This window comes from Fundulus heteroclitus, chromosome 24 (assembly GCF_011125445.2).
Source record: "Fundulus heteroclitus isolate FHET01 chromosome 24, MU-UCD_Fhet_4.1, whole genome shotgun sequence".
In the NCBI taxonomy this organism is placed as follows: domain Eukaryota; kingdom Metazoa; phylum Chordata; class Actinopteri; order Cyprinodontiformes; family Fundulidae; genus Fundulus; species Fundulus heteroclitus.
In genome coordinates, this window is record NC_046384.1 from 22,137,711 (window position 1) to 22,205,585 (window position 67,875).

The following is a 67,875-nucleotide window of genomic DNA, read 5'->3' on the forward strand; positions in this document are numbered from 1 at the left end:
ACGTCGTTTTCTGGACACCACCTAGACAACCAGCGGTTGAATGATGACATGCGGCTAAACATGTCATCACTGGTCAGATCAGGCAGGGGACCAGAGAAAATTACAGAGTCCGACATAGTTTTAGCAAACTCACAAACCGAAGCAACACCAACTTTGGTGACCTCTGATCGGCGTGACCGGGTGTCATTACCGCCAGCGTGAATAACAATTTTGCGGTATTTACGCTTATCCTTAGCCAGTAGTTTTAGGTAGGATTCTATGTCGCCTGTTCTGGCCCCTGGTAGGCATTTAACTATGGTCCCTGGTTTCTTTAGTGCCACATTTCTCATTATGGAGCTGCCAATAATTAAGGTCGGCTCCTCGGCGAGATTGTCGCTCAGAGGGGAAAATTTATTAGAAACGCAGATGGGTTGGTGGTGATCTGGGGTCTGTAATCTAGAGCTATGCTTCCTACGAACCGTCACCCAGCCAGCCTGGTTACCAGGCTGGCTGGGTGCTACTGCTTTAGGTTCGCTACGTGAAGTTACTCTATGCGGCTCCGCGCTAGCAAAAGAGCGGCTATCAGCTGGTTTTTCAACAGCACGGAGCCGGGTCTCCAATTCTGACACCCTCGCCTCCAAAGCTACAAAAACACTACATTTATTACATGTACCATCATCACTAAAGGAGGCAGAGGAATAACTGAACATCTGACACAGAGAGCAGCAGATAGGAGACTTAGTCAGAGCCGGAGAAGCCATTATGAGGCTAAGGCTTGGCTAGCGCTAGGCTAACGCTAGGCTAAAGCTAGGCTAACGCCCTATTACCACGCCAAAGAACAAACCGTGTGAAACACGAGGAGTTCCCAAACGTGATGAGCAGCCACAGACAATGTTTTAAAAGTGCTTATGTTTGGAAACAGATGTTACAGCAAAGAGGTTTAAAGATAAAAAGCGAGAGAGCCTGGAGCAAAGCTCCGTCGTTCACACAGCAACAACAGGAAGTGACGCAATACGCCTTACCGCAAACAGGAAGTCCGCTTCTTGGTAGAAAGAGGAAATTTTTACCACTTGTGTTTGAAATATTTAAGGCCATGAGGAATGGATCTCTTTTCATGGGCCCCCTGAATTCTTGTAAACAGAATACTCACCAAATACTGAGGTCCTGTGGCTTAGTTGGTCAAAGTGCCTGTCTACTAAACAGGAGATCCTGGGTTCAAAACCCAGCAGTGCCTCAGAAGGAGCCTACTTCTTCAATGTAGACAGTGAGCCATATTTCTTAGCAAAAGGGTTTGTGAGCTATATGGTGTTTTTAGCCTTAATGGAACTCCTGTGGTGGAGGAGTGGAAAATTGTGGCAGGCAAGAATCTCTTGTCAAAAATCCATTATCATGGTCGACTCAGACAAAACTCCAAACCAGGACTCCATCTGAATACCTCTATTGGCTAAGCACTCTTTAGCCAAAGTGGAATTGCGTCGATGGTCGCCATGATAGGTGCTGTCCAAATAATGCGGTCAGTAAGGTAGGAAAAAGGAGCCTGTAATCTTCCTCTCACAGCTAGTTTTGACTAGGAACCCCGCTACGTCAATTAACAGCGCCAAGCAGCCTTACAGTATTCCACAATCTTTGTGTGACATGACGTATTAGAACAGCCCCTTCACGGAAATTGGTGCTAATGTCCAGAGAGAAGATGTGGCGTACTTTGTAGTTCATTTTCACAAGAATGTTGTTCCAGATTTTACTGGCATCATACTGTACATGTGGGTTTCCGTCACGTAATGACGTCTGAGTTACAGGCTGTCCCGTATCGGCACAGCAGTCTGAAATTCCTTTCCTTTCCACGTTACACTGCTTACTGTTCACCTCGTGAAAGCTTACGGAACAGGAGCTAGGAGCAGGGGCAAGGCGCTATTATTAATTGTGTTTGGATGGACCCAAGGTTTCACCACATTTTCACCACAGAGAGACAGAAAATCCCATATCTGAGTTCCATGATGTTTATAAAGGATTTTCCACAGAGCTTTTATTCTCATTATTTGCAACTAAGATATGTGCAGTAGTACCTATGACTTGTGTTTCCATCTCAATGGGCAGTTTGGCTCAAATTACTACATGGAGGTCATTGAAATGTCTTTTAAGACTCTGGTACAAACTTTGTGCTTGCAACCCTTCACAAATTGGCACATGTTTGTCCAGAAACTTTGGTTTCCTTATCAAGGCTTATTTCATACCTTTAAGTTTCTTTGAAATTCATGACAAAGAACTTGGTATTAAAAAGGTCGCCATACAAGCTGCTTTATCTTAGTAAGTCAAAGAACCTGGCTCTTGAGGAGAAAACTAATTTGGGTTCAACAATCAGCTTGATTTCTTGGTAGAAAGAGGAAATTTTTACCACTTGTGTTTGAAATATTTAAGGCCATGAGGAATGGATCTCTTTTCATGGGTCCCCTGAATTCTTGGAAACAGAATACTCATAAAATACTGAGGCGCTGTGGCTTAGTTGGTCAAAGTGCCTGTCTAGTAAACAGGAGATCCTGGGTTCAAATCCCAGCAGTGCCTCAGAAGGAGCCTACTTCTTCAATGTAGACAGTGAGCCATATTTCTTAGCAAAAGGGTTTGTGAGCTATATGGTGTTTTTAGCCTTAATGGAACTCCTGTGGTGGAGGAGTGGAAAATTGTGGCAGGCAAGAATCTCTTGTCAAAAATCCATTATCATGGTCGACTCAGACAAAACTCCAAACCAGGACTCCATCTGAATACCTCTATTGGCTAAGCACTCTTTAGCCAAAGTGGAATTGCGTCGATGGTCGCCATGATAGGTGCTGTCCAAATAATGCGGTCAGTAAGGTAGGAAAAAGGAGCCTGTAATCTTCCTCTCACAGCTAGTTTTGACTAGGAACCCCGCTACGTCAATTAACAGCGCCAAGCAGCCTTACAGTATTCCACAATCTTTGTGTGACATGACGTATTAGAACAGCCCCTTCACGGAAATTGGTGCTAATGTCCAGAGAGAAGATGTGGCGTACTTTGTAGTTCATTTTCACAAGAATGTTGTTCCAGATTTTACTGGCATCATACTGTACATGTGGGTTTCCGTCACGTAATGACGTCTGAGTTACAGGCTGTCCCGTATCGGCACAGCAGTCTGAAATTCCTTTCCTTTCCACGTTACACTGCTTACTGTTCACCTCGTGAAAGCTTACGGAACAGGAGCTAGGAGCAGGGGCAAGGCGCTATTATTAATTGTGTTTGGATGGACCCAAGGTTTCACCACATTTTCACCACAGAGAGACAGAAAATCCCATATCTGAGTTCCATGATGTTTATAAAGGATTTTCCACAGAGCTTTTATTCTCATTATTTGCAACTAAGATATGTGCAGTAGTACCTATGACTTGTGTTTCCATCTCAATGGGCAGTTTGGCTCAAATTACTACATGGAGGTCATTGAAATGTCTTTTAAGACTCTGGTACAAACTTTGTGCTTGCAACCCTTCACAAATTGGCACATGTTTGTCCAGAAACTTTGGTTTCCTTTATCAAGGCTTATTTCATACCTTTAAGTTTCTTTGAAATTCATGACAAAGAACTTGGTATTAAAAAGGTCGCCCTACAAGCTGCTTTATCTTAGTAAGTCAAAGAACCTGGCTCTTGAGGAGAAAACTAATTTGGGTTCAACAATCAGCTTGATTTCTTGGTAGAAAGAGGAAATTTTTACCACTTGTGTTTGAAATATTTAAGGCCATGAGGAATGGATCTCTTTTCATGGGTCCCCTGAATTCTTGGAAACAGAATACTCACAAAACACTGAGGCGCTGTGGCTTAGTTGGTCAAAGTGCCTGTCTAGTAAACAGGAGATCCTGGGTTCAAATCCCAGCAGTGCCTCAGAAGGAGCCTACTTCTTCAATGTAGACAGTGAGCCATATTTCTTAGCAAAAGGGTTTGTGAGCTATATGGTGTTTTTAGCCTTAATGGAACTCCTGTGGTGGAGGAGTGGAAAATTGTGGCAGGCAAGAATCTCTTGTCAAAAATCCATTATCATGGTCGACTCAGACAAAACTCCAAACCAGGACTCCATCTGAATACCTCTATTGGCTAAGCACTCTTTAGCCAAAGTGGAATTGCGTCGATGGTCGCCATGATAGGTGCTGTCCAAATAATGCGGTCAGTAAGGTAGGAAAAAGGAGCCTGTAATCTTCCTCTCACAGCTAGTTTTGACTAGGAACCCCGCTACGTCAATTAACAGCGCCAAGCAGCCTTACAGTATTCCACAATCTTTGTGTGACATGACATATTAGAACAGCCCCTTCACGGAAATTGGTGCTAATGTCCAGAGAGAAGATGTGGCGTACTTTGTAGTTCATTTTCACAAGAATGTTGTTCCAGATTTTACTGGCATCATACTGTACATGTGGGTTTCCGTCACGTAATGACGTCTGAGTTACAGGCTGTCCCGTATCGGCACAGCAGTCTGAAATTCCTTTCCTTTCCACGTTACACTGCTTACTGTTCACCTCGTGAAAGCTTACGGAACAGGAGCTAGGAGCAGGGGCAAGGCGCTATTATTAATTGTGTTTGGATGGACCCAAGGTTTCACCACATTTTCACCACAGAGAGACAGAAAATCCCATATCTGAGTTCCATGATGTTTATAAAGGATTTTCCACAGAGCTTTTATTCTCATTATTTGCAACTAAGATATGTGCAGTAGTACCTATGACTTGTGTTTCCATCTCAATGGGCAGTTTGGCTCAAATTACTACATGGAGGTCATTGAAATGTCTTTTAAGACTCTGGTACAAACTTTGTGCTTGCAACCCTTCACAAATTGGCACATGTTTGTCCAGAAACTTTGGTTTCCTTTATCAAGGCTTATTTCATACCTTTAAGTTTCTTTGAAATTCATGACAAAGAACTTGGTATTAAAAAGGTCGCCCTACAAGCTGCTTTATCTTAGTAAGTCAAAGAACCTGGCTCTTGAGGAGAAAACTAATTTGGGTTCAACAATCAGCTTGATTTCTTGGTAGAAAGAGGAAATTTTTACCACTTGTGTTTGAAATATTTAAGGCCATGAGGAATGGATCTCTTTTCATGGGCCCCCTGAATTCTTGGAAACAGAATACTCACAAAATACTGAGGAGCTGTGGCTTAGTTGGTCAAAGTGCCTGTCTAGTAAACAGGAGATCCTGGGTTCAAATCCCAGCAGTGCCTCAGAAGGAGCCTACTTCTTCAATGTAGACAGTGAGCCATATTTCTTAGCAAAAGGGTTTGTGAGCTATATGGTGTTTTTAGCCTTAATGGAACTCCTGTGGTGGAGGAGTGGAAAATTGTGGCAGGCAAGAATCTCTTGTCAAAAATCCATTATCATGGTCGACTCAGACAAAACTCCAAACCAGGACTCCATCTGAATACCTCTATTGGCTAAGCACTCTTTAGCCAAAGTGGAATTGCGTCGATGGTCGCCATGATAGGTGCTGTCCAAATAATGCGGTCAGTAAGGTAGGAAAAAGGAGCCTGTAATCTTCCTCTCACAGCTAGTTTTGACTAGGAACCCCGCTACGTCAATTAACAGCGCCAAGCAGCCTTACAGTATTCCACAATCTTTGTGTGACATGACGTATTAGAACAGCCCCTTCACGGAAATTGGTGCTAATGTCCAGAGAGAAGATGTGGCGTACTTTGTAGTTCATTTTCACAAGAATGTTGTTCCAGATTTTACTGGCATCATACTGTACATGTGGGTTTCCGTCACGTAATGACGTCTGAGTTACAGGCTGTCCCGTATCGGCACAGCAGTCTGAAATTCCTTTCCTTTCCACGTTACACTGCTTACTGTTCACCTCGTGAAAGCTTACGGAACAGGAGCTAGGAGCAGGGGCAAGGCGCTATTATTAATTGTGTTTGGATGGACCCAAGGTTTCACCACATTTTCACCACAGAGAGACAGAAAATCCCATATCTGAGTTCCATGATGTTTATAAAGGATTTTCCACAGAGCTTTTATTCTCATTATTTGCAACTAAGATATGTGCAGTAGTACCTATGACTTGTGTTTCCATCTCAATGGGCAGTTTGGCTCAAATTACTACATGGAGGTCATTGAAATGTCTTTTAAGACTCTGGTACAAACTTTGTGCTTGCAACCCTTCACAAATTGGCACATGTTTGTCCAGAAACTTTGGTTTCCTTTATCAAGGCTTATTTCATACCTTTAAGTTTCTTTGAAATTCATGACAAAGAACTTGGTATTAAAAAGGTCGCCCTACAAGCTGCTTTATCTTAGTAAGTCAAAGAACCTGGCTCTTGAGGAGAAAACTAATTTGGGTTCAACAATCAGCTTGATTTCTTGGTAGAAAGAGGAAATTTTTACCACTTGTGTTTGAAATATTTAAGGCCATGAGGAATGGATCTCTTTTCATGGGCCCCCTGAATTCTTGGAAACAGAATACTCACAAAACACTGAGGCGCTGTGGCTTAGTTGGTCAAAGTGCCTGTCTAGTAAACAGGAGATCCTGGGTTCAAATCCCAGCAGTGCCTCAGACAGAGCCTACTTCTTCAATGTAGACAGTGAGCCATATTTCTTAGCAAAAGGGTTTGTGAGCTATATGGTGGTTTTAGCCTTAATGGAACTCCTGTGGTGGAGGAGTGGAAAATTGTGGCAGGCAAGAATCTCTTGTCAAAAATCCATTATCATGGTCGACTCAGACAAAACTCCAAACCAGGACTCCATCTGAATACCTCTATTGGCTAAGCACTCTTTAGCCAAAGGTGGAATTGCGTCGATGGTCGCCATGATAGGTGCTGTCCAAATAATGCGGTCAGTAAGGTAGGAAAAAGGAGCCTGTAATCTTCCTCTCACAGCTAGTTTTGACTAGGAACCCCGCTACGTCAATTAACAGCGCCAAGCAGCCTTACAGTATTCCACAATCTTTGTGTGACATGACGTATTAGAACAGCCCCTTCACGGAAATTGGTGCTAATGTCCAGAGAGAAGATGTGGCGTACTTTGTAGTTCATTTTCACAAGAATGTTGTTCCAGATTTTACTGGCATCATACTGTACATGTGGGTTTCCGTCACGTAATGACGTCTGAGTTACAGGCTGTCCCGTATCGGCACAGCAGTCTGAAATTCCTTTCCTTTCCACGTTACACTGCTTACTGTTCACCTCGTGAAAGCTTACGGAACAGGAGCTAGGAGCAGGGGCAAGGCGCTAATATTAATTGTGTTTGGTTGGACCCAAGGTTTCACCACATTTTCACCACAGAGAGACAGAAAATCCCATATCTGAGTTCCATGATGTTTATAAAGGATTTTCCACAGAGCTTTTATTCTCATTATTTGCAACTAAGATATGTGCAGTAGTACCTATGACTTGTGTTTCCATCTCAATGGGCAGTTTGGCTCAAATTACTACATGGAGGTCATTGAAATGTCTTTTAAGACTCTGGTACAAACTTTGTGCTTGCAACCCTTCACAAATTGGCACATGTTTGTCCAGAAACTTTGGTTTCCCTTATCAAGGCTTATTTCATACCTTTAAGTTTCTTTGAAATTCATGACAAAGAACTTGGTATTAAAAAGGTCGCCCTACAAGCTGCTTTATCTTAGTAAGTCAAAGAACCTGGCTCTTGAGGAGAAAACTAATTTGGGTTCAACAATCAGCTTGATTTCTTGGTAGAAAGAGGAAATTTTTACCACTTGTGTTTGAAATATTTAAGGCCATGAGGAATGGATCTCTTTTCATGGGCCCCCTGAATTCTTGGAAACAGAATACTCACCAAATACTGAGGTGCTGTGGCTTAGTTGGTCAAAGTGCCTGTCTAGTAAACAGGAGATCCTGGGTTCAAATCCCAGCAGTGCCTCAGAAGGAGCCTACTTCTTCAATGTAGACAGTGAGCCATATTTCTTAGCAAAAGGGTTTGTGAGCTATATGGTGTTTTTAGCCTTAATGGAACTCCTGTGGTGGATTAGTGGAAAATTGTGGCAGGCAAAACCAGCTGTGAGAGCAAGATTACAGGCCCATTGGGATAGTTTTGCAATTACACACTGTTTTAAAGTTATTTAATGTTCAATAAGTAACTCTCTGTCTCTTAGGCATTGTACGGTGAATATAAGCTCAAGAGCTGATATCAGGACTATTGTTAAAAGGAATGATTGGAGCACTGATGTTCTTTTAACAGCAAACTCTGCTCACATATAGAATAATCAGTGACAACTTCTCTTCCAGTTCAATAATGTATTAACAGAAATAAAATGAAGATACTATGGAATGCTTTTTATCTGAATTAACACTAAATTTCAATCAATAAATCCTCTCTACTAGGCAAGTGACCCTAAGTAAAACTATTAATCAAAATAAATATACAAAGAAGCTAAGGAACAATGTATACACAAAAGAAAAAAAGAAAAGAAAAGAAAATGGTTGATCACAATCATCAGAATGATGAATGCTGGTTCACTGGAGATCTAGGTCAAAGAACCAATGTTCTTCTCAAAGAATATGGAATGACATTAAATTAGCTTAGCTGATTTAGAACAACATTTGGTATGTGTTTCAACCGGTTCACAATGCCAATCCAGAGTTAAACAAAGCATTATTTGAGAAAATTACATTTTAAAGAATTGCTCTGTGAAATCAATTACCTTTAGGACACTGGTTTTATTAATCCGGTTATTTCTTTGGGAAGCAAGGGGTCGCTGTATCAATCAGTCGCTTGATGGGTTAATCCTAAAGTTATACAAAACACCAATACATCGACATTAATCTTCCCTATTAATGATGTAATAATGCTCATGGCACTATCGAACGATGGCGAAACGAAAACAAACCTTGTGTTTAAAACGAACAGTAGTACCATTGAGTGTGGGTTAGCACTAACGTTATCCAAGAAGCTAAAATCATTATGCTAGCGGACATTTGGTGCTAAATTTAAAAAAGACCTTCAACTCTATTTAGTCGTGATGAGTGGACCGGAAAACACAAAAACCATAATCCCATCAATGTATAAAACCCTTATAGAAATAAAGTTTGTTATTATGACTGTTAAAAACACACTAGAACCACATTAGCAACATTTGGTTTCAAAATGCTAACGGGGTCGATGCCATTTAGCTCCATGTGTTTTAAAAGCACCGTGAAAACACATTAAGCAAGCCATTCTAAACTTCCCTGTTTATTTCTCTGGTTGTGGCGACGGGTGTTACTCCAATATAAAGCTGGTTATCTCAGCAGCGACAGCCGTGTGGCTGTAAGGAGGCCACTCCGGGTCCTAGGCCGTAGGAAACTCTGCAGCATGTGGATCTTTGTGTAGCAGAGGTTCTTTTCAGTTCCAATGTTGGAAGAGGTATGTACTCAGCTTGGTTGACCCTCCCTGTTTGTAGGTCTATGAGCCCCATGCGGCCCGCACTGGTGACTGGTCTCCCCAGCCGAGAGTCCACTGGCAAAGAGGAAGATAAGTCTGGGGTAGCTTGGCTTCATAGGAACTGCACCCTGCTGAGGGGGGCAGTTCCTTGGTGCCTGTAAAAGTCTCAAATTTCTTTGCTTACAACTGGCCTGATTGCACAGCAGAGGACACTAGAACTAGGTTGAGACTGGGACACACAGGACATAACAATACACTTGTAAGTTATAGGGAGACATGCAACAGGGAACTGTGATTACCAGAGGCGATTCTGGAGTCTGTGGGGGCCCCAAGCAAAAAATCCTAGGGGGCCCTACCGACCAGTGTTCATCACCATTATGCTAGGCTATAAATAATCTGACACCAACGAAAAATGTATTAAATAAAACCTTTTTTTTATTCCAAATGTTCTAAACATGAACAACCTTGTTATTTTGGAAAATATAAAAGAATAAAAGTAAAGAATAAATTAATAAATTAAAATGAATGTATAATAAAATAAAAAAAAAAGTAATTCCTGTCCTGTTGGTGGTGGACGTTGTCGGAACTGATAACAAAAACAAAAACAGGGTATACTTTGTCATAAAGAATTTACAGGGCATGCTATATGTTATCAATTAAAGTAAAATGTATTGAATTATTAAACTCACAGTTATCAGTATCATAACATAGAATGGGTGCTCAATATGCCTCTGGTGTCTCTTCCTGCTCATCACGACAACCAACAGGTGAGTGGCCACTATCCCACTGCAGGTGGATGTTGCTGGAACTGATATGACAAAAAAACAACAGGGTATATTATCCTAAATAATCTTTTCAGAGCATGTCACATGTTATCGATTGAAGTAAAATATATTGAACTCACAGTCATCAGTATCATAACTTGGAATGGGTGCTCGATGTGCCTCTGGTGTCTCTTCCTGCTCTTCATGACAACCAACAGGTTGAGTGGCCACTATCCCACTGGATGTGGATGTTGCTGGAACTATAATATGACAAAAAAATTGTGCCATAAATAATCTTTACAATTAGCAATTAAACAGTTACAGTTAACAATTCAAGTGGAACACTGGACTTACGGTTTTCATCAGCATTTGGTAGGGGCACTTTATCCGTCTGTTTTGTTAGAAATTTAAGCAATGATCCTGAGGAGAGATATGAAAGATTTTGTTAAAAATGTTTAATTGTTCTCCTTGGGCATAGCTTTCATTATTCATTGCTATCATAGCATTCACTTAATGCTATAGCTGCTGTCTCACCGTTAGAAGACAAAGTAGCATCATTTCAATGACAGCAGTCATTTACTGTTAATGTTATGCTTAAATCATTATCTGCTCCACTTACCACTGTCTTTCTTTTTGCTTCTTCTTCTTTTTTCTTCTTCTTCTTCTCGCTACCAGATGGATAGCTCCTCTTCATTTTCCTTCAGCTTAGTTACTTAATTGCTTTCAAATTTACTGAACGATAGGCCTACAACGTCACCCATTCGCTAGGCTACGTTCATTTTCATTAAGGGAAGTTATCCACCTGGGCTGGGCTGGGCTGGGCTGGATTTTGACTGGGCAAAGCCAATGTCAATCAACATTCCATCCAATCGGAATTTTTATATGCAGTTGTGCATCTCCTCAGTCACTATAGCGTTGCCACTTCATGCTCGCCTACCGGGTGTACAGTAGCTGGCTCTCGGGGGCCCCCCAGCGGCTCGGGGCTCCAAGCAGTTGCTTGGTTTGCCTGTTGACAAGGTGCGCCTCTGGTGATTACTGTGGTTTGCCTGAAAATTTAGACCACATATTTATTCAATGCAAACAATACCAACAGTGTTACATACTTAGAGATAAATTTGATCAAGAGAAAGTTCAGTTTAAAGTTTTAAATTTACTTAGTTACTTTCTTTACTCAGTTAGATTCAGGGCATATTTTATTCAAGTATATTTTCTCTATTTTAAGGAAAGCAGGGTTATTTAATAGACTGTAGTGCAGGTAAGATTGAAATTATGACCCACACTCCCATTCAGAAGGTGGCGGCATTGCACACCTAAAAGTTGCTGAGCAGCAACCATCAAACTACTTGAAGAAGAAGAAGAAGAAGAAGCAGGAGGTGAACGAGAAGCACGAGCAGGAGGTCTCGCAGGGTCAAGTTCTGATTTCAATCTGAGAAGCTCAAGGTGACATTATCCGGTTTTATCGTTTTTATATAGTTCTATATTGCCAGAGAACGCCTAAAAGAATACATACGTTTTTAAAGCAGAAGTAAAATGACATTTTGTCCTATTTTGAACTTAGTTCGAAGTTGGCTAGATTTATGAAGGAATTACTATTTTAAAAGTGTCCCTTTATAATGTCACAACTTTAAACATTTTTCGGTTTACATTTCCGGATTCTTACCAAAAAGGCGTTTTATTGAAAATAGCAAGCCGGGACACTGCCCGCGTTTCTCCTGGTTGTGCCGCTAAAATATGCGCAAACGGAAGCGCCCTCCGTTTATATTGTGCAATTATATTTATATTAGTACTATATTAATATTAGTACATTCTTTATTCCAGTGTTTAAGGAAATTACTGTGGCAGTTTTTGTGTGTGCCGGTATCAAGGGTTTAGCATTAGCCTTGGCGAGTTTTTTTTTTTTTTTCTGTAGACCCACCATGTGGCGCCGGCGGAAGCCAACATGGCCGAGCTGCTCTGTAATGTGCGGAGCCAACATGGCGGACGTAGCGCTGTAATGTGCGGAGCCAACATGGCGGACGTAGCGCTGTAATGTGCGGAGCCAACATGGCGGACGTAGCGCTGTAATGTTTTTTTGTTTAACAAAAATTAGAAAGTTACAGTTAACGTTTGCATGAAGGGAAAACAAAAACGGTAAAATACATAAAAGAGACTTTTCAACATCAACAGTTAAAGTACATAGCCAGAGTAACAAAAAATAAATATCAGTTAAATTAATTATAAAGTTAAAGTAGATAAATGTTGTAAAAATTTTGATGCTGATTTAACCTTTAATCCAGAAATGCAGATTATATAATTTTTTAAGTCAACTTTAAAAACCTTAGCGCTGTAATGTGCGTAGCTATCATGGCGGACGTAGCGCTGTAATGTGTGGAGCCAACATGGCGGACGTAGCGCTGTAATGTGCGGAGCCAACATGGCGGACGTAGCGCTGTAATGTGTGGAGCCAACATGGCGGACGTAGCGCTGACGAGTCAGTGAAGATTCTCAGTCATCCAGACAACCAAACTAACGCTTTAAGCACACAGAGTCAAGAATAATAGTGTTTTAAAGGGCCACTTGCATCAATGGCAGTTTAAGACCTTTTGAAAGAGGTCCATTTCAATCAGTGGTTGGATGAAATTTGGATGATTTGTTTTTTAAAAATAAAATTTTCGTTTTTGTTTAAATTTTTTTAAAGATATCCATAAATATGGACGAATGGGAAGAAGAGGTAAGTCCATCCTTCCCCTAACTAAGCCTGCGCTTCCTGTCTGGCACCATGTGGTCTAATCCTTCCTGTTTCTCCAGGAAACTACTGCGACCTCTGCTACAGCGACCAGCTGCGCCTCCAGCGACGGTATGGTTTACACACATCCTCAGCTAGAGACTCACTTATACTGCTTCAGCTCGCATCATTTTTACTAGAGGGAAAAGGGACACTAATGGAGGCGTTTGTGTTGGATGTAAGGTGGAGGACGAGGCTCCTGGAAAGGTGATCGTGGGGACTTTGGAAGATGTAAGGAAGTGCTGGAAGTTGACTTTTTAACCTATCTGTTTGAAATCCCTGCAGAATTGAGTTTGTATTTCCTTCCAGATGGTGGCAGCAGAGGAAGAGGAGGATTTAGGAACTTCTCCAACACAGGTACCCATTCTCAGCATTTTAGTTGATAAACCCAGTCAGGTTATCCATCATCATTCAGTACCGGCAAAATCTACAGGAAATGGAGGGTGGGGCTGGACATGGGCCGAGATGACAACTAGGGCTGGGTGATAAATCCATTTCATTGAACAATTTCAATTAAAGATCAACAGTTTTGGAAAATCTGGATTTTATTTTTCCAATGAACTCATTGGGCTTCCATGAATAGAGCAGTATGTCATGCTGAATATATGTTTAGGAAAATAGATTATCAAGCTTTTTTTCCTTTCTTTAACCATGAGACTTTAATTTATTCCTTTACTTGTAGTTTTTTCTTAGTTTGAAGTTTCTCCAGTGAGGTGAAGCCTGTTCTCTCATCGTGTGAAACCACTAGCAGCAAACATTTAGTTATTTGTTAATTTTTACATGGCAGGGCTGCCATCTTGTCTCTCAGCTTGGATTTAGTTGCACTTTGAATTCATCCTCCCAGATGAAATGCTTGAAATAAATGCAAATTTTAGAATTTCTTTAATTTTGTGAAAACAAAATGATGGGTGAAAAAATTGGTTAATCAGATTTGGTAAAATAAAACCAGATAAAAACATTTTAGGCAGCCCTAATGACAACCACACGTCAGTTTCATTTCATATGTCTGCATTTAAAAAGATTATATAAAACATGGAACATAATATACATTGGAAACGGTAACTGAATTCTTTCTGAATAAAACAGTAAGTTGAGTCGTTAATGATTTGTCATTTAATTAGCGGTGGAAGCTGTCGTGCAGAAATGTCACTGGCCTTCAGTGTAAGCGTTCATACGGAGCGTTTGTGGCTCCTAACTCCATTAAGCTGCAGTAATGAAATAAGAAAAGCCAAGTCTAGAAATCTAAAACAATAACAAAGTTTTCATCGGACGGGCTCGCCCTGTGTTAATCACTGAGACCAATCAGGACGCGCTGCTCAGCGACCGCCGGCTCTTTAGTGATGTGATGAAGTTCTTGGTGTTTGAGATGCTGCAGTGTTTGCACCATCACCGAGCCGTCTGAGTAACACGGTTAGGGTAATCGTTCCACTAGTGGCAGACGCTAAAGGTAGCTCGATCATTTCAAGCCTAGCTTTACCTTGACTAGCAAATGGTGAAGGGTGGCGCTCAGAGAGAAGTGCTGTTGCCTCCTGGCTGCAAACGCTCTGCAGACACGCTCAGCATGTAGGACGTCTTCTGACAGCAGCCAGTGGGGAGGGAAGGTCTGAGACGCCTTCACCTCCAGAACATCAGCTGCTGGACCAAAGCAGGCGGGGGAGAGGACGCCATGCTATAACAGATAACCTGAGGCTGTGACCTGCACTTTCTCTGAAGGCATATTTAAAAACTAGAAAGCCTAAACTGCTGGAACCACGTGACATGTTAGTGATTTTGAAACCTGGATGGTGCGGTTGTTCCTAAACGTTGGTCTTCTTCATCAGATGGAGACGGCTGGAATGGAGACGCAGATAATAAAGGAGACGGTTTCAGTGGCAGAGGAGGCCGAGGTGAGACGATAGCTACGCTTTTATTCACCCACACAGGAAGGGTGGAGCTCTGCTGACAATCTGACCAGATAAGAAGGGGAATATTAGTTTATACACAACATAAGTTTATACAGGTTATACAGAATATTAGTTTATACACAACATTAGTTTATACAGGTTATACAGAATATTAGTTTATACAGAATATTAGTTTATACAGAATATTAGTTTATACAGAATATTAGTTTATACAGAATATTTATGCATAATAGTTTATACAGAACATTAGTTTATAAAGTTTATACAGAATATTAGTTAATACAGACTATTAGTTTATACATTTTATACAGACTATTAGTTGATGCAGCAGCAGTTCACCAGGAGCACCATGCAGCGGTTGCTTCACTGCTCTGCCTAGGAGCGGTCGTATCAGAGCGCTTCAGTTCCCCTTTAAAAGCCTTTAGATGGAAGTGACTTTAGAAAGTCTGAGTTTAGTAGCAAAAAGTGATTATCAGCCAGACTGTCCAGATTTCTATGAGTGAGGCGTCCCGCATGGAGCTGCTTCTAGGACCCTCTGACAGCTGCTGCTCTCTTAGGGCGTGGCCGAGGAGGATTCAGCTCATCCAACCAGGACCGCTTCTCTGGTAAGATTAGCAAACGCTTATTCTGGGTTTGACTGAGTTGATCTGGTCTAAAATGATTTTCTATCTGGATTTGCAGGAGAAGCTGATGGCGCTCATGAGAACGGTAGGAAGGTGTTGGTCAGACGCGCTGCTGTGGCTTCTTCTCTGCTGCTACAGACAGACGTGTGACTGCTTGTTTTCTTGCAATGGTTGCCAGGGTTTAGAGGGCGAGGAAGAGGAGGTCGGGGAGGAAGAGGAGGTTTCAGACAAGGTACCGCCAGATCCACTGCTTTATGCTAACAGATGATGATGTTTAGTTTGAAGTGAGATGCAAAGGTTGATCATGAACTGTTTTCAAGATGGCGACCAGGGAGGAAGAGGAGGCTTTGGTGGAGGTACGTGATGAAGGCTTCTGCTGCTGCTGCTAGCTGCTAGCTGATGTGTTAGCAGGAGCTCATGCTTGGTTGTCCATGCAGGCTACCGCGGGAAAGACGAAGAGTTCTTCAGTGCAGGTGAGAAGTGAGGATGATCCTGTGTGTGTGTGTGTGTGTGTGAGGCGCTGCATGAGTGACTGACCGTGTGTGTGTGTGTGTGTGTGTGTGTGTGTGTGTGTGTGTGTGTGTGAGGCGCTGCATGAGTGACTGACCGTGTGTGTGTGTGTGTGAAACAGGAGAAGACAAAGCATCGGACAGGAAGGACGAGGCTGACGGAGACAGTAAGTCAGAGTCCAGACAACATGTGACCCCCCCCCCTGTGTTCTCCACCAAAGCCCCGGTGTTGTCTCTGTTCCCCACAGAACCCAGAGTCACGTACGTTCCTCCCACGCTCCCCGACGACGAGGACTCCATCTTCTCCCACTACGAGAGCGGCATCAACTTTGACAAGTACGACGACATCCTGGTGGACGTCAGCGGCACCAACCCCACCAGCGCCATCATGGTGAGGAGTGGAGCACGCTGCGCTGTGTTGGAGCTGGAGCACATTAACACTGTGGTGACCCCCCCCCCCTACCCCCCCACAGACCTTTGAGGAGGCCGGCCTGTGTGAGTCCCTGAGGAACAACATCAGCAAGTCTGGCTACGTGAAGCCCACCCCTGTGCAGAAACACGGCATCCCCATCATCTTTGCTGGCAGAGACCTGATGGCCTGCGCCCAGACCGGCTCTGGCAAAACGGTGAGGGGGGGGGGCGGGGGTTCTGGCCTCTAGGGGAGGTAGAGCCAGGGTTCTCACCTTGAGCGTAACGCACCGTCACAATGACCAGCGCAGCGCTCCACACGCATGTTAAAGAGCTACATGGTGGATAAGGCTACAGAACATGATCAGAACTAGGGCTGAACAATTAATCGCATTTTCAATATAATCACGATTTTAAAAAAACGCAATTTCCAAATCGCAGAGTCAGCAATTTTTGGCTATGTAACAATTAGTGAATCAGACGCGTCCATTAGGTGTTGGTAAAATATTTAAAGTGGGTTTGCTCCACATGGAAGGGAAGACAGTTGCAGCAGTGAGATAATCTAATTTTATTGTTTTAGAGTTTATATAATGAATCCTTGTTGAATTTATGTTCAACAAGGATTGATGTCCAAATCAACTACAAGCTGTTCTCTTGAATAATATTCTAATTAATAGAAACATTAAAAGTTCTTGTTTAAAATAGTCCTTGTTTACAAACATCTTTTTTTAGAGAACATTTTTGTTGCTTGTGGTTAATGCAGAGAAAAGTCAAAATTGATATTTTGGTTGAAATATATTTTAGGCAGAACACAATCATTTCTCCTCTGAGTTTAGACGCTGCGGGTCTTTAGCAACTAATCTGCACAGCGAGGAAACAAAATGATTTGTTGTTTGTATACATTTAAAAAGACATGATAAATTAAACTGGAAAAAAAATCGCATTAAATCACAATATTAAGAAAAAAATCGCAATTAAGATTATTTTCCAAAATCGTTCAGCCCTAATCAGAACATGATTAGAACATGATGAGAGCTAGAGCTAGCTGCTATTAGCCTCCTGTGAGGAGCCTGAGACCTGCTGGAAGGTGTTCAGCTGGTCTCCATGGTGAAACCTGAAGCAGACCCAGTAGGCCCGTCTGAGGCCGGGCTCTGAGTCCAGCAGGTGGGCGGAGTCTCATGGCCTCCCTGCCTTCCAGGCGGCGTTCCTGCTGCCCATCCTGCAGCAGCTGATGGCAGACGGCGTGGCAGCCAGTCGCTTCAGTGAGAAGCAGGAACCTGAGGCCGTCATCGTGGCTCCCACCCGGGAGCTGATCTGCCAGATCTACCTGGAGGCCAGGAAGTTCTCTCACGGGTACGTCTGGCCGCCTGCAGCCGGCGCCCTGCAGCCAGCAGCAGAGACTGAGCTGTTGTTGCTGTTGCAGGACGTGTGTGCGTCCTGTGGTGGTCTACGGCGGTGTGAGCACAGGACACCAGATCAGGGAGATACTGAAAGGATGCAACGTGCTGTGTGGGACTCCTGGTCGCCTGCTGGACATGATCGGCAGAGGAAAGGTAAACTCACAGCAGCGTCTCTCTGCGGTTCATCTGTCAGAGTGGAAGTCAGTCAGTGTGTGTTTCAGGTGGGATTGAGTAAAGTGCGATACCTGGTGCTGGACGAGGCCGACCGCATGCTGGACATGGGCTTTGAGCCAGACATGCGGCGTCTGGTGGGCGCCTATGAAATGCCCTCCAAGGACAACCGGCAGACTCTGATGTTCAGCGCCACCTACCCTGAAGACATCCAGAGGTGAGCTGCTCAGCACACAGCCTCCGTCTGCAACCTTCAGGCTCTGACGCTCTGCTCTGACGCTCCGCTCTGACCCAGGATGGCCGCAGACTTCCTCAAGACGGACTACCTGTTCCTGGCCGTGGGGATTGTGGGCGGAGCCTGCAGCGACGTGGAGCAGACGTTCATTCAGGTCACCAAGTTCTCAAAGAGAGAGCAGCTTCTGGATCTGCTGAAAACCACAGGTATGGCTAGGCAGCCGCTGCCTGTAGTCCCTCAAGGTTAGATCAGAGTTTCTGCTGGTTTCCTGGTGACGACTCCAGGGAGAGGGGTTTGTAAAAAGCTCATCTGGCAACGCGCAGATACTCAGAACGTGTTCAGCAACCTTTATTAATGTTATAAGGGCCACAGGTGGGCGGTTTAGTTCTGATGAGCCGGTGCATGTCTGCTTGGCCCGCCTCCTTAATGCTAACATCTCTGCTGGTGGCTACCTGCATTGTGTTGCTTGTGAATGAAGTTGATGCTTGCTGTAAAGATGGCCGCCCGTCTCCAGTGGAGAGCGGAGCCCCACAGGTGAGCAGAGAATGTGTTGTGTGCAGGAAAGGAGCGCACCATGGTGTTTGTGGAGACCAAGAGGCAGGCGGACTTCATTGCTGCCTTCTTGTGCCAGGAGAAGGTCCCCACCACCAGCATCCACGGGTACGGTCCTGCTGCTGTTTCTGACTGACGTCACCACCACCTGCTGATGATGATGATGATGATGATGATGATCTGTGTGTGTCAGGGACCGGGAGCAGCGGGAGCGTGAGCTGGCTCTGGCAGACTTCCGCTCTGGCAAATGTCCCGTCCTGGTGGCCACATCTGTAGCCGCCCGCGGCCTGGATATTCCAGATGTGCAGCACGTGGTGAACTTTGATCTCCCTAAGGACATCGATGAATACGTCCACCGCATTGGCAGGACGGGCCGCTGCGGTAATCTGGGGAGGGCGGTGGCCTTCTTTGACCCGCAGGTGGACGGAGACCTGGCCCGCTCCCTGGTCACGGTTCTGTCCAAGGTGAGATGTCTGCAGTGAGCAGCTCTGCTGAGAGCAGCTCTGCTGAGAGCAGCTCTGTCTCTAACCGTCCTGTGTGACGTCTTCTACTCGGTGACAGGCGCAGCAGGAGGTGCCAGCCTGGTTAGAGGAATCAGCCTTCGGCACCCACGGGACCTCTGGCTTCAATCCCTCTAAGAAGACTTTTGGTGCCACAGACTCCAGAAAAGTAAGCGCCTGACTTCATCTTCACGTCTGAGTTATTTCTGCGTCTGGATTTATGCGTCTGACTGTCTGTCTGTCTTCCCAGATGACGTCCTTCCAAGACCAGGGTGGTGTGAGCCAGCCAGGCAGCCAGAGTGCTGCTGATGATGACTGGGAATGAGCCTCAGACCTGTTGATTTGTTTTGAGCTGTTCCGCTTGTTGTTTTCCTCTCTGTTCCTCTCATCCTGGGTCACCTGATGGACAGGTAGCAGTTGAATATAAAACCCAGCGCTTATATGCATGCATCTTTTTAGTTTTCTTTTCTTTTGTTGTGATTTTGCAGAGTTGTGATTTTAATTTCCTGAGTAAAACTCAGCTGCTTACCATTCTGTTTCCTTTCAAGTTCTTTTCCTGAGCCTTAATAAACCTGGGAAATGCTAAATAGACTTAATTTAAGCCTTTTTCTAGACCTAACTTCTGGAAGCTCTGTCCTCACATTCACACCTAGTCTGAAACCAGAGTTGGTGCCTTGCCCAGGGGCACGTTGGAACTGAAACCTCAGCGTTCTGGTTCTATGACTCCTTTCTCTGTTAAATCAGCCGTCGTTCATCCTTCAGTCATCTGCATGCTGTGGCCAGCAAAGCTGACCTAGAAAGAGCTGAACCCTGACTGAAATGGTTCAATTCCTGCTGATGTAGAGAGGCATATCTGGATAAAGGAACATAATAAAGGGTTAAACTGTCATGTCTGGGAAATAAAATGATTCATCCATGCATGTTTCACAGATCTCATGTATATGTGAGTCATTTAGGAAGACATCAAAGATGGGGGATGTTCTTTATGGATAAATGTAGCTAAACAACAGATTAGATGACTGAGTTATTTCTTTTGTTTAATATACCAAATGTTTTGGGAATACCACTTAGGTTGGTCCATTTTTCTAAATTATTCCAAACAATGTTTAAACACTTTCTGTATCAGTGTCACAAAACCAGCGTTTATCGGTAATATTGACTTCTTTGACAGGGTAGATTGCATTTAGTGATTTAAAGTGCGTTTAAATTTTTAAATTGATTTGTCAGATTTGTAGAGTACATATATTTTACTGATTCTCTCTGGGAAAAGGCTTTGATTTAGTTTCTGATCATGTTATTTAATTAGGTACCAGACAGTGAAATATGTCTGGATAATCTGGTATATTCAGGTTTAGGAGGTATTTCAGACTGAATTGTTCATAGTTTAGCATGTTACCATTCACCTCCATTAAGTGAACAATGGACCAAATGTTTTTGTTGACATTAATCTATTTATTGTTGCATATTATAATGCGTGTGCTGAGTAATTAGCTACATACAGTGATTTCCATTATAATACTTGTTTATAAGCAGTTTAACTGCTGCAGTCAGCTGGAACAACAGGTTTTACATCTCCTGTTTTGATATATTTTTAGGGACAGTACAATGTTAATAAATCAAGTTTTTGTTTCAGCAAATTAATCTGTAGGGTTCCATTAAGGCACTTGAAGTCAATTACTGTAAGACCTCCATCTTTTTCTTTTACTATGTGAACTATTTTTTTTTTTTTTTTTTTAAGTGTAGTTTGGTCTGTTCCTCCATATCAAGTTCATCTTTGTTTGATTAATAGGCTTAATTATTAAAAGGTCTCCTTGAAGCCTCGGATTAAGTTTAGATTTACAAGGTTTTTTTCAACGATTATGGTGGAGTGTTGTGTTTTTTTTTTTTTTTAATAGCCGTTCCTTAATATTTAATTGTAATACTGGCTGTTTCTTTTAGGGCTGTGTCGTGGATGGATAGAAGTTCACCTTTCTTTAAATTTACTGTTAGCCCTGAAGCCTCCGAGAAAAATCTCATTTTGTCAATTATTGCAATCTGTTAATCATTTTCCCAGAAAATGACGGTGTCATCTGCTAATTGCATAATAATCAGTTCCGTTCCAAAGACGCTAATTTTAGGATAGATTGCTAACATTTCTCTTACTAAAATAAAAAGATGGTGAAATTGGAATTCTAACATTAATACTAAACGCTGTGGTACCTTCAGGCAGTATGACACAACTACTGACATCCAGTACAAACCATTTGTCAAATTAATACATTTATAGATTTATTTCTAAAACCGAAAATAAAAATTGGTATTTCAGAGTCAAAAGGCTTTAAAGAAGTCTAAAAAGGATACAGCCCCATCAGTGATCAATTTCCTATTTAATTATGTCCTTTACTAAAGTATATTGTTGTGGACTGATCCTTTTAACAACCAAGATTGTGATTCTGCACCAATGTCTGATATTCCGGTTTAAAGACGCGTAGTAAATGTATAGGTCGGTAGTTTATAGTCTGAATTATCACATAAATATTGGAATTTAACTTCAATATTTATTTGCCTCCATTAAAATGTTTTGGGGGAAATGAGGTTGTGGTCAGTCAGAGGTTAATATCAGACTTCATGGGTCAGTAATTAGTTTGCTACAAGCCACTGATCAGTTCTGGGTTTGTTTGTTCTGGACCATGATGAGAACCAAATGCTTCTGGGTGTTGATGACGTCATGCACAGGTAGCTTTGATCATTATAAAGGTGAGTAGAGGTTGCCTTTGGGTGACGTGGATTATGTTTGGACGGCCACTTAAGATCACCTGTGGTCTTGCTGTTAGCTGAATAAATTAAACTCAGAAAAACAACAGCCGTCCATGCTGGAAGGCGGTGCGTTGGTGGGCGGGGTTATCTACAATGATGCGTTCACGGTATCCCAGGGAACGTCATAAGTACCAACCTTCATGGTTTAAAAACAGAGTTTCTGATTTGAAACGGAAGTTTCCAGTAGGACATGAACGCACCACGGTGTCATTGGTCCGCTCCAGGTCGCGCGTCCAGCGGAAGTGATTTATTTGAAAGGTGTTTTTGCTCTGGACGCGTCCGCCTGGAGGCTCGGCTGTCGGACTGGGCCTTCCAGGGGCTGAGCGGAGCTGCGGGGAACCATGAGTGGAACAGCCAGACACAAAGTAAGACTTCCGGGAGCAGAAGGGCTTTGATCGCTTTAGCGGCTGTTGGTCTGAAGCATGTGGTGCAGACTGGCTCCCTGCAGCTGATCTGCGTGTTTTCTCACCATAACCAACAGGTGGTGACATCAGGAAGGCTGACGGGGAAAGTTAAAGCGACCCGGTGAGTCTGATTCTCCTTAAAGGGATGTTGCTTTAGGAAGACTATTGCTTTAGGAAGACTGTTGCTTTAGGAAGACTATTGCTTTAGGAAGACTGTTGCTTTAGGAAGACTGTTGCTTTAGGAAGACTGTTGCTTTAGGAAGACTGTTGCTTTAGGAAGACTGTTGCTTTAGGAAGACCGTTGCTTTAGGAAGACTGTTGCTTTAGGAAGACTGTTGCTTTAGGAAGACTATTCCTTTAGGAAGACTGTTGCTTTAGGAAGACTATTCCTTTAGGAAGATTGTTGCTTTAGGAAGACTATTCCTTTAGGAAGATTGTTGCTTTAGGAAGACTGTTGCTTTAGGAAGACTGTTGCTTTAGGAAGACTGTTGCTTTAGGAAGACCGTTGCTTTAGGAAGACTGTTGCTTTAGGAAGACTATACCTTTAGGAAGACTGTTGCTTTAGGAAGACTGTTGCTTTAAGAAGTCTGTTCCCTTAGGAAGACCATTGCTTTAGGAAGACTGTTCCTTTAGGAAGACTATTCCTTTAGGAAGACTATTCCTTTAGGAAGATTGTTGCTTTAGGAAGACTGTTGCTTTAGGAAGACTGTTGCTTTAGGAAGAATTTTGCGTTAGGAAGACTGTTGCTTTAGGAAGAATTTTGCGTTAGGAAGACTGTTGCTTTAGGAAGAATTTTGCGTTAGGAAGACTGTTGCTTTAGGAAGACTGTTGCTTTAGGAAGACTGTTGCTTTAGGAAGACTGTTGCGTTAGGAAGACTGTTGCTTTAGGAAGACTATACATTTAGGAAGACTGTTGCTTTAGGAAGACTATTCCTTTAGGAAGACTATTCCTTTAGGAAGATTGTTGCTTTAGGAAGACTGTTGCTTTAGGAAGACTATTCCTTTAGGAAGACTATTCCTTTAGGAAGATTGTTCCTTTAGGAAGACTGTTGCTTTAGGAAGACTGTTGCTTTAAGAAGTCTGTTCCCTTAGGAAGACCGTTGCTTTTGGAAGACTATTCCTTTAGGAAGATTGTTGCTTTAGGAAGACTATTCCTTTAGGAAGACTATTCCTTTAGGAAGATTGTTGCTTTAGGAAGACTATTCCTTTAGGAAGACTGTTCCTTTAGGAAGATTGTTCCTTTAGGAAGACTGTTGCTTTAGGAAGACTGTTGCTTTAAGAAGTCTGTTCCCTTAGGAAGACCGTTGCTTTTGGAAGACCGTTGCTTTAGGAAGACTGTTGCTTTAGGAAGACCGTTGCTTTAGGAAGACTGTTGCTTTAGGAAGACCGTTGCTTTAGGAAGACCGTTGCTTTAGGAAGACCGTTGCTTTAGGAAGACTATACCTTTAGGAAGACTGTTGCTTTAGGAAGACTGTTGCTTTAAGAAGTCTGTTCCCTTAGGAAGACCATTGCTTTAGGAAGACCGTTGCTTTAGGAAGACTGCTTTAGGAAGACTATACCTTTAGGAAGACTGTTCCCTTAGGAAGACTGTTCCTTTAGGAAGACTGTTCCTTTGGGAAGACTGTTCCTTTGGGAAGACTGTTCCTTTGGGAAGACTGTTCCCTTAGGAAGACTGTTCCCTTAGGAAGACTGTTGCTTTAGGAAGACTGTTGCTTTAGGAAGACTGTTGCTTTAGGAAGATTGTTCCCTTAGGAAGACTGTTGCTTTGGGAAGACTGTTCCCTTAGGAAGACTGTTCCCTTAGGAAGACTGTTCCCTTAGGAAGACTGTTCCCTTAGGAAGACTGTTGCTTTAGGAAGACTGTTGCTTTAGGAAGAATTTTGCGTTAGGAAGACTGTTGCTTTAGGAAGAATTTTGCGTTAGGAAGACTGTTGCTTTAGGAAGACTGTTGCTTTAGGAAGACTGTTGCTTTAGGAAGATTGTTCCCTTAGGAAGACTGTTGCTTTGGGAAGACTGTTCCCTTAGGAAGACTGTTGCTTTAGGAAGACTGTTCCCTTAGGAAGACTGTTGCTTTAGGAAGACTATACCTTTAGGAAGACTGTTCCCTTAGGAAGACTGTTCCTTTAGGAAGACTGTTCCTTTGGGAAGACTGTTCCTTTGGGAAGACTGTTGCTTTAGGAAGACTGTTGCTTTAAGAAGTCTGTTCCCTTAGGAAGACCATTGCTTTAGGAAGACCGTTGCTTTAGGAAGACTGTTGCTTTAGGAAGACTATACCTTTAGGAAGACTGTTCCCTTAGGAAGACTGTTGCTTTGGGAAGACTGTTCCCTTAGGAAGACTGTTGCTTTAGGAAGACTGTTGCTTTAGGAAGACTGTTGCTTTAGGAAGATTGTTCCCTTAGGAAGACTGTTGCTTTAGGAAGAATTTTGCGTTAGGAAGACTGTTGCTTTAGGAAGAATTTTGCGTTGGGAAGACTGTTGCTTTAGGAAGACTGTTGCTTTAGGAAGACTGTTGCTTTAGGAAGACTGTTGCTTTAGGAAGACTGTTGCTTTAGGAAGACTATTCCTTTAGGAAGAATTTTGCGTTAGGAAGACTGTTGCTTTAGGAAGAATTTTGCGTTAGGAAGACTGTTGCTTTAGGAAGACTGTTGCTTTAGGAAGACTGTTGCTTTAGGAAGACTATTCCTTTAGGAAGAATTTTGCGTTAGGAAGACTGTTGCTTTAGGAAGAATTTTGCGTTAGGAAGACTGTTGCTTTAGGAAGACTGTTGCTTTAGGAAGACTGTTGCCTTAGGAAGACTATTCCTTTAGGAAGAATTTTGCGTTAGGAAGACTGTTGCTTTAGGAAGAATTTTGCGTTAGGAAGACTGTTGCTTTAGGAAGAATTTTGCGTTAGGAAGACTGTTGCTTTAGGAAGACTGTTGCTTTAGGAAGACTGTTGCTTTAGGAAGATTGTTCCCTTAGGAAGACTGTTGCTTTGGGAAGACTGTTCCCTTAGGAAGACTGTTGCTTTAGGAAGACTGTTCCCTTAGGAAGACTGTTGCTTTAGGAAGACTGTTCCCTTAGGAAGACTGTTGCTTTAGGAAGACTGTTGCTTTAGGAAGACTGTTGCTTTAGGAAGACTGTTGCTTTAGGAAGATTGTTCCCTTAGGAAGACTGTTGCTTTGGGAAGACTGTTCCCTTAGGAAGACTGTTGCTTTAGGACGACTGTTGCTTTAGGAAGACTGTTGCTTTAGGAAGACTGTTGCTTTAGGAAGAATTTTGCGTTAGGAAGACTGTTGCTTTAGGAAGAATTTTGCGTTAGGAAGACTGTTGCTTTAGGAAGAATTTTGCGTTGGGAAGACTGTTGCTTTAGGAAGACTGTTGCTTTAGGAAGACTGTTGCTTTAGGAAGACTGTTGCTTTAGGAAGACTGTTGCTTTAGGAAGACTATTCCTTTAGGAAGAATTTTGCGTTAGGAAGACTGTTGCTTTAGGAAGAATTTTGCGTTAGGAAGACTGTTGCTTTAGGAAGACTGTTGCTTTAGGAAGACTGTTGCCTTAGGAAGACTATTCCTTTAGGAAGAATTTTGCGTTAGGAAGACTGTTGCTTTAGGAAGAATTTTGCGTTAGGAAGACTGTTGCTTTAGGAAGACTGTTGCTTTAGGAAGACTGTTGCTTTAGGAAGACTATTCCTTTAGGAAGAATTTTGCGTTAGGAAGACTGTTGCTTTAGGAAGAATTTTGCGTTAGGAAGACTGTTGCTTTAGGAAGACTGTTGCTTTAGGAAGACTGTTGCTTTAGGAAGACTATTCCTTTAGGAAGAATTTTGCGTTAGGAAGACTGTTGCTTTAGGAAGACTGTTGCTTTAGGAAGAATTTTGCGTTAGGAAGACTGTTGCTTTAGGAAGACTGTTGCTTTAGGAAGACTGTTGCTTTAGGAAGACTGTTGCGTTAGGAAGACTGTTGCTTTAGGAAGACTATACATCTAGGAAGACTGTTGCGTTAGGAAGACTATACATTTAGGAAGACTGTTCCTTTAGCAAGACTGTTGCTTTAGCAAGACTGTTGCTTTAGGAAGACTGCTCCCTTAGGAAGACTGCTCCCTTAGGAAGACTGTTCCCTTAGGAAGACTGCTCCCTTAGGAAGACTGTTCCCTTAGGAAGACTGCTCCCTTAGGAAGACTGTTGCCTGGGTCTGCTGACTTTGGTTTGTGTCCTCAGAGCGGCCCCTGATCCAGGACCTCCACCCTGGCCTCAGCCTGACTACTCTCTGTACTCCACGGACTCTGAGGATCAGGTGATGATGGCAGCTCAGTCATTTAGAAGGAGAGCAGCATGATGTGGCTGTAATGCTCCTGCTGTCCTTCAGGAAGCGATCACATGGACCAGGCTTCCAGGATTTGGTGTCTGACTCCTCAGCACCCCCTAAACTGTGTTTAGAGTTGATGGCAGCAGGTCTGACCAGTGAATCCTCTGCATTGTCCAGATTTCAGCAGTCAGCTGAGAGCTTTTTTAGATTGCGAGGCCCGGACCAGGAGACGTGTCCTGCTGGTTGGTGATGTTGTCTTTTCTACCCTCAGGTCACCAGTATACACAAGGGTCTGGACCAGTGTGCTGCTTTGCTCAGTGGCATTCTTCAGGCCGACCATGCAGGTCAGACGAGTTCCCTTTAGTAATAAAGAAGGTTTTATCTTCTGTCTTTGTCTCTTTGAGCTGAAAAACAGTTTTACTCGCCATCTAAAGGCTTTTCTTGGCGTTAATAATTGATCCCAGTTTACTGGTCTCTGTTTCTCCACCTGAACAGACCACAGGTTCTCAGTGGGGTTCAGATCTGGCACCAAGATCCTAAAGTTCTGCTCTCTGAGAGCAGGGGCGAAACTCCCGTTTCATTTTTTATTTTTATTTATTTATTGCTAAAAAAGCTCTCTCCCTCACTCTTCTCTGCACCTTTGCAACTTTTCTTGTGGGGTTGAGCCCTTGCCATGTTAAATAATGATATTATAAGTAATAATAGCAATTATAGCATTAGTCTTTATTAGTCCATATGTTAGGTACCTGTTCAACCAGTAATGTCAGCAGTGGTATTAGGTGGAAGGTAACAATGGTCCACCTTTTATGATTATGTCTAACATTTATTTGCATGCAGCCGTAATCCAGTAAAATCAAACTACTTTTTAGAAATATATGTTCAGTTTAGCAGCAGTTGGCAGGAGGAAGTTGGCTCATCATTTTATAGCAAAAACACAACGCGTGGCGGGTTTAAGGATCCCTTTTGCATAACGATCTAAAAAGAATCTCAAATTTTAAGCATCAACAGGTCTTCAGAGAACCCCTAAGCGAGTGACGTCCTCCACCTTCCAAGGAAAGAAGACTTTAAAGAAACTACCGTCCAAAACAGGTATTTGGTGTGTTCTGACTCACATGTCTGAGTTAGACCTGGTTTAGGATGGCAAAGGTCAACTGGCGGCCCGTGGGCCACATCCGGCCCACCAGAGCTTTCCATCCGGCCCCCCGAATATTTCTGCATTCAGGAATAGCATAGTGAAGAGAAAAAAGTGTATGTACACTATGTTGCCAAAGGAATTTGCTCACTCATCCAAATAATGGAAATCAGGTCTTCCTATCACTTCATGGCCACAGCGGTGTAACCCTAAGCTCCTAGGCAGACAGACCTGTGGAACATGCCCTGCTGTGAAATTTCCTCTCCTAATATTCCACATTTAGCTGTCAGTGGTGTTATGACAAAGTGAAAATGATTGGGAACAACAGCAACTTGGCCCCAAGGCGGTAGGCCATGTAAGCCGATGGAGCAGGGGCAGCAGACGCTGACGCAATAAGTGCGCAGAAATCGACAACTTTCTGCAGTCAATCGCTACAGGTCTCCAAACCTCATGTGGCCTTGGGACTAGCTTAAAACAGTGCATGGAGGGCTTCATGGACTGGGTCTCCATGGCAGAGCAGCTGCAGCCCAGCCATACGGCACCGATGTAATGCAAAGGGTGGGCTGCAGCGGTGTGATGCACGCTGCCATTGGACTCTGGAGCAGCTGGGACATGTTCTCTGGAGGGATGAAGAGCATTTCTCACTCTGCTGACTTGGTGAAGGAGTCTGGACTTGACAGCTGCCAGAAGAGGGAAATTTGTCTAAAGTATAAAGTCTGGTGGGGGGGGGGGGGGGTTAGATTCTGATGTGTGGTTGTTGTAAGCGTTATTTGTTTCATTGTAATGCCTCAATGTTTGAGAGCGACATTAAAGTTGCCTCCTGGCAGAAAACCTCCCAGTGTAAATCAGCTACCGCGCTAGCTGTTATTAGCTCGGCGTAAAACGCGTTCTCTCCCCCCCCCTGCATGCATGACGCAACGCTTCCTGCACTTCCACATTCTGGACCTCAGACAAATGTAGTGGATTAGCCCCGCTGTAGAGCACCTTTCATTATAGTTGGAGCTGCAAGTCTTTAGTACGTCGCTATCAAGTTTGTAGATCTACAGACTAACCACAGAGTTGAATACAAATGCATGCCGCACTTTTCAGAGTGTGTGTGTGTGTGTGTGTAAGCCCCCCCAGGTCTTTCCAGAACCATGAAGTCTGCGAAGGGAGGAACAGCCAAACCAAGAGCATCCACCTCGCAGGGAAAGATGGCCTCCAAGAAACCGCCCACAAAAACCGGTGGTGAGTCTCTTTCTGATCAGTTTAGCTCATTAAACCATTTTAATGAGCTCTTTAGATCCCTGAGGGAGCAGACGGGGAATAAAAGTGGGCAAAAGTCCATTCTTGTTCTAATTCTAAGGGTTTACAGGAGCATCTCACTAAGTTTGAATATCTTCCCAAAGTAGATTTAGTGCAGTAGTTCAATTTAAAATAGATATATAGCCTGTCTGTCTTCTATAATGCATGTATTACAGGTGTGTGAACGTGTAATCAACATGTAGTCAGCAGCACAGTTACAGCTGCCATAAAAGTTGTAAATTAAATGATGTAAATAATTGTTGAAGACGTCCGCAGACTCATGTCCACAAGCATGTAGGAGCCTTTACTGGGCCCCATCAACTCTCTATTAACTACTATTTAAATCTTTAAGAAAAATGGAGAAATCGTCCCACAAAACTTGCTCTTGTTTTTAGTTCTTATTTCATTAGCATATTTAATTGGAGTCAAATATTTTAATTATTTATATCATTACTATTTTTGTAAAAACACGTTTCTTTTGTAAACGAGCTCTTGGATCTCTGAGACAACCTATATAAATAAAGGTTAAATAACATTAAAAAGAGGAATCTAGTTAAAGCAATAATTTCAACTTAATGAAATTATTAAATTTTAATGGATTTGGCTTACAGCTAAATCCCAAAGTGAATTTTATTATCAAATTAATGTAAAGCATTAAAAATAATTTTGTGTGTATGCAAACATTTTGATAGATGGTTAAGGAAAAGGTACCAGTAGCAGATATAACCACAGAGCAAGCAAAATTCAAATTTAGTAGAAAATTAATGATGAACATAGTTTCTCTGTGCGATCAGGATCAGGTTCAGGTTCAGGTTCAGGTTATCCAGCAAACTGACCTGAACCTGAACCTTCCAGAGAATCTATGAGCTGTTGTCCAGAGGAAGATGAGAAGCAGCAGAACCCACAAAGCAGCCTGGGCCTCCTGAGAACCTCACTGCTGAGCACTAGAAAATGTTTACATGTCAGAACGGTGCAACGTTCTTCCAGTGACGTTAAAAGGACGATATACGATGCAGTAAAACTACTCTTAAAGTTACCAGACCATGAATAGTTGACAAACGCCGCTGGTCAGATGTAATCAGGTTTTCATCAACTCTAAGCTAGAATCTCTGAATGTAACGGAGGCAAGCGCTTAAATTAGCTCAGCCTGATTTAAATCCATATAATTCATCTGATATCAGATACATAGATGCACTGTAAATAAAAAAAAAAAAATCCACAACTTTTAATTTTCTCTCTGCCTGATTGGAAGTGAGACTAAACATTTCCTGTTTTAGCTCAGTTAGCATTAGCATTATTGTTGTTGGGTAGACGTTGGCAGAAAGAGGGAGTTTTGGAACGTTCTAGTCCTCAGCCGTTCCCTCAGCATTTGGTAGAACTACCTGATAAATGTTTTTAGTAGGGCTGATTTCCTTTTTTTTCACCATGCCGATTAATTAAATTTTCCCTCCTTTTCATTTCCCCAAAATAAATTAAAGAAATGATAAAACAAAACTTTCTTTTATGTCAAGTATCTCTGGGAATTGTGTAACTAACTCCACGCTGTGAACCATGCTTGTAAAACAAGATGGCGGCTGTGCCATGTGGGCAATGAAAATAACAATGTTTGCTGCTAGTGGTAATACAGAACGGGATAAGAACAGGTTTAACTTTGCTGTGGTGGCTTCAGACTAACTTAAAAAATAATTAGTAAATTAATAAATCAGTAAATGAATAAATGAAAGGGCCACGTTTCCTCTTAACAGTATTTTCACAATATATCTTCCTTAACATAGATTCAGCGTTGTATGCCATTTCCTTCATGGACGCTCAGTGAGTGCGTTGACAAAATAAAATCCTGATTTTTTTTTTTTTTTTTTTTCCAAGAATGAAATCTTAAACAAAAAAAATAAATTTCCTAATCCATTTATGGCTGAGCCCTAGTTCTGGTTTCCTCCCTCTAACGTCTGCCAGTGCTTTGCTGGATTTGTGGGCCGTTCCTGCTGATGCAGCTGGTAGACCTGGCTCAGGTGTGCAGGCCTCCATGCTCACACACCTTCAGGCTCCGCCTGCTGATGTTCCCTAAGGCTGATGTTCCCTCAGCCTGTCTGTGATGGAGCCTGTTAATCCTGCTGCAACATCACCGTAGTGTTCTCATGGTGCCGTCTATCAGCTCATCACAGTAGGCATGATGTTCTTCCTCACTGAGCTTTACTTCCACTACTTCCTAATGCTGCCTTTCCACCCTCAGACTTTCAGAACCCCCAGAATTCAGAGCGGCACCAGCCAGGCAGCGTAGCAGCAGCAATGGCGGCCCATAAATTCTGTCCTCCGGCTGCACACAGCGGAGTGATGCTGCACCCGCCTCAGAAATCCACTCAGCCGCTTCAGTCGCCGTCTGCAGGCCTTCAATCTCAGCAGCTGGCCACCTCCAGCCCTCCAGCCGGGGGGTCCGAGCCCGCGCCGCTACGCCATCAGAACTACTGCCGCTCTGCTTCTGGAGCGTCGCACACGTCCTGTGGGGCGGCGCGTGAAGCAGAGGACGGCTTTGTGGCGGGGAGAGATGCTGATCGTGTAAACGGCTGCAGCCTGAAGGAGTCTGGAGTTGAGCCTGGACAGGGCCGGTGCAGCGGGGGAACCAGAGCAGAGGCTCTTCAGGACCTGCTGCAGGAACTCAGAGCTCTGATCGCTGGACAAGGTGCATGGAGGTCTGACTGGCATCACAGAGGTACCAGCATCAGCTGCCCTTCAGCTCCTGCTCTGTGTGTGTGTGTGTGTGTGTGTGTGTGTGTGTGTGTGTGTGTGTGTGTGTGTGTGTGTGTGTGTGTGTGTGTGTGTGTGCAGGCAGCGCAGCGGAGAGGCTGCTCAGCCGTCTGGAGCAGACCGTTGGTGGTTCAGACGTTGGGCCTGCAGCTCTCCATCACTACCCCCAGTTCTGCAGGTACAGCCTAGTTTCCCGTCATGCTGTCCACGCTGACGGCCTCAGCATGGCTCCGCCTAGATCAACACATCACGCTCTGTGTTTTTCAGCTGTGTGAAGAATCAGCAGGAGCAGAAACAGGAAGTGCTTCATGGCTCAGAAGGTAAAGTCTCCATATGGACACACGCTGCTAAAGAATCTGACTCTTTTACATGTTGTCACCCTGAAACCACAAAGTTAGCTTTAATGTGACGGAACAACACAAAGAGCACATGTTGGTGAAGAGGGAGAGAAATGGTACGTGGCGTCGCTGTAGCTTTGCTGTAATCACTACAATCACACCTGTTGCATTGCTTTGCATCCCTCCTGTGTGACACCTGTTCATGGGGATGAGATGTAATCACCTGCTCAGGCCGCCTCCCATCCAACGCCTCACCTGGATGCATGCTCACTTTGCTCAGACACGTCTGGAGCGTTTTGGATGCTCTAGAGTAGATGCTCATCTACAGTCAGAGTGTGGACAGAGTATATTTAGAGGAGCTAACCTGTTCCTTTGCTCTGCCAGTCTCTTGTTTACTATGAGAGATGAAATCAAGACGGTGGCTTGGCTTCATTTGCTGAATGAAGCCAAGCCACCGTCATCGTTGGACGCCTCTGCGCCGTGTCTGGATTCAGCAGATAAACCACGACAATAAGTTTGTCCTCCATTGTCTTCAGTTTGTGGGATTTCCTGGGTTCTCCCTGATCCTTCTGTCCCATGATAAAAGATGTCACTATGTCACAAAGCTGAGCTTCTGTGATTGGTTGACACGCCCAAAACCATCAAAACTCTTCAAAACGCATCTTGCCAGACACATGCAACGCGCCGCAGGACCTCCAAGGCCGCGAGACGCACGTCCAGCTGAGACTTTGGATGAAAACCAGACGCCTATGACGCTCAAACAGCTGAGCATCTTTTTCCATGTCTTCTCTGATATCTTGGTGATTTATCTTTAGCAATGAGCTTCAAGTCGGAGGTTGAAAGGCCTCCATGTCGTCACCCTAAGAACTTTTAGCTATCGTCCACCTCTGAGTGGCTCATTAAAACAAAATCTGGACTGAAAACTAAATGAGGTTAAACAGACCGTCTAGCTGGAAAGACCCCAGACTCTAAATATTTCTACAGAGCAGAGTGGGCCAAATTCCTCCTGCTTTTTTTTTTTTCTACAATAAAAAAAGGTTGTGGGAGTTGGTGCCTGTCTCCATGGTTCATTGAGGGAGAGTCCATCCTGGACAGGTTGCCAGTCCCACACATGACACACAACCATGTACGCACACCCATACCTAACCTGCCTGTGTGGGAGGAAGCCACAGCACCCAGAGAGAAGCGTGCATGCACAGGAAGAACATGCTAAGTCCATGGGTTCTAACCCAGGACCTTCCTGCTGCAGGGCCACTGGGCAGCCTGCATGGAAACAGAATTTATTCATTTATTTATGTCTGTCTCTTGTTAACATTTATTTGATGATCTAACTCTGTGTTTCCTTTCACCATGTGAGCCACCTGGCTACGGACATCTCCCACCCTGCCGCCTATAAATGACGGGATCTTTTCTCCCCACAGAGCCAAATCTCCAAGAGGAGCTGGTCACGGCTCAGTCCAGACTCCAGGAGCTCCAGGACGATCTCTCAGGACTACGGAAAGCTCTGCAGGACACACAGAGCCACCTGAGGGATACCGAGGCAGAGAAGGCGCTCATGAAGACAGGTGCAGTCTAGCTGAGCTGATGATGCAGGGCAGGTGGATCAGTGTGGCTGACACGCCGTCTCACTGATCGCCTGGAGACGGCAGCAGAAAGGTCTGTGTGGGGGGGGGGGGGGGGTGTAGAAGAGGCAAACAGCGGTGAGGGAGGAGTTAGAGCACCATCAAGTCAGGCTGGGTTTATATTATGGCACATTAGGAAGCTGGAGACGGCGTGAGAGGCAGATGAAACACCATACTGCCCCCTACAGGAGAGGGGAGGGAGCTTCAGTTACATAACACGTGTGTAATAATATAATAATAATAATAATAATAATAATAATAATAATAATAATAATAATAATAATAATAATAATAATAATAATAATAATAATAATAATAGTAACAGTAGTAATAATAGTGTGTTTCCTAAGTTTAGGTTTGTAAAGCGTTTAGGTCCAAGTCTAAAGCTGTGCTTATGTAAATACTTCCTAGTTATGTTACTGCTTAGGGCAACATGGGCGTCATTTGCTTCAGAAAGGGAAATAAACATTTGGTTTAAATCTCTTGAGTGTAATTTGTTCTGGCTTTATAAATGCTTTAAGTGTTATTTCCTAATGTGGCACAGATGGAACAGGTTTGGCTTGGTTTTGGTCAGCAGCATCTTCAGGTGTGCTTTACTGTCTGTGTGCAGAGCTGGAGGCTGCTAGAAGCAGGCTGCTGCAAAGCGAGCGAGAGCAGAGCAAGCTGGCCTCAGTGGCTCAGCACAGACTGGAGGAAATAGAAAAGCTCAGGAGGTAGGTCTGCGTGCACACTTCACACAAATTCCACTTCGCCTCCGCAGCCCACGACTTTTTACACTTTTTAATCATGTCTTTTAATAGAACTTTCAATAAAATAAGTTATTTTTGAGGAACATTAATTAAAGCAAACATGTTTAATTCAAAGATCTAAAAATATCTGTACTATTGGTATTCTAAACCTATAGTTTCAGACTGTGATGTTGTTTTTGTGGCTCTACTGTTGAGCTGTTTAGGGAGAAATGGCTGTCAGGCCTGTAAAGCAGCCTGAAGCTCTGTTCAAGCTTTGTTTCTTCAACCATAAAACATCAGAGTGAAACGATTTAACTCCAGTAATAATATCTCTTTGTCTTGGTGGGTGCTGCACTTGGACTTCAGAACCAAATTGTACTAAAGGGATCTTGCTAAATAAGGTGGGTTTTGTGCAGTGGTGGCACTAGGGGGCGCTAAAGTCAGCACCCCCAGGGAAATATTATTTATTTTCTAAGTTCATATTATTTAAAGGAGCAATAAGTTTGATATTTACTGTAAAATCAAGCTAAATCATTCTCATTTGTCAGCTGGGATGGAAGTAACATTCCCTAGAAACAATCGATCCTCTCCATCAGCAGCATCTTAGTCACGTTTTTCTCCTTTAAACCAAGCAGTACGGTCAGAACTACTTCAGTTCAGAGTAGTCCGTGTCTCGCCTGTTTGGAGGGCAACAGCCAGGTTTGAGTAAAGTCTGACTGGATCAACATTTTCCACGTGTACAGGTACATCAGGATACGGTGAATTCCCTGCAACAGTTTACAATCCTGCATCCATTAGCATTCAGTCACATGTCATGATTGTATATGCCTTCATTGAATAGCAGAATGCCACCTCTATCCACTTAGTTGGTTCTAGTTCTGGGTGCACTGTGCTTGTGTCTAGTAGAGAAATGCAGGAACATCCTTCACTGCACCCTCAGTAAAATGCTTAGCAGCTGCAGAAAAATCAGCCTCTGCAGCTGCTGGTCCTGTGTGCGTTGTCGGCGTGGCTAATGGCAGCAAAACAACTAAACAGCAAACTTTAAAGATGACTAGGCTGAAAAATAGAAGGTAAACGAAAGAGAAATCTGACATATTGGTCAGGTTCCAAGTTGTTCTTAGTTTATCTGAGCCTCTGCTTGGAGACACTGCAAACTCAAAGAAAGCTCCCAGATTCATGAAGTCGTTCTGGATCATTTGCAGAGCTGCCAGTCATGATTTCTATACTGTTGATAGGATACTGTCTACTACTGACCTACTCCACAGACTCATCTCTGAGGAAATGAGCCATCCTCTGCTGCTGCTGATGTCTCCCATCTTTCCTTCTGCTGGTTTCAGGCTCCTCCAGAGGCGTCCATCAGACCACCAGGACGTGCAGGAGTCATCGTCCCTCACACAGCAGTATTCTGGCAAACAGGACCCCGTAGTGGCCTCTGCTGAGCGCATCAGGGAGTACCTGCTGTCCCTGGACCAGGTGGACCAAGTGGACCAGGTGGAGCCCACAGGCACTGAGACTGTGCGCGTGGCTGCAGAACGAGACCAAAACCCATCTGAGCTGAAAGAAGACGGGTCGTCTCGTCGTCCCATCAGACCTGAACCAGGTGACGGAGCTGCAGAGACGCTGCCTCGTCCCAGCCGGCCCAGCTCAGAGGACGTCCTGCCACGCGGGCGGCAGCTGCTGGACTCCACGGCCCACTGTGACGTGGAGTCTGTGTGGTCCAGCTGGAGCATGAAGTCTGAGTCGACGTTTAACACCAGAGACGAAGCGGCCTTCAGAGACGGCCTGGCAGCGCTGGACGCCAGCATAGCCAGCCTGCAGAAAACCATTCAGCTGGAGCGCAACAAGTGACCCGGCTTCACATGTGTGACATTTTTAATTAGCAACGCAGTGACGTGTAGGAAATACAATAAAGTTCATGTTTAGTTTGTTGTTTAAAGGGTTTTAATGTGGTCTTCCACCTCTGATCCCAGCTCTGCATTAAAAAAAATGTCTCCAGTTGTAGAGTTAAGGTGTGAAGTCGATACGTTCACTGCTCCATATAAAACCCAGAGGTCACTGCTGGGTGCTTTCCTCAGGCTACAGGGTGGTTCTGGAACCTTACAGCGGACTTTCAGGATTCAGGGCTGAATCATGTCACTTCCAGCCGTGTGCAAACCTGCAGGCTCTGCAGGTAAAGGTAAGAGCCTGGGTGACACATGGTTACCTGCTTACCTGTGCTATGTAGCCATAATGTGCCCAGAACTTACAGGGCGGGTCATTCCTACAGCCTGCAGGGTCTGCATCATTTTACAGCTTACTGTCCTTTCTGCACCCTGGGTCCTAAATAACTAACAGGTACTTCCTGAAATCTGGAACTCTGGTTACATTTCATAACACACAGGGTACATGAAACAGTTTAAGATCTGTACAAGAGAAAATGTCCATGTCAGACCATGAAATGCTTGTGATAGTCGTCAGTGATGAGACTTTGACTCTAGACAACGTTAGGAACAATGTGACGGGGTTAAAGGCTCTGGAAGCGTCAAACAGAACAAAACTCTGACGATGTGTGTGTGTAAAACTGGTTTTATTAGGAAAAGTCTGGACAAAGTAGAAAACTAGCTTTAAAGGACACTATTGCTGGTGTAAGGCAGTGTTTGGCCACACAGCTGACCTGGTGGTCTTCTCTTTTTTTAGCACGGGGTCCATCAGGGACAACAGGAGCGTCACAAAACCTCAGCTCCAAGAGAAGACGTTCACCTGCTCTAACATAACAGCAAACCTCTAACCAGGTTCATGAGGAGAAAAATCCCAGCGTGGTAAAAAAAAAGTTCCCTTTGGTACACCAGGCAGTCGCTTTAGTTTCAGTGCAGCGGCTGCTCGTGTCCACGGACAGGAAAGGCTCGCTGACGGCCCTCCATAGTGCAAAGCAGGAGACATGAAGAAGAGCAGGCGCAGGAAGTGATGCGAGACACGGCGCTGTGGTGAGGACCAGCAGATGTCCAGAAGGACGGCTCAGGGAGCTACATGGCTGCAGGCGGGACACTCATTCCAGAACTTTACAACGTTTCCACTCTAGGTTCCCTCAAAGTGAGCGTGAAGGGTTTAAATACAGAACCTAAGGGAAGATGGAAAGGTAAGGACAGAAGGAAGGAATGAGGAAGGGAGATAGGACTAAAGGAAGTGAAGGAAGGACACATAGAACCAAACGTAGGAGAGAGGAAGGAAGAGATGAAGGACACTGGTGTGTATGAGGAAGGAAGAAAGGACACAACCAAGGGAAGGAGGAAGAGACAGAAGGAATACGTGGGTAAAAAGGAAAGATGAGGAAGGAGAGTAGTTCATAGGGAGGGAAGGAAGATACTGAAATATTTATAAAAGTGATTTTAAAACACTGAACTCTGATTCCATGTTTCTCCAGGCTGGACGGGAAGCCTGGTAGCTATGGTGACCTGAGAAGTCCACTAAATGAACACTAGACATCTCCAGCTGCCCCCCCCCTTCTTTAAGGCTGCTTCACACGGCAGCATGTGGAAATAGTCACACTCAGCAGGCTTTGTCCTCATTAGTCTTGGGAAGATGCCACACAGGTGAGGACATCAGGGTGAGACACTCCAGCTTGTTTCATGTCCCCGTCTGAGGACAGCGTCGCTCTAAACACGTATCAGGAGTCTCTCTTTAGATCGTCTTAGACACGCTGATAGTCAGCGCCTCTGGGAAGGTAGAGACGGGCTAAATGTCCTGCTGTGTGAAGCAGCCTGCAGCTGATGGTCAGCAGCTGGTGATGCTGGTGATGCTGGCGCCACCTACTGGTCTGCCTTTGGTAATAATCCTTTTCTTTTAAAGCTGAGGATGGAGATGTGTTGAGATTCTAATAATCTCCTGACTGAAGCACGGTGGTGGCAGCATCATGGTGGGGAGGGGGGGATGATTCATACCTAACCTGATCATTTTGGCCTCACAAAGCCAGATCAGTGTGATGGTGACGACGTCTTCAGGAGAGCCTGTAATTCATGATGCTTCCTGAATTCAGCTCTGCCCTGCAGAGGGAGAGTTTGTCTGGCTGTAACACACAGACCTACAATCCTGATCTGTAGATCTGCCAGAGTTCCTGGTCAGAGACCCGGCTCACGCTGAAGAAAGGTGACTACACATCATGATGCTGCCACCGCCGTGTTTCACTCAATGTTCCCATGGTTTATTCAAAGCTTTTTTTATGTGTGACACTAACTCAGCTTTTGAAATTGTGGCCCACAGTTCAAATATGGTTTCACTGGACCAGAACCACAGAGTCCTGGCAAAGCTTTAAAAGATGAATCAGGTGTGTATGGCTTCTGTTTGAAATCTAAACCACTCCACGGTGGGTCTGACTGTCTTCACAGCGCCTGCTGGTGACAGGCTGTGGCTTCTTCTCCTGACTGACACCTTTGATTTTCACTTGGATCAACATTAAAGCTAAACGTTTTTGTGGAAACGACTGAACATAGTTAGGAGGGAATCTACCTGGACCACAGTCTGGCTGCTTGGAGGGAAAAGAAAGAGACGGAGGTGTGGTTAAGACTTCAGGACAGTGGAGCAGTTTCACTTCCTGGTTTGGTTCTCAGGGAGCAGATATATGTATCTAGCTCCATGGCTTCTAAAGAACTCCCTGAAAGCTGTCTGGAGACCTTCCCCTCCTCACTTCCTGCAGACCTGACGTGGAGCAGCAGCTCCTGGACATCTATGAGCCGTGGTAGAGGTGGACAGCCCCGGCCACAGGCTGCAGGCCGCTGATGTCGCTCAGGTCCTCGGCCGTGTCTCCAAAGCCGTGGTAGTGTCCGTAAAGCAGCGAGTCGCCGCAGTCGGCTCCCGCCAGCCGCCAGCGCTCCGGCCGGTCGGAGCCAGAACCGCCGGGGCTGCCGCTCAAATGCAGCGAGCCGCACATGTCGGCCGAACTGGGCGGACCAGACGGCGGAGAGAGGCAGCGGTCATGTGGCGCCGTGTTCTCCAGCTGTGAGGCTGGGCTGGGCTGACCAAGGAACGCTTTGGTGTCTGCATCTGTATGTGGGGGGGGGGGAGATAATAAAACCAGGGCGGAAGCAGAGGAGGACATAAACTACTGCTGGTGATGAGAACCAAACGGGTTCTAGACTCACCTGAGCTAAGCTCCGTGCTCATGGCCTCCACCTCCTCACTGACGGCGCTTTGCACCAACGCTGTAAGGTTCCAAGGAGAACAGTCAGAACATCTGGACCGCCTGCTTCTAACGCTCATGGTGGGTGTTACTCATCTGGCTCCAGTACGGCGGCACATTTCTCACCTTCTGCTCTCCTGGCCTTCTTGATGTAATGACTCTCCTTGACGCACAGCTGCCTCTTCCTGCAGTGCTGGCCCTGGCCACAGGGGGCGCAGTCTCGCAGCACACTGAGCTGGCACAGCTGTGTCTGGGCGTTGGCGATGACGCAGAAGCAGTCGTGGAAGCCGTGAGCTCGGGCCAAGTCGGCTGCCGTCTGTCCGCTGGCGTTCCTTAAACTGAGGGGGGGGGGGGGAACACAGGGTTCCTGCTCGTTCTTCATGGTGACACACCCAACGTTAACACACACACATCATCTGCTTCCTGTCACTTCTCTACAGAGCATCATCATCAGAAACTAGAAGAAACTCCCATCCCTGTCGTAGAGGCTGATTAAACCCTGGGTCCCTCCTCCCTCCCACCTCCACCACCGTCTCCTGCCTTTTTCTACATATGCCTTCACATCATGTCACCTCAGAGAACCTGTGTACGCCACACTAAGTACCTCTGGAACCCTGCTACCCGACATGCTACAGAGACCTCGGCCTACTCACTGCGGTTCTGCTCCGGCTATCAGCAGGACCTGGATACACTCCAAGCTTCCGGAGCGAGCGGCCTTGTGGATGGGGGCCTCACCAACACAGTCCTGAAAGCAGAGCGAGCCGTTACCTAAACGAGGAGCACGCCGGTCCCTGGAGGGCGGCAGCTTCCACAGACGGACCTGTTTGTTGATGTCGGCCCCGGCCTGAGTCAGCCACACCACGCAGTGAGGGTGTCCCCCGAAGGCGGCGGTGTGGGTGGGCGTCTGGTTGAAGCGGCTCGTCACCGTGTTCACCTCACAGCCCAGCTGCACCAGGCGCACCACGCACTCCAACTGCATGGAGACAACGTCAGACAATAACAAAAGCTGCAGGTGGCGCCTGTGGTTATTAGGTTTAGTCTGGGTTGGTGTGTCTGTGGGAGGCCTGGAGGCTCAGTGACACAGAACCGTTGTTAGGTCCAAGTAAAACATCTTCTTAGAGAAACATTTTCAGTGTGGAAACACAACAACCAAGGGTTCCTACACATTCCCAATGACTTTTCTGGTCAACACAAGTATTCAGAACTCTAATTTATTTACCTTTTAGAGAGATATCCCTTTGTCAGTTTAAATTATTTTTGATTATTGAGACTCTGAGCTGTTAAATCCAACGTCTTCATGTTTATTTCAGTGTCTTTTTTTTTGTTTCTTTACTAAATTAATCATTGAAACATCTTGGTTTGATTACTAATAGATTTGTCATTTCCATAAGTCACTAGATTCAAGCTAGCAGTATTATGAGTAAATTAAAAAGTAACCATGCCTCTGACAGATTTGGATAGACTGACAAAAAGAATAATCGATATATATTTTATTTATTTATTGGGACTAATCTTGGGTGCAGTTAAGTGTGTTATGTGAGCCACTATTTATTGAGAATCCTTCCCTAAGAGACTAAATGAAGAAGAAACCCTGTCAACCTCCTGCAGAATATACAGACTAGGAATTCCCAAAACAAAGTAAAAAACAAAGACTAAGAATGCAACTGCAGCTATAAGGGCGCACATTTTCTTTTCTTTTCATATTACATTTTATCCACGGACATTTGTACATAAAAAAAGAAACCGAATCAGCATTTCCGGTTTTCGTCTTCGCGCCAGAACAGTGATTGGTTCAGACGGGTCCAATGAGAGCGCAGTGCCGCTTAGTTTGTTTTTTTCCCCCACATGAAACTTTATTGAACAGTGAGCTGATAACAAAGTAGGTGTTCAATAAAGCACACATTTAGTCCATACAAACACTTCTCTCCGAGGTTTAAGTTGCAGCTACCGCAGAAGTTTAAGTAAGTTCCCGACACAGTTAACGCTGTGAATGAAGCTAAAACGCACATTATATGGAGCTGGATTTATTTAAATGTAGAAACATTATGAGAAGAGTTTGGAGTCGGCTGTGTAGAACCCACCTGTCCATAGTGGGCAGCCCAGTGAATGGGAGTCCATCCATAGCAGGAGTCCTCCGCGGTCAGATGAGTCTGGTTTGACAGCTGCTCCAACAATGACATCAAAGCCAGAAGATCTCCATCCCGGCACGCGCGGTGGATGGGAAACTGCTTAAAAAACCACTCATCACGAGACAGTTCGGCTCCCACTCCCACAGACATAAGATAGCTGTTCCCGCTGAGAGGAGGATAAAAGCGTTTCTCTGGGGCACTTCTGCTCTCAGAGGAGACTTTCAAACACAAAGGAAAAAGGGGATAATGCTGCATTCAATGACAGATGGAAACTCGGGATTTCCACATCCGAGGAGTAAAATCAAAATAAATACAAGCATAGGCGGATACCAAAATGGTGGATTTGGAGAATTTCTCCAGCCACGAATTTATTTTTTTCACACGGTTGTGCACACAAAAAAACATTATTTTTTAAAGTAATGTTTTTAATAAGTATAATAACGTTTCAAGCAGTTCGAGCTTTACTACAGCCTAAGCCATATGAAATACGCCGGTGTCCTATACGTATTCCCGGCCAAACGCAAAGCAACACTGCAAGTCTGATCTACTTTGTACGCAAAAGCCGGAAAGGACGGAAATGATTTTAACTTAAGAGCTCAGATATCCGAGCGACCTAGAACGCAGCATAAGCCTCAATGCACGTGTGGAGAATCCAAAAACCCGGACCGGAGTTTTCTCGCGGTATTTCCTCAGCGTAGGTCAGCTCTTGCAAATAATCGATCGGGAACAGCATCGTAACATTCATTGTCTGAGGTATCTGCTGGAGTTTTATTCACATTATTGTTATTATATTACAAATATGATTATCTTTAAAACAATAAGAAATGTCGAGTTTAATAACGCGATACACTTTCGCTCCATCCCCCACGAAATATGGCTAGTCAATGGATAAATGTTAGCTAACCTAAGCGTTAATTCTGGATTTATTCAGACTAATTGTATTATTCTGTTGAGCAAAAATAATTGTTAATCTTGGAGAACTGTGGTCCGTGTAATCATCAGAACTGAAGATGTCAGCTTTCTATGGTGGGAAGTCTGTGGACCCGCATCATAAGGTAGCGGAAACAAGTCCTTCGCATTTCACCTGAGAGTTAAGTCAATCAGTTTTCATTTTAAATCAGACATTTTTAATAAATATCAACAAAACAAATACAGAGAAAAAAAAAACACCCCACAGGTAACAAGATCAAATTTACAACAAAACATTCTGTAACACAACACAAAAGGAGTCCGAAAGGGGAACAGGAAGAGGCAATGGCTTATCCAGTCCACTTTACATACAAATAGTGATTTATTATATCAACAAATACACATACACCCATATGTAGTTGTATATGCACACATGCATGTATAGCTACATACCTACTCAGATAAAAACCTGCTATTATCACATAAAAATCAGAGCTTAGTATACACACACAACTGTCTTTTTCTCTCTTCCTTACTGAACATCCCTCTTGTTTTTCACAGGATGCTTTTGTCAGAGTCCGGAAAAGGGATTTAGAGAAATTGACAACCGAAGTCATGCAGCTGAGAGAGTTCCTGCCCAGAGTCCTGAGTGGTGATCTGACAGAAATGCTTCACAAAGCCCGAAGAGCGGAGACGAGTATGCTACAGCAGAACATCTGCACCACACGTTGTTATGACGCTTAAACAAATATAGCCAGATTGTCTAACCTTACAGTAAATCCACAAGTTTAACACACTGCATGAAAACAAAGTGTTTTTGTTCTCATTCTCTGAATTTAAAACGATTCCAGTTACATTTACCAAAGCTATTCTTTACTAAATGCCAGGGTCACTGCGGGCACATTTCTAGAGCAACACCTTAAACACACCGCTTCCTAGTGTGACATCATGGACAAATCTAAGGAAATTAGGCAAGACACGAGGAAAAGAACTTTGCAGCCCCACAAGACTGTACCATGGGTAATATTTCCAGACGCCTGAAGGTCCCACGTTCACCTGTTGAAGCCATTATAAGCAGGGTAGGCCAGGTCCAGAAGGGATACCCTACACAGGGTTTGTGTCCTGAATCACTTTCTTTCAGCCATGATCCATGTCTCAGGATCTTATCTAATGACCGTAGACAGATCGTTAAATTCAGAGCCTGATTGTTTAGCTCCGCTCATTCTTCGCCCACTAGAGTAGAGCAAAGCGTACATTATTACAGACGAGGCCCTTTTCTGTCTATCTCCTGCTCCGTCCTATCGTCACTTATGAACAAGAACCCAAGATACTCATCTCCTCCACTTAAGGCACCGACTCACTCCTAACACCAGAGGGCGCTCACTCTCATCCCTGCTTCTTTATGCTGTGTTGCTGTAACAGGCTGAAGATACTGACAGATGGGGATGATTTCTGTTTTCCTTTTTTGAGCCACCAATGTCATAGATTGCAGAGAAATAATAATAATAATAATTAATTAAATAATCCTGTATCGCTGTTAGAAGTTAGGATGTTCCCAGAGCACAACGATCAGGAAAACTGTCTGGTTGCCAGAATGGCCTCTGGAACACGTTGGACGTAACTTCATCCTTTGAAACAACTTCCAAGACAAAAGAAGCATTAAAGCAATTGTTAAAGAATGTAGTTGAAATCTATCCGTCGTCTCCATATAGCTCTGTCCTTGGCGACACCCTCCATCCACTCCTGTGGGATCCCAAGGTGTTGCCAGGTCAGAAGACATCTATAGGACCTCAGGGGGTTCTGTGTCTGCCTCAGGGTCTCCTCCATGTGGGAGGTGCCCGGATGGAGGAGTCCAGGAAGCATCCTGATCAAACGGCCAAACTACTTCAAATGACTCCTTTTAAAAGCAGAGTAGCAGCGCCCCTACTGTGACGATGGAGCTCCTGGCCTCACACCTCACACTGCCAGCCTATGGAGGACGCTCAAATCTGGGAGTTCCTGTGCATGATTCCTGTCGCTTCACGCTGGGCTGTGAACCGCTCCAGTGCACGCTGAAGGTCCTGGCTTCAAGAAACAGAAAGCAAAACATCATCCGCAAAGAAGCGACATTCAAAGTACATCGAGGGGCGCATAAACCCCCCCCCCCCCCCCAAGCAACTCAGCGAGGGTAAAGATCTGGTCTGTGGCTGCCGTCTCTGTCATACTCTGCGGCTAATTAAATTCAGTACAATGATAAGTTATATTGAGCCTTTTGACAACTATTCATCTGCACAGAATGTCATCTCTGAGCGCTGCGTATGACAACAGATTGTCACTGTCTGAGTACTGTGTAGCATCTGTGGAGCCTGGTAATCCATGAAGCTGTAACTGTGGGTTTGTGTTCAGAGAAGGAACACCTTGAGCAGGAACAGAATCAGCTGAGGCAGGAGTGCTCGCATCTTCAGTCCCGGCTGGACGCAGCACAGAGCGAATGTCAGAAAGAGAGAGAGGTGAGACCAGGGCGTCCACAGCGACGCACCGTCAGGAGTATGTCAGGAGTTTGTCAGCGAGTATGTCAGGAGTATGTCAGGAGTATGTCAGCGAGTATGTCAGGAGTTTGTCAGGAGTATGTCAGGAGTATGTCAGCGAGTATGTCAGGAGTATGTCAGCGAGTATGTCAGGAGTATGTCAGCGAGTATGTCAGGAGTATGTCAGCGAGTATGTCAGGAGTATGTCAGCGAGTATGTCAGGAATATGTCAGCGAGTATGTCAGCGAGTATGTCAGGAGTATGTCAGGAGTATGTCAGGAGTATGTCAGCGAGTATGTCAGGAGTATGTCAGCGAGTATGTCAGGAGTATGTCAGCGAGTATGTCAGGAGTATGTCAGGAGTATGTCAGAAAGTATGTCAGCGAGTATGTCAGGAGTTTGTCAGGAGTATGTCAGCGAGTATGTCAGGAGTATGTCAGCGAGTATGTCAGGAGTATGTCAGGAGTATGTCAGGAGTATGTCAGGAGTTTGTCAGCGAGTATGTCAGCGAGTATGTCAGCGAGTATGTCAGCGAGTATGTCAGCAAGTATGTCAGGAGTATGTCAGGAGTTTGTCAGGAGTATGTCAGCGAGTATGTCAGGAGTATGTCAGCGAGTATGTCTGGAGTATGTCAGCGAGTATGTCAGGAGTTTGTCAGGAGTATGTCAGGAGTATGTCAGGAGTTTGTCAGGAGTATGTCAGCGAGTATGTCAGCGAGTATGTCAGGAGTATGTCAGGAGTATGTCAGCGAGTATGTCAGGAGTATGTCAGGAGTTTGTCAGGAGTTTGTCAGGAGTATGTCAGGAGTATGTCAGCGAGTATGTCAGCGAGTATGTCAGGAGTATGTCAGGAGTATGTCAGCGAGTATGTCAGGAGTATGTCAGGAGTTTGTCAGGAGTTTGTCAGGAGTTTGTCAGGAGTATGTCAGGAGTATGTCAGCGAGTATGTCAGGAGTATGTCAGGAGTTTGTCAGGAGTATGTCAGGAGTATGTCAGGAGTATGTCAGCGAGCATGTCAGCGAGTATGTCAGCGAGTATGTCAGGAGTATGTCAGTGAGTATGTCAGGAGTATGTCAGGAGTTTGTCAGGAGTTTGTCAGGAGTATGTCAGGAGTATGTCAGCGAGAATGTCAGCGAGTATGTCAGCGAGTATGTCAGGAGTATGTCAGGAGTATGTCAGCGAGTATGTCAGGAGTATGTCAGGAGTATGTCAGCGAGAATGTCAGCGAGTATGTCAGCGAGTATGTCAGCGAGTATGTCAGCAAGTATGTCAGGAGTATGTCAGGAGTATGTCAGCGAGTATGTCAGCAAGTATGTCAGGAGTATGTCAGGAGTTTGTCAGGAGTATGTCAGGAGTATGTCAGGAGTATGTCAGGAGTATGTCAGCGAGTATGTCGGCGAGTATGTCAGGAGTATGTCAGCGAGTTTGTCAGCAAGTATGTCAGGAGTATGTCAGGAGTATGTCAGCGAGTATGTCAGGAGTATGTCAGGAGTTTGTCAGCGAGTATGTCAGCGAGTATGTCAGCGAGTATGTCGGCGAGTATGTCAGGAGTATGTCAGCGAGTTTGTCAGCAAGTATGTCAGGAGTATGTCAGGAGTATGTCAGCGAGTATGTCAGGAGTATGTCAGGAGTATGTCAGGAGTATGTCAGCGAGTATGTCAGGAGTATGTCAGCGAGTATGTCAGCAAGTATGTCAGGAGTATGTCAGGAGTATGTCAGCGAGTATGTCAGGAGTTTGTCAGGAGTATGTCAGCGAGTATGTCAGGAGTATGTCAGCGAGTATGTCAGGAGTATGTCTGGAGTATGTCAGCGAGTATGTCAGGAGTTTGTCAGGAGTATGTCAGGAGTTTGTCAGGAGTATGTCAGCGAGTATGTCAGCGAGTATGTCAGGAGTATGTCAGGAGTATGTCAGGAGTATGTCAGCGAGTATGTCAGCAGTATGTCAGGAGTTTGTCAGGAGTATGTCAGGAGTATGTCAGGAGTATGTCAGCGAGCATGTCAGCGAGTATGTCAGCGAGCATGTCAGGAGTATGTCAGCGAGTATGTCAGGAGTATGTCAGGAGTTTGTCAGGAGTTTGTCAGGAGTATGTCAGGAGTATGTCAGCGAGTATGTCAGGAGTATGTCAGGAGTATGTCAGCGAGAATGTCAGCGAGTATGTCAGCGAGTATGTCAGCGAGTATGTCAGCGAGTATGTCAGGAGTATGTCAGTGAGTATGTCAGCGAGTATGTCAGGAGTATGTCAGCGAGTATGTCAGCGAGTATGTCAGCAAGTATGTCAGGAGTATGTCAGGAGTATGTCAGGAGTATGTCAGCAAGTATGTCAGGAGTATGTCAGGAGTTTGTCAGGAGTATGTCAGGAGTATGTCAGGAGTATGTCAGCGAGTATGTCGGCGAGTATGTCAGGAGTATGTCAGCGAGTTTGTCAGCAAGTATGTCAGGAGTATGTCAGGAGTATGTCAGCGAGTATGTCAGGAGTATGTCAGGAGTATGTCAGCGAGTATGTCAGCGAGTATGTCAGGAGTATGTCAGCGAGTATGTCAGCGAGTATGTCAGGAGTATGTCAGCGAGTATGTCAGGAGTATGTCAGCGAGTATGTCAGCGAGTATGTCAGGAGTATGTCAGCGAGTATGTCAGGAGTATGTCAGCGAGTATGTCGGCGAGTATGTCAGGAGTATGTCAGGAGTATGTTGCAAGACATATGCAAACTCTCATCTTGGAGTTTTGTAGATTTTAGACGTTACATTGCAAAAATAGAACTAAAAATATGAAAATGTTTCTTGAAATAAACGTATTTTTCCTTGATTTCACCAGGTAAATAGGACTATTTGCCAATGGAATAAGATTGTTTCACTTAAAATAGGAACAATTCATCTCCATCATCTTATTTCAAGTGCAGTATGTGTAATTATCCTATTTTAGCGGTAAAAATACTCATTCCATTGGCAAATAATCTTATTTACCTGCTCAAATCAAGGGAAAATACATTCATTTCAATAATATTTTACTTATTTTTAGTTCTCTTTTTGCAGTGTACAAACATAGGTGCCCTTAGTTCCTGTCTGCAGTGTGTAACCGAGGCTGGACTGTGTGTGTGTCTCTGTGTGTGTCTGTGTGTGTAACCAGGAGAAGCTGCTGATGCGTGAGCAGCTGTGGCAGAGCGGAGCGGAGCTGCAGCAGCAGGCAGACTTCTGCTCCACCATGGGAGCCGCGGCCTGCAGCCTGCTCTGGAGCTGCTCGTCCAGGGAGGAGACGGTGACCGCCTGGCTGGCTGACGTGAGTCCTCCGGTGGGCAGTTGGTGGGCAGCCGGTGGGCAGCCGGTTGGCAGCCGCGCCCTCGGCAGGCGGCCTGGAACGGGTGACGAATGTCTGTAGATGCTGTAGCAAAAGGCTCATTGCCTCAGGGATACTGGGACTCCAGAGGAAATAAAAAACATTATTATTATTATGTATTCAGACTATAAGCTGGTCAGATAAAACGTAAAGATCACTGATAGATTAAGCTAAAAAGAAACTAGTTTGCTTGATATAAGACCGGTATTATGTTGTCTAATGTGTGCATCTCTACCTATCTACCGTTGGCACGGCGCAGGGAAAGCTTCCCTCCTTCCTGACGGTAGCTGCACAGACTCTGGAGAGTTTCGTCAAGTCCATGGATGACGAGATGAAAACCGAGGAGCCTGGTTCCCATGAGCACCAGTTTGTGCTGGCTCTGGCTGGGACCATCACAAGTGAGTCCATCATGGGGGGATGTTGACTCGTATTTGTGTTTCCTGGATGTGAACACTAAACAGCTGCTGAATCCCCAATCAGACGTAGCAGCAGTGACCTGTGGGCGGGACTTCCTGTGCAGCTCAGGACACGCCCTGCTGGACACGCTGATGAAGCTGCTGCAGCTGATGAAGCCGGCCGTCTTCCCCAAGCTCAAAGTGTACGTTGGTGCTGTGATGGAACAGCGTCTGAGCATGGAGACCTTTTTCATCTTTATTAAACCTTCGTTATGTAGATCTTCTGTAAATATCCATTCAATTATACATCCATACAAACACATAAAACCAGAAAAACTCATGCTTCAGATTCAGAAGTTTACATACACTAACCTTCAGTTGCCTTTAAACAATTTGGGAAAGCCCAGATGATGATGTCATGGCTCAGTCTGTTTAAATATCTGGTTTCATCATCTGAGCCATGTGGACCATTCATAGCCACATATGATTTTATATGTTTTCAGAGTTAGGCTGAAAATGCTGCAACGTTTTCCTAAAGGGTTCATTATGGAGTTAGTAGTTCATGCTACCCTCTTTGATCTGCAGGGGGCATCATTGCACCACTTAATCCGATTTATTTACTTTACGGTTCAGAAAAACCCTGAGAAAATTGTACATGTGTATATAAAATGTTTCTTAGGCGGTCCAGCTGCTTCCATTTCATTACCTGAGGATGTTTGGACCACCCAGCACATCTTAACACCAGACAAAGATAACCTGAGTAAATAAATAAAAACCTAACAGGATCAGCGAGGAAGACAAGAGGCACATGGTGACTTTGGAGGAGCTGCAGAGTTCCACAGCTCACGTGTGCCTTTATGGGTGATTGACGGGAGGAGAGAAAGCCATAATGTCCCGTTAAAAATGTCACAGGACAAGGTGATCTGGTCAGACGAGACCCAAACTGAACCCTATGGTCTGTTAGCAAGAGTCTGCGTGGGTCCTGTGGTGGACATCATGATGCGGTGAGGGTCTTCTCAGCAGGGACAGGGAAGCTGCTCAGAGTCGACGGATGGAGCCCAATCCAGAAAGAAAGCCTGTTAGAGGCTGCAGAAGACCAGAGGCTGGGCTGGAGCTTCACCTTCTGAAACATACAGCCAGAGATCCAGTTAGATCAAAGCTATTCTTGTGTTGGAGTGGCCTAGTCAAAGTCCAGACCTAAATGGAGGCTTGTACCCAGGCCTGTGAGCTCCTCCCATCCCACTGACCGTCAGTCTGTTCTGGTTCTGCCCGCTGCATTAGATCAGTCACATGACCCACATCACAGTTTGCTCAGTGAACATGAACCTTTTTCATTTTCGTGCTCGTTTCAAACAACCTTTGGTTTTATGATTCTCCAAAGCTGAAGGCCAATGTCTACCTTAATGGAGCCGTGTTGGTGTTCTGCTGCAGGTTGATGCTGATGGCTTTGTACAATGTGAGCATCAGCATCAAAGGACTGAAGTACATCACTGACAATAAAGATCTGATTCCACTCTTCTGGACGCTGCTGGATGGTAGGTTGGCTAATTTGGAACCAGATATTTACCTCCACTGGATCAGCAGGTACCCGCCCTTTGATTTTTCAGCCTGACATTAAGTCAGATTTTATATTTGGCAGCTGAGCACTGGGAGGTGAGTCTCCACTGTCTGCGCCTCCTCCAGTCGGTGTTGCTGGAGGAGGATGTTCTGGTCCTTCTCGGCTCCTCTCTGCTGGATCCAGACCTCCAGGATCGGGTCAGCCGGCTCACCTCCAGCGGGCAGCCCAACCTTAGAGCCATCGCTCAGCAGACGCTGGAGGACCTGCAGGCCCTCCAAGGTACCCAGCTCTGTCTTTTTTTAAAAAGCGGCTGTAATATTATGCTTTTAGAAGTGCCTTTAAGAACCTTTATGTTTCCAGGCCCAGTGAGATAGACCCAGTGGAGCTGTGCTTTCTGCAGCTTCAGTCCTCTCGTCTTCATCTGTTCATGTTTTTCATTTGAGCTCCAGGTGCAAAGTGAACAGGAACTGTCGGCCTGGGAGCGTTCTTAAAGTTTATATGTGAAAGAGTTGAATCATTTTACACTGTTGTTGTTTCACTATTAAATTCCTTTAATGTACATGTAATCATACTGGTTTGGTTTGTTAACATGAAGACGATGGTTCCACTCCTCTACTGCTAACAGTCCATCACAGAGACACAGCACATGCACGCCTAAGGACGATTTAGAGAGACCAGTTAACCTCAGAGGCTGTGGCAGGAGGGCAGAGTACCTGCAGAGAATCCATGCATGCTAAGGGAGGCCACACAAACCTTATGCAGCCGGATACTAAAAGAGAAAACATCTCCATGTGGGGCTCTACAGGCCTCAGTTAACACGGTAAAGGTTCAGGATGCTTCACGTATGAACAGACTACACAGAGGGCATCTCCTCACAAATGAGCTTTGCAGAGTTTCATCCTGACAGACAACAGGGATCAGACATCTCCTCTGAAATGCCCCTCACCATGTTTGGTGAGGGAAATGTTTAGTGAAAAAGACTATAAACCTGTCTGTAGACCAAAGTGTTCTAGAGTCAAATGCGAGGCCATCTGTCTGAGAGCTGAAGCTTGGCCCAGACTGGGCCCCCAACAGGACCCTGATCCCACACACAGCTGCAGATTTATGTCAGAATGGCTAAAGAGGAAAGGAATCAGGGTGTTGCAGTGACCTAGTCAAAGTCCAGACCTCAGCTTAATTTAAAATGCTGGGGTTGGAATCTGCAGAAATAAAAACTGGCACCTTCAGAAAGCTGTAGCAAACTTTGAAATACTGCACTCGTGAGGTCTAATAGAAAATGGTTCCTGATGAATGAAGCTGCTGAATGAGTTAAACAGAATTGTTCCTACAGTACTCTGTCTTGTTATAAATCTGACAGTGAGCTTACTGAAACAGGAGAGGACCGGATGTTAGAAAAATGTTGGAATAGGTCGTATTTACTAACCTCACCATGAAGAGAGTCTGATTACAGAGCCTTTAGTCCTTCTGTTGTCCGTGCATCGCAGAGTTTAGCTGACATTTAGGGAATTTTTGAGAACAAACCAACAGGCGAGTTGCATTTTGTTAATTGTACAAGCTTTATTGCATGTTATTTTAGTATGGACATCTTAATATGAGCTGATATTCACTGAACATGGTCTAAACTAAATGACAAGATCAGACAAGAGAAAAAAGGGTTTAGAGCCCCTTCCTTAACTTTTGAGGGTGGCTCTATGTTCTACCTAAAAACAATGATACTATAGTTCTGCATGAGGGGGCTATAGAGGAACTAGAGAAGGTGAAGGAAGATGAAGAAGAGTAGAAGAAAGGACCTCTGGTTGTCCATCCCACACCAGCAGATTGTCTCAGGAACTGAAGCCATCTCCCCTCTAAGAAGAGGAAGCAGCATTGGTCTTGTCGTCACGGGTGACAGGGATGCTGCGCTCGCCACGACCGGACTCACTCCCCCCCAACACCTTTGGACCGGTGAGAGTCAGCAGACCGTCAGCAGACAGGGTGCAGCTGATGGATGACTGGTCGATGGTGGAGGGCAGGCGGTAGCGGCGATGAAACTCGCGGGAGATGTAGCCGTGGTCGTCCTGAAAGACAAAGTGGTCGTTGCCTTGAAGCACAGGATAAGGTTCACCAATGACACATTTAGAATCTGTCATTGAAGGAGGACCATTTAGACCAAACCAAAGTAAGTCTGGTTGTTTGTTCAAAGGTTCAGAGTTGATGGTATATCAAAGATGTGAACCCAAACTGTCCAAAGGAGTCCAACACTCATCACAACGTTCCCTGAGTCTGATTTAGGGTCCCAGCAGCTCCAGGCAGTTTGATCCCACCTCTGGTTCTGCTGGAGCCCTTCCTTCACATCGCATTAAGTCTATTACTGAACACAATGTGGCTGTACTGATGGACATTAATGAGCTAAATGTTGTTGGCCTGACTGGTTTCCTGTAAACGGTCCTTAAGTTGACTTTCTCTGTGTATCTGGCACCAAAGAAGTAACCTGAATTGATTTGAAGGGTTAGGGTTACATACAGTTCCGCTGTCTCAGATTACTTTGGTGACTGTTGATAGTTGTTGCTGCATACAGATCAACTGGCTTGCATTCAGTTGAGGGTGGACACCAGTATGATGGCTAGGACAGGAGTCTTCATCCTGTCCCATCCATCCTTTTTCTTTAAGAGCACATTAGAAGGACCAGTTAAGCCAGCTGGGTCTGGTTTGTGGCAGTAAACCTTGGTGTATCAGGAGGAAAGCTACTCATGATGCACACTGATGACCATGGAAACCCACATGAGAACGGCTTGGATCTGAACACAGAGCCTTCTTGCTAACCAATGGCCCACCACCCCTCAGCCATGTGCCGAGGCCAGCGGTTCCACATCATTGGTACCTTGGTGGTTTAAAGAAAACGGTGCTTCTTGGTACGTCTGTTTCCTCCAGCTTCATGTTTAAAAGGAAAGGCCACAGAACCGTCTCTGCAGAATCTGCTGCTTTAAGATGGACCATCGACTGGCATTGCTTTAGAAATGAACATACTTCATATAACGTTTGTTACCTAAAAGTATTCACTCTTGGTGTTGCTCATTAGGACCTTTAGAGACCCAGCTCACAGATCAACTTCAAGAGGCATTCTGGGAAAAATTAAAGTATTGTAGAGCTTTGCTTAAATGTGGAAAAACTTTAGAATTTCCAGACGTTATTCTCTGCTGTGGCTGCTGTCATCCGTTCTTTCTTTTCTTGTCCTGTTCTTCATCGCACTCTTCCTTTCATCCTACCTTGTCTCCTTTCCTCATGCCTCACTGCTTCAGGCCTCGATCCTCATTACCTTCTTTCCTTCAATTACTTCTTCCTAGTCGTGTTTGTCTTTCCTTCGTCTGTCCTTCCTTTTATCATTTTACCTTTCTGTCTGTCATTCCATCCGTCTTCCTTCCTACAACTTTTCTTTCCTTCTTGTGCCCTTCCTTCTCCCTTTCTTGATTCATTTCTTCTGTCCTCTATTATGTCCTTTAATCTTGGTTTATTTTGTCTTTCATGTGTTCATTCTCTCATTTCTTCCTTATGTTCTGCCTCTCTTTGTTTTTGTTTGGTTCCTTATGTCCTACCTACATTCTGTTTTGTATCCTTCCTTCTTTCCTTCCTTGTCCCTCTCTCCTTCTTTCCTTTTAGTTAATTTTGTATTTTTTTCCTTCCTCCCATTTTTTTCATATCCTTCCTTTTGTTCTTCTTTCCTTGTGCCCCTCTTTGCTTTCTTGAATTGTTCCTTTCTACTTTCCCCATGTGCTTTCTTTTGTCCTCCCTCATCATGTGTCTTCCTCGTGTCCTTCCTGTCTTCCGTCCTAATTTCCTGTCTGTATTTTTGCAGGGACATATCTAAAGCGTGCCCATCGTACAAATCTCTAATGGGAACTCATGGTAAACTTTAGGTTTTTACATTTTAAAAGAGAAATAAAGGGCGTAGCCAGGACCAGTCTGTGATTTTCTCGTAGAAAAGCTGCAGGGACCCAGCAGCTTTTACTAGACGGTGACATGACACCAGAGAAAACCTTTGGCTTTGAATTCGCTCTAGTTGTCTGTCACCAAATGTTAGTCAGGATTCGAGGAAAATCAAGAGCATCACCTGTCTTTCTCCGTGCTTGCCCTGGATCTCCAGGTAGTCGTCAGTCACCTTTACATTGATCTCATCGGGCGAGAAGTGCTTGACGTCCAGGTAGACTGTAAACTTGTCTCTGTCAGACCTCACCTGAAGAAACAAACGGTCAGCTGGCACTCTCCAAAGACCTCATCATGTATGTCATAACTGTTTCATGTAGCACAGCAGCAGAAGATCCATTTCATTCCAGCTACAATTAAAAAGGACTAGAATGAGCTTGAGGAGTGTAAATCTGTCCTATTGTGAACTGTGTTTACCTCAGAGATCCCAGAGCTGGAAGAATCTAGAAGGTTGCGGAAGAGTGAGTGTCTGTAATAGGGGCTGATGGTGGAGGAGGTGTAGGGGAAAAGGTCGTAGTCAAAAATTCCCTCTCCAAAAAACTGGTCAAAGAGTCGGCCAGGGTAGATGGAGCCCAAAGCGCGGCGAAACCAGGGGTGCTGGATGGCAATATCCATAGTGACTGCAGAGAGCTTGGTCTCGGTTGGCTCGGTTCGGCTCAGGCTGGCAGGTCCACCTGCAGAGCTCAGGGTCCGGCAGGTCGCAGACTGGAGATGGAGCAGAAACGGGAGAACAAGACGGAGAATAAATAAAAGCTGTTTGCACTGTGCTTTGCTGCCTGCTCCCCAGCTGACTCCTCTTTATATACCTGAGGAGCAGAAAGACGGGCTTTGACAACAATCCCACTGGAATGGCATTATCTCATGGTGGGTTGGGCCCTGTCAGCAGAATCAGAGGTGACCAAAGAGGAGGGGGGGGGGCACTACTACCAGAACCTGGAGCGACCTCATGCCCTCCAAACACACCAGACATGCACTGCTGCCAAAACAAACTGTGGTGGATGGAGGGACACAAAGGCCAGGAAGCTAACCACAGACACAATTCTACCTGCAGGACACAGATGTGCCCACATCTGTCCCGTCAGTCAGTGACATAATGATGCTGGACTGTTCTACATGCCTGCCTGGATGCAGCGCAGAGTTAGATACAGCGCTTCTCAGGATCAATGGAGCTGGTCACGGCAAACAGGAAGCAGAACCTCCTTCAGCTTTAAGATGTGCTAGTGTCAAGGCACACGGTAGAATCTGCTGGGACCCCCAAAGGTAGACATGACGAACCCCAGAGGACTGACGTACCGTCACAACCAGGTATGTACAAACACGGGAAAACATGCTTTTACTGGATTTACAGTAAATCCAGACATCAATGGCGGAGCAATGAGAGACGAATGATGCTTGTTTTCCCACACTTAAATGTTCAAACAATAAAACACTTTTTAGGGATAAAAATAACCTGAGCATTTACAACATTCAGTTTTTGAACAGTTTATTCCGAGAAAGAAGCCATCCACACCAACCTGTCATGATTGGCAGTGAAATCTGCCATAACGTGGTCGGGGTAACTGGCGATGAGGCTTTTCCATCCCTGTGGAGGAATTATGGCCCACTCTGCTGTGCAGAGTTGTGTTAATTCAGCCACAATGATGGGTTTTTATAACCTTGAATGGCCTGTTTAAAGTCACGCCATATCGTCTGTCAGATTTAAGCTTGGACTTTGACTAGACTCTTTAGAGCGTATGCATACAGAGATGGAGTCGGTGCTTTATAGCTTAAAGGAGTTACTGATGGCCAGACATGCTCTTTTCAGCGTTTTTCTGGCAGAGTAGCATTCATGGTTCCACCGGTTCTGACAAGTTGCCCCGGTGCTGCAGAAAGCACGCCTTCCAAGAAGTTAGTCTCGTCAGTCCATAGAATATTTCCTCGAAGATCCTGGGATCATCAAGAGGATTCTTGGTAATCTGTGGTTCTGATCTTCAGCCTAGACAGTCAGGTCTGCAGGGTTTTCAATGTTGTTTCGGGATCTTTCGTGACCTGATGGATTTGTTGATTTTGGTAGGTGTGCCACTCCTGGGAAGGTTCTCCACTGTTCCATGCTTTCTGGGTTTGTCAATAATGTTCTCACTGAAGTTCTCTGCAGTCCAGAAGCGTCAGAAGTGGCTTTGGAAGCTGCTTGTAGAGTCGACTAGGAGGTCTCAATTGGGCCTGTGTGAATAGCAGCCATTTTGGATTTTGAAGTTAGATTTGGCGTGGACATGAAACATGTGAGAACACAAGTACACATGGAACGCACCATTAAACGGTAAGAAGGAGTCGGTTTAAAATTATTAATCTGAGGAGACAAACGTCTGCTTTGCATGCATCTAGCAACAAGCCATGAGTGGAAGACTTCAAGGCACTTAATCTTACCCAGAGTTGATGTCCTGCCAGGTAATCGCAGACCACAGGGGAGATCTTTGGCTTAAAGGCACTTCAGTATGTTTACTGAAAACATGCCTTATACCAGCTATCAAGCGTGGTAATGGTGGGTTCAGGATTAGGGTTTATTTTCTGGCTCAACTTCACCAACTTCCAAGGTGCATGAAGAGGGTCAACAAACTGGTAGATGAAAACTTCAGCAGCACCTGAAGTATAATGTGCATCCTTTACTAGCAGACCAACGCATTTCAGTACACAGGGGGATGGTACTTGCTGACTGGTTAAACTAGTGTCCAATTAGGCTCTTGCTGAAAATACTTCAGCTTTAAATGGAGCATATATTCCTACACTAACAGTACTTCACTCCCACAAAAATACAAACAAACAAGATCCATACAACGCAACCATAAAGACACTAAAAATAATAGTATTGTGATAAAAAAACTTTAACTCTATAACAGCATTAAGCAAGAACAACAGTAAGAATATAAATACTTATAAAGATCCAATTAAGCTAATAAAAACAAATGAATAAAACCATAAAAGTAACAATGGGGTCCATCACAGAAACTGATTAATGGACAGATCCTCATTCATATTGGTAGGAGCTAAACTCTTAAGGTAAAATATCCATCGCTGTCTTTTTATAAAATTAATATTACCCCCTCTTATACTGGGATTGATGGCTTTGATGCCTATAAACAACAACAATGAAGGTGAGCAGCAATGTTTTCCATTAGAATGTCTTCCAACAAGACTAGTTAGATCCTTCCTCTTAATTGGTTTAGCAGCCACGGGGCTTTTAGCGACAAAGGTGTGTTTTCTGAGAGATTCTCCACTAAAATGAGGGGTCAGCTGGAATATCTGAACCGTCTATGTCCCAGAATCCCTTGCTGGTGTCCCCACTCCAACAGGTTGGTCTGAGAAGCCCAGGCCCACACATTGAGGACCGTGTTGATGGAGGGGTTCATGGAAATTTGAGCGGGATCTGTCTTGCTCCCTCTCCTGGTCCTGGAGAGTTACTCAGTGTTTCTGGAGGAAGTCGTCTTCATCGTGTTATTTAACGGAGTATTCAAGCAGAAAATCCTGGGTGAACATCAGTGTGTTCTGAAAATGTGCGCTCGCAGACAAACGACAGTAACCAGACCCCAAGTCTCTAGATCTGGTTTTTATGCATTTTATACATTCAGGCTCTCCTCTGTGGTGGGTTAGAGGTAAGATGTTTTCAGGGAGTTTCCCAAGCCTCTCGTTTCACAACCACTGGTTTCCCGTTGTATTCATTAGAGTAATCCCAGCGGGCTTTGGCCAGCCAGCACAGGGGCTTAGTGGCACCATGCAGCCACAGGCCAAGAGCAACTGGGCCAGGCAGCAAAGGGCCGGGGTGTTGTAGGGGCAGCTCTGCATTCTGTTTGGGTTCAGGGCTTTTGGCGGCTGCAGACTGGCTGTGAATGCATTTTAGCAGAGTCAGCATTCTCCTTTTTTATCAAAGGGACAGACAATGCCTGTGTGCTCTGTCCTGCCACCGCTCTGAAAGGCTGCTTTAGCCAACAACGTGGAAAGCTAGCAGCATGGCATTCCTAATATTCAGAGACTTTTGGGGAGGTTTCATTGAGACAAACACCGAAGAATAGAGAAGAAGAAGGCGAGGTTGAAGCAGGAGGTTTCTGAAAACCTGGATGAAGGCAAAGAAAACCCTGATGATGGCCGTTTGCTTCGTTCAAGAGTTTGCTGTAGGCGCAGAAATGAGCTGCCAGCAGGGTCACGTGTCAAACGAGCGGACCTTCAGCTGCCTGTGCCGTCTGCTGAGGACGGCCGGTTCAAAGCCTACAGTCCTCCTACAGCAAAATATTAAACAAAACTAGTCCTGTTTATTCCAGTTCATCCAGTTTAATTAGATTCACATCTGTTTAATTATAATACAGTCACACACAGCTGATTGCATGATGTTACTGAATTGTTTGACTTCCTCTTCAGGTAGTAAGGCTGCCATGTAAGAGAAGATTTTCAACCTGACATTGGGACATTTTGGTTGAATATCGTGATTTTGACTGACCACTAATTTTCCTCCCCAGTCTCTTCTTTTCCATCATCATGAAGTTCACATCACTCCGCATCACTCCGCATCACTCTGCATCACTCCGCATCACTCTGCATCACAGCGCATCACTCCATATCACTCTGCATCACTCCACATCACTCAGCATCACTCCATATCACTCCATATCACTCCGTATCACTCCGCATCACTCCGCATCACTCCATATCACTCCATATCACTCCGCATCACTCCGCATCACTCCGCACCACTCTGCATCACTCCATATCACTCCGCATCACTCTGCATCACTCCATATCACTCCGTATCACTCCGCTTGAGCTTTGGGATCTTTTTCAGGGATGGGTGACAAGAACAGAGCATTTCCATTCACCCAGCCAAATATATTAGAGTTTTAATGCATGGCACCTGAAATAATACAGCCGACCAAGCAGTCCTTTGAAATGGTCAGACCGGGGAGAAAGGTCTGGAATCAGTCCAGTATTACATGGAAGGAACATGGAGGTGAACTCAGAGAGCTGGAACCACAGTCAAGGAAACATTAACACCATTCACTGAACATGAACTCCTGAACACCATCCACGGTCAAACATGGAGGTGGAACTGTGGAAAGACCAGGGCTGTTCCCCGCTAAGAAACAGGAGTCCTCTGGTGCACAGCAGGTTCCACAAACAGGAGCCTTACGCTCTGGAAACCTCTGAAATGAGTCTGAACACTACAGTTTGGTCATGGACATACACACATGGACAGGGTTACACAGCGTGGAGTCCTGGAGCGGCCCACCAGTCTCCCTGTAGATAATATGTGGAGGGAGCTGAAGCTGAAGGTTGCCAAGCATCATCTGAAAAAACTCCAGGATTTGGAGAGCATTGGTGAAGATGATTCTGGAGAAGACTAGGATCCACCCTGACCAGTGCACCAACCAGGTGACCTCCCTCTGATGATTTGCTTGAGGACTGGATATATACCTGCTAGGTTTTCCAAAAGTAGCTCCTTTATGCCAGTAAAGATGGCCTTTATGGATGTTTAGCCTCATAACAGCGAAAACAATTAAGCTCAGAACAGAGTTGACAGATTTGTTTAAGATATTAAATAAGTTAAGCGTTACTAAGTAAGAAAATGATTTGGTCGCTTTCCAAGTTCACAAATGTCCAAAACCCAAATGGTCTCAAAAAGCTCCTAAAAGTTCTAAAATGTCTCGTAGCGGTGATTAAAGCCACATATAAATGTGAAGAGTGTCTGCAGAGATGGCCTCATCCTGGCATCCAGATATCCGCTGCAGCCAGATGATCACTTCTTTACTCTCCACATGCATGCGTTAACGAGCTGGGCTTTTATTGTGGAGGGCTGAGGACTAATAACCACCTCCTGCTGTGATCCTCGTCCAGAACGCTGAACTCACTGCATCTAGAAATCTCTTGAGGCGCAGCAGTACAGAGGTTCTACACAAGGTGGTGCTGCAGGCATTTAAATTCATATCCATGGTGTGTTTATGGCAATATTAGTTCATGTGGATAAATATTATTAGAGCTCTTTTTGTCTCTGCTGTGCATTTTATCTTCCTACCCTGGTTAGAAAAAAAAAACCCTCTCTTTTCTCTATTTACAGAGTAATCCCAACATGTTTATGTAACCACAGGGGTTCAACCCCATCCTTTGTTATCAGGACTGGGAAGTACAAGCTGGTTCCTCATTATGCAAAACAGTCAAGCACTGTCAACTCCTCCGTTTCAGCTGCCTTTGGGAAATGATAAAAATATGTTTCCTACCCTGATGCACTAGGGCGTTGGTTCTGCCTGAGTTCTGCCCTGAACTGAGAAAACACTCGCCATCTGATCCAAACTGGGGCTGATCTATCATAACAGCACCTTTTCTCAGAAGAATTACATCAAATCTGGGATGGGAGAGATTATTAATCAAATGGAAAATTGGCCTCTTATCTAATCTATACTCTACTAGGATGTGGTCATGCAGCTTACATAACAGGTGACTAATCTCTAGTTATATCAAAGCAAAAAAATATCAAGAGATACAAAAGAGGTGGACTTGTTGTTCTATTATATTCCAAATGTGAGGAACTTTAGCTCTAAAGCTGGACCACAGATCTGTGTTCAGTTGGCGTGTGTAGACCTGAGTGTGCGTTTAAATGACTTTAGTTCCAGGTAAATACAAAGTAATTATTATGTCCACATGCATTGGAACAGGATGCTTTTAGTTTGTGATATGCTGAATATCGTCACCTTCCTAAAGCAATGGCCTACGTCGTTTTTCTTTCAGCTTTGTCAGAAAACATTAAAGTTATTAGGTTGATTTAGTCAAAAAGATGCTTTTTGGCAAAAATCTAAAAACATAAATATGGCTTAGCCCATTATTTTAGGAAGGTGATGATATTTTATTTTATTTCCATTAACATCTACAGTCGAGTTAAAGGAACTTCTTTGACTATAAGAACAAGGTCACCCTTCAGTCAGTCTACTGTAGGTTCTCCAGCCTCTTTGCGTGTCAGAGAGCCTCATTTCGGTCTTCCTTATTCATTCTACTCTACATCAACATGATTTATGAGCAGAAGGTGTTCGAGTCACCCTTAGATGACCAAAATTTAATTAGTCCTTTCATGGTCCTGGATCCTGCTTGAGCACCGGTGTATAAGTAGATATCAAAGTGCTTTTGGATAATTGGCCTGTTCCTCTGTAGCTCCAGACATTCCTGTGGGACAGCCTCTGGTAGAAGTCCCTTAGACACCTCCAGACAACTCATCCAGCGCTTGGCTTTAGAAAAAATGAAACAAAACTATGTGAGAGTCACTGTATGACTTTTCTAAACTTCTTCCTTCTCTACTGTTCTGTTTTGTTATTTTAAAGTCTAAGATTTTCTTCTGCCCACGGCAATGTGTCCTTCACTAAAACTGCACATGCTCCATTTTTCCACATCTACAGTCGACTCAGTTTGTGTCTGATTTCCAAAGCAAATGGCACTAATAGCACGTCAGTGTGAAGACAACAACCAGCCTCACCTCACACAACAGTGCAAGATCTAACATAGTAAGAATCCGCACCTCTAAGCCCTAAGAAACATAAAAGATAAAGAATAGTAATAAATAAACATATTTAAAAAATGATATCTTGACCTTCTTTGCATCCTTTTATGTTTGCTTAAATAATCAAAAATGGCTCCTGTTTGCCAGTCCCTCTACACATGTTGAGAACTGGGACTTCATTCCCTTTTAGTACGAGACGTCGTCCTGGCATCCCAGCTGTCCTGGTCCTGATGAGGATAGATTGGTTGTAAAAAGTTGATATAAATCCCATCAACAATCATTATTGTGGCAGAAAAGAAAAACGTGCTAATTGTGCACAAAAACAAAGTTAATTGGTTGATTTACTTTGTCTTATTTGATATTTGAAATGTGATTAGATCAATGGCAGCTCATGACTTTCTCACCATGAAGTAAATCCACAGCAGTAAGGCTAGGTGGCCTGAAATAGGATGCAATGTGTGTAATGTACTAATAAGTGAAAGAGAATAAAGACAAGCAAGATTCAAACACACCAAGAGAAGGAATAGAAATAACTCAGGGCTCAAGCTTGACAAAGGACTTCTGGGAGATAATCAAAAAGAAACCAAAACCAGTTTTGTTGCTTTATTCTGCTTTTTTGATCATGCCTAAATGTTTGACTGCAGCTGTGATGTTCTGTTTTTGAAATGCTGTGTTGGTTTTACACTAGATGTAAAAACACCCACACTTTCCCAAAAGGTCCACTTCTGTCTCCTCAGTCCACAGAATATTTCCCCCAAAGTCCTGCAGATCTTCAGGATGTTTATTGATGAACATGAGATGTGTTCCTCTGGATCAGCAGTGCTTCTGGCCCTGGAACATTACCATGGAAGCTTGTTTCTTTCCTGTTTATGAATCAATCATTATGTGTTTCCTCTAGACTTTCCTATTGCCAAACAGATTCTATTTAGGTGATTTTTAAATTCTGCTGGTCAGGTATTGTGTGTACATTTTTCACAGAGCCAGAATGCCGTTCACTTCTCCTCAATAAATGAAATCATCATTTGTAAAACAACATTTTCTATTTACTCTTTTATTTACAGGTTAACAGAAAAGTGGGACAGAAAAAACGAAAACATCTGGAAGTGAAGGCGCACTTTGTCTTTCAGAAAATCAATTAACCTAGAAACAGAATCAATTTGTACAAAGCAATTAACTTTTAGTACAACGTGAAGCATGCACACACATTAAAATATCCCCAGCTCCAGTAGAAAAGGCTTAACACAGCTCCTGCTTGCCAGCAGAATGAAACACAAGCAAGCAAGAGGAAAGAATGCAGGAAACCCCAGAGCCATGGTGGACTGAAGCTGGGGAAAGCAAGGCACAACAAAGACAAGTAAACAAACAGCAGGGTATCCTGCAGGCTGCCACGCTCTTCTTCATATCTAAACCATAAACTCCATTAATAAAAACACAACTTGCATGGTGGCGCTGTCGCCTTGCAGCAAGCAGTGTGGTGGTTTACGTCTGGATCGTCCTGTGATTGATCGCTGCCCCACCTAAGATTAGCTTTACCTCAACCTGGCTGTCTGAGCTCTGCAGGACAATCTGAGCATAGATTCTCCATGAGGAGATACATTTGTGTCTGATTATGCTGACAAATCCCCCCCCCATTGTCAGAATAAGACGACATCAGCTCCATGTGCTGAATGCATGCCCAGTCCTGAGCAAGCGCTAGCTTCAGCCGCTACACAGAGAGCATGTTTTAGTTGCTGGTGTTACGCCATATTCTGTATTTTGTGACTCTGGTATAACTCTGGTAGGCGCTGTTGCTTTTTCATGGCGTTACACGGCCTAAAGAAGAAGATGTCATGCCAACAAAAAGTTGAGGCCAGAGTAGAGGCTATCAGCCACAACAAGCAATGTTTACAAGTCCTTGAAAGACTGGCAGACTTTCAGCTTGTTCCATATAAAATCCTTTATAGAATGCACTACTAGGGCTGGACCATAATTCAGTAACATAGACGTATATCCATGATAGAAAAAAAAAGGTCAATAAAACAAATCAATAGAATAACAGTTTTCCTTCCTGTTGCATTCTATTTCATGTAGGTTAATATTACAGTCATTACATCCTCCCAGCCAATCACAACGCAGACCCAGGAATGCGTTGTCACTAAGCTCCTCCCCCTTCAATGAGTTCAGAGGGCACGCGTTATTTTTTCATAAGAACTTTGCAGTTCTGGTAAAAAGTTGATTTAATAAAGGGCTGACTTTATATTCAGAGTTTGTGTGTTCTGTATCTAAAAACAGGTTGCTAAATTACAGCTTAGAATGGCCAGGGCAGCACTTAAAATACATGTTTTTAATTTGTTGATAATTATCGATATCGAGCAATATGATTTCTATTTTATCGATATGCTTTATTTCTATATCGTCCAGCCCTGTGCACTACACAGGAAAAGGGATGTTCCATCCCCAGTGACATAGTGGGAATGGGACTTTCCACCTTGGCATCGGGCCAGGGGGCATGGAGTTGCTGTCCCTGGGGCGTTGCTGTCCCTGGGGCGTTGCTGTCCCTGGGGCGTTGCTGTCCCTGGGGCGTGGAGCGCTGTGTGCTCTGATCTAAGTCCCTGGGTGGCTCAGGACGTTGTCTGGCTAATAGTGTGTGCCCCGTCGCTCCTTCATGGTATCTCTGGTGGGTGGCTAGGTGTTTGGAGCCTGGGTGCCCCCCGCTGGACATGCCTAGTGGTGGGCTAGGTTCTCTTGGCTGGCTCAGGTTCTTCAAGACTGCACCGGGTTGGGGTGGTGACTCCATCCTGGTGTTTTGGGGGATCTCTGGGAGTCCTTGGCCTCGGTTGGTGTGGGTATGGACTGGACAAGGGGGATCAATTCATCCATCCATTTTCTAACCCAGGACCTTCTTGCTGCATAGCAACAGTGCTACCACTGTGTAACCCAAAAGCCTTTCAATAAATTCATATTATTGAAATGGCAGAAATATAACAATCCAACCTTCAATTTAAGATCATTTATTGAGTAGGAAACCCATACGAAGAAACAACTATCAACAACTGATCAATTCAATTCAACTTTATTTATATAGTGCCAGTTCACAACACATGTCATCTCAAGGCTCTTTACAAAGTCAGATTCAATCAAATGAAACAGAATGGTCAACATGTTTCCTACCTAAGGAAACCCAGTAGATAGCATTGAGTCTTGACAAGCAGCATTCACTCCTGCATCAGTTTGGCCTCCAGGGCTGATTGGTGCTGATGCCCATCGCCTCCTCCCTAACACAAATCAGTAGAGTCTTTATGCGTGGGAAGACGGGCCTTGCAGGGATAGAGGGAGCCCCATGCAGTTCCATGCTAACAGTTCAGACGCAGATATGTTCCCTTCCAAGGTTGCCCCAGATAGTTTATCTTTTTGACAACTTGGAGAAGATTTAGAACTGTATATTTAATAGTGACCTGGGGAGATGCCTTGAGAAGAAGACTATTTTCCCAAAGAATTGTCTTTTTGTTTTACCTAAACCCTTCTTGGCGACCCCCTCCCTGGGCTGCCACCTTACCGTGGTGGAGGGGTTTGAGTGTCCCAGTGATCCTAGGAGCTATGCTGTCAGGGGCTTTAAGCCCCTAGCAGGGTCACCCAAGGCAGACAGGTCCTAGGTGAGGGACCAGACAAAGCGCAGCCCAAAACTCCCCTTATGATGAGTACAATTGTTGGACCTCGTGTTCCCTCGCCCGGACGCGGGTCACCGGGGCCCCACTCTGGAGCCAGGCCTGGAGGTGGGGCACGTTGGCGAGCGTCTGGTGGCCGGGCTTTTGCCCATGGAGCCCGGCCGGGCTCAGCCCGAAGAGGCGACATGGGTCCCCCTTCCGATGGGCTCACCACCTATCGGAGGGGCCAAAGGGGTCGGGTGCAATGTGTAACGGGTAGCAGTGGAGGGCGGGGACCTTGGCGTTCCGATCCTCGGCTGCAGAAGCTGGCTCTTGGGACGTGGAATGTCACCTCTCTGGTGGGGAAGGAGCCTGAGCTTGTGCGCGAGGTTGAGAGGTTCCGACTAGAGATAGTCGGACTCACCTCGACGCACCGCTCTGGCTCCGGAACCAGTCTCCTTGAGAGGGGCTGGACATTCTTCCACTCTGGAGTTGCCCATGGTGAGAGGCGCCGAGCTGGGGTTGGCATACTTGTTGCCCCCCATCTCGGTGCCTGCACGTTGGGGTTTTCCCCGGTGAACGAGAGGGTGGCCTCCCTCCGCATCCGTGTGGGGGGACGGGTTCTGACTGTTGTTTGCGCTTATGCGCCAAACAGCAGTTCAGATTACCCACCCTTTTTGGAGTCCTTGGAAGGGGTACTGGAGAGTGCCCCTCCTGGGGACTCCCTCGTTTTGCTGGGGGACTTCAACGCTCACGTGGGCAATGACAGTGGGACCTGGAGGGGCGTGGTTGGGAGGAATGGCCCACCTGATCTGAACTCGAGTGGTGTTTTGTTGTTGGACTTCTGTGCTCGTCATGGATTGTCCATCACAAACACCATGTTCAAGCATAAGGGTGTCCATATGTGCTCTTGGCACCAGGACACCCTAGGTCGCAGTTCAATGATCGACTTTGTTGTCGTTTCATCTGACCTGCGGCCGCATGTCTTGGACACTCGGGTGAAGAGAGGGGCGGAGCTCTCCACCGACCACTACCTGGTGGTGAGTTGGCTCCGATGGCGGGGGAGGAAGCCGGTCCGACCGGGCAGGCCCAAACGTACTGTGAGGGTTTGCTGGGAACGTCTGGCGGAGTCCCCTGTGAGGCGGAGCTTTAACTCCCACCTCCGGGAGAACTTTAAACACGTCCCGAGGGAGGCGGGGGACATTGAGTCTGAATGGACCATGTTCCACGCCTCTATTGCTGAGGCGGCTAGTCGGAGCTGTGGCCGCAAGGTTGTCGGTGCATGTCGTGGCGGCAACCCTCGAACCCGCTGGTGGACACCAGCGGTGAGGGAAGCCGTCAAGCTGAAGAAGGAGTCCTACCGGGCTTTTTTGGCCTGTGGGACTCCGGAAGCAGCTGATGTGTACCGGCAGTCGAAGCGGCAGGCGGCTCGGCTGGTCGCCGAGGCAAAAACTCGGGCGTGGGAAGAGTTCGGAGAGGCCATGGAGAAAGACTTCCGTACGGCTTCGAAGCGATTCTGGTCCACCATCCGGCGTCTCAGGAGGGGGAAGCAGTGCAGTACCAACACTGTTTACAGTGGGGGTGGTATGCTGCTGACCTCGACTCGGGACGTCGTGCGTCGGTGGGCGGAATACTTCGAAGACCTCCTTAATCCCACCAACACGTCTTCCATTGAGGAAGCAGAGCCTGAGGACTCTGGGTCGGGTTCTCCCATCTCTGGTGCTGAGGTTGCCGAGGTTGTTAAAAAGCTCCTCGGTGGCAAGGCTCCGGGGGTGGATGAGATTCGCCCTGAGTACCTTAAGGCTCTGGATGTTGTGGGGCTGTGTTGGTTAACGCGGCTCTGCAACATTGCGTGGACATCGGGGGCAGTTCCCCTGGATTGGCAGACTGGGGTGGTGGTCCCCCTATTTAAAAAGGGGGACCGGAGGGTGTGTTCCAACTACAGAGGAATCACACTCTTAAGCCTCCCTGGTAAGGTCTATTCAGGGGTTCTGGAAAGGAGGGTCCGTCGGATAGTCGAATCTCGGATTCAGGAAGAGCAGTGTGGTTTTCGTCCTGGCCGTGGAACACTGGACCAGCTCTACACCCTCAGCAGGATTCTTGAGGGGGCATGGGAGTTTGCCCAACCAGTCTACATGTGCTTTGTGGATCTGGAGAAGGCATTCGACCGTGTCCCCCGGGGGATCCTGTGGGGGGTACTCCGGGAGTATGGAGTACCGGACCCTTTAATAAGGGCTGTCAGGTCTCTGTACGACCGGTGTCAGAGTCTGGTCCGCATTGCCGGCAGTAAGTCGGACTCGTTTCCGGTG

At 45.0% G+C, this 67,875-nt stretch overlaps 5 protein-coding genes, 1 long non-coding RNA gene and 4 other non-coding genes across 12 annotated transcripts; 7 read left to right on the forward strand and 3 right to left on the reverse strand.

Annotated features, from left to right (window-relative positions):
* The first annotated feature begins 1,139 nt into the window (after positions 1 to 1,139).
* On the forward strand, positions 1,140 to 1,213 carry trnas-acu. The gene has a single exon. It is a non-coding gene; the product is annotated as a tRNA-Ser (tRNA).
* Positions 1,214 to 2,464: 1,251 nt separating this feature from the next.
* On the forward strand, positions 2,465 to 2,538 carry trnat-agu. Its single transcript has one exon. It is a non-coding gene; the product is annotated as a tRNA-Thr (tRNA).
* Positions 2,539 to 3,790: 1,252 nt separating this feature from the next.
* trnat-agu lies at positions 3,791 to 3,864 on the forward strand. The gene has a single exon. It is a non-coding gene; the product is annotated as a tRNA-Thr (tRNA).
* Positions 3,865 to 6,442: 2,578 nt separating this feature from the next.
* Positions 6,443 to 6,516, forward strand: trnat-agu. Its single transcript has one exon. It is a non-coding gene; the product is annotated as a tRNA-Thr (tRNA).
* A 3,568-nt stretch (positions 6,517 to 10,084) lies between these two features.
* LOC118557831 lies at positions 10,085 to 10,710 on the reverse strand. The gene is made up of 3 exons (XR_004928049.1): positions 10,462 to 10,710; positions 10,248 to 10,367; positions 10,085 to 10,151 (listed from the first exon to the last, which is right to left on the reverse strand). It is a non-coding gene; the product is annotated as an uncharacterized LOC118557831 (long non-coding RNA).
* A 721-nt stretch (positions 10,711 to 11,431) lies between these two features.
* Positions 11,432 to 19,704, forward strand: ddx4 (DEAD (Asp-Glu-Ala-Asp) box polypeptide 4). Its single transcript, XM_012877429.3, has 22 exons — positions 11,432 to 11,547; positions 12,785 to 12,817; positions 12,895 to 12,943; positions 13,055 to 13,102; positions 13,181 to 13,228; positions 14,692 to 14,757; positions 15,333 to 15,380; positions 15,457 to 15,483; positions 15,577 to 15,630; positions 15,719 to 15,754; positions 15,836 to 15,871; positions 16,030 to 16,074; positions 16,156 to 16,298; positions 16,381 to 16,533; positions 17,514 to 17,668; positions 17,739 to 17,868; positions 17,937 to 18,103; positions 18,182 to 18,327; positions 18,682 to 18,781; positions 18,867 to 19,137; positions 19,235 to 19,342; positions 19,424 to 19,704. Exons 2-22 carry the CDS (start codon positions 12,797 to 12,799, stop codon positions 19,496 to 19,498), a joined length of 1,926 nt encoding a protein of 641 aa, XP_012732883.3. The 5' UTR covers positions 11,432 to 11,547; positions 12,785 to 12,796; the 3' UTR covers positions 19,499 to 19,704.
* Positions 19,705 to 22,073: 2,369 nt separating this feature from the next.
* Positions 22,074 to 36,818, forward strand: ccdc14 (coiled-coil domain containing 14). Of its 3 annotated transcripts, none has more exons than XM_036127824.1 (12): positions 22,074 to 22,334; positions 22,451 to 22,494; positions 26,567 to 26,642; positions 26,926 to 26,998; positions 27,654 to 27,743; positions 28,909 to 29,013; positions 31,301 to 31,777; positions 31,894 to 31,990; positions 32,080 to 32,132; positions 33,572 to 33,715; positions 34,383 to 34,485; positions 35,838 to 36,818. In XM_036127824.1, the coding sequence occupies exons 1-12, from the start codon at positions 22,311 to 22,313 to the stop codon at positions 36,346 to 36,348; spliced, it is 1,797 nt and encodes a 598-aa protein (XP_035983717.1). In that variant the 5' UTR covers positions 22,074 to 22,310; the 3' UTR covers positions 36,349 to 36,818. The 3 variants fall into 3 exon arrangements, with proteins under 3 accessions (XP_035983717.1, XP_035983716.1, XP_035983718.1); XM_036127823.1 differs by having other exon boundaries at positions 22,089 to 22,334; positions 28,900 to 29,013; XM_036127825.1 differs by having other exon boundaries at positions 22,105 to 22,334; positions 28,900 to 29,013; positions 31,301 to 31,747.
* A 1,052-nt stretch (positions 36,819 to 37,870) lies between these two features.
* LOC105936501 (ankyrin repeat domain-containing protein 10) lies at positions 37,871 to 42,141 on the reverse strand. The gene is made up of 6 exons (XM_012877389.3): positions 41,734 to 42,141; positions 40,473 to 40,625; positions 40,306 to 40,397; positions 39,779 to 39,990; positions 39,615 to 39,674; positions 37,871 to 39,516 (listed from the first exon to the last, which is right to left on the reverse strand). The coding sequence occupies exons 1-6, from the start codon at positions 42,034 to 42,036 to the stop codon at positions 39,200 to 39,202; spliced, it is 1,137 nt and encodes a 378-aa protein (XP_012732843.2). The 5' UTR covers positions 42,037 to 42,141; the 3' UTR covers positions 37,871 to 39,199.
* A 213-nt stretch (positions 42,142 to 42,354) lies between these two features.
* Positions 42,355 to 52,131, forward strand: LOC105936502 (heat shock transcription factor 2 binding protein). Its single transcript, XM_021323972.2, has 10 exons — positions 42,355 to 42,534; positions 42,784 to 42,836; positions 43,252 to 43,387; positions 45,076 to 45,179; positions 48,320 to 48,469; positions 48,786 to 48,924; positions 49,007 to 49,124; positions 50,353 to 50,456; positions 50,561 to 50,758; positions 50,840 to 52,131. Exons 2-10 carry the CDS (start codon positions 42,792 to 42,794, stop codon positions 50,851 to 50,853), a joined length of 1,008 nt encoding a protein of 335 aa, XP_021179647.2. The 5' UTR covers positions 42,355 to 42,534; positions 42,784 to 42,791; the 3' UTR covers positions 50,854 to 52,131.
* cryaa (crystallin, alpha A) lies at positions 52,017 to 55,228 on the reverse strand. Its single transcript, XM_021323991.2, has 3 exons — positions 54,857 to 55,228; positions 54,567 to 54,689; positions 52,017 to 52,536 (listed from the first exon to the last, which is right to left on the reverse strand). The coding sequence occupies exons 1-3, from the start codon at positions 55,052 to 55,054 to the stop codon at positions 52,327 to 52,329; spliced, it is 531 nt and encodes a 176-aa protein (XP_021179666.2). The 5' UTR covers positions 55,055 to 55,228; the 3' UTR covers positions 52,017 to 52,326.
* Positions 55,229 to 67,875: the final 12,647 nt, after the last annotated feature.

What these genes read in the sequence shown, in the direction of transcription:
- ddx4 (XM_012877429.3), top strand. Translation starts at nt 12,797, where the DNA reads ATGGACGAATGGGAAGAAGAG. An exon ending in CGAAGAGTTCTTCAGTGCAG is followed by an intron (nt 15,872 to 16,029) that starts GTGAGAAGTGAG and finishes TGTGTGAAACAG; the next exon opens with GAGAAGACAAAGCATCGGAC. An exon ending in GGACGAGGCTGACGGAGACA is followed by an intron (nt 16,075 to 16,155) that starts GTAAGTCAGAGT and finishes TGTTCCCCACAG; the next exon opens with AACCCAGAGTCACGTACGTT.
- ccdc14 (XM_036127823.1), top strand. Translation starts at nt 22,311, where the DNA reads ATGAGTGGAACAGCCAGACACAAA. An exon ending in TCTTCAGGCCGACCATGCAG is followed by an intron (nt 26,999 to 27,653) that starts GTCAGACGAGTT and finishes TCAAATTTTAAG; the next exon opens with CATCAACAGGTCTTCAGAGA. An exon ending in ACCGCCCACAAAAACCGGTG is followed by an intron (nt 29,014 to 31,300) that starts GTGAGTCTCTTT and finishes TTCCACCCTCAG; the next exon opens with ACTTTCAGAACCCCCAGAAT.
- LOC105936501 (XM_012877389.3), bottom strand. Translation starts at nt 42,036, where the DNA reads ATGCAGCATTATCCCCTTTTTCCTTTGTGTTTGAAAGTCTCCTCTGAG. An exon ending in GAAGGCCAGGAGAGCAGAAG is followed by an intron (nt 39,675 to 39,778) that starts GTGAGAAATGTG and finishes GGAACCTTACAG; the next exon opens with CGTTGGTGCAAAGCGCCGTC. An exon ending in GAGCACGGAGCTTAGCTCAG is followed by an intron (nt 39,517 to 39,614) that starts GTGAGTCTAGAA and finishes CCCCACATACAG; the next exon opens with ATGCAGACACCAAAGCGTTC.
- LOC105936502 (XM_021323972.2), top strand. Translation starts at nt 42,792, where the DNA reads ATGTCAGCTTTCTATGGTGGGAAGTCTGTGGACCCGCATCATAAG. An exon ending in TGACCGCCTGGCTGGCTGAC is followed by an intron (nt 48,470 to 48,785) that starts GTGAGTCCTCCG and finishes GGCACGGCGCAG; the next exon opens with GGAAAGCTTCCCTCCTTCCT. An exon ending in TCTGGCTGGGACCATCACAA is followed by an intron (nt 48,925 to 49,006) that starts GTGAGTCCATCA and finishes ATCCCCAATCAG; the next exon opens with ACGTAGCAGCAGTGACCTGT.
- cryaa (XM_021323991.2), bottom strand. Translation starts at nt 55,054, where the DNA reads ATGGATATTGCCATCCAGCACCCCTGGTTTCGCCGCGCTTTGGGCTCC. An exon ending in CCAGCTCTGGGATCTCTGAG is followed by an intron (nt 54,690 to 54,856) that starts GTAAACACAGTT and finishes TTGTTTCTTCAG; the next exon opens with GTGAGGTCTGACAGAGACAA. An exon ending in GCAAGCACGGAGAAAGACAG is followed by an intron (nt 52,537 to 54,566) that starts GTGATGCTCTTG and finishes TTTGTCTTTCAG; the next exon opens with GACGACCACGGCTACATCTC.